The 72089-nt window shown below is 42.4% G+C and overlaps 1 long non-coding RNA gene across 1 annotated transcript; it reads right to left on the minus strand.

The window, feature by feature from the left end:
- Nucleotides 1-22908: 22908 nt before the first annotated feature.
- LOC123372206 lies at nucleotides 22909-34418 on the minus strand. Its single transcript, XR_006580168.1, has 3 exons — nucleotides 34298-34418; nucleotides 23869-23971; nucleotides 22909-23013 (listed from the first exon to the last, which is right to left on the minus strand). It is a non-coding gene; the product is annotated as an uncharacterized LOC123372206 (long non-coding RNA).
- Nucleotides 34419-72089: the final 37671 nt, after the last annotated feature.

Below are 72089 nucleotides of genomic sequence, written 5' to 3' on the forward strand. Positions count from 1 at the left end.
AGTTTAAATAACTGGCTTTTATCGTGGGAGGTGGGGGAGGACAATACAGTGAATGATAGGAACTTTCAGCAAACCACCACATTATGTCAGCCAAATAAAACAAGTGATTAATTGATCTATTGTAGTTTAAGGTTACAAATGCCAACGCTAAAATTGTTCATCAGAGAAAAAATGAGTTACTCATCTCTCATTTACATGTTTGTAAATATTTTAAAGTTTGCTTCATCAATCTGGGATTCCATTTTCTCTCTGAGATTTTGTCTTATGCAGATTTTTCCTCTTTTTATCCATTTTGGCTGCATTTACTGCTAAATTGGAGAAGTTTTCCTGGTATCTCAGATCATAACACAATTCACAGAATTATAGAATCATAGAAAAGTAGGGCTGAAAGGGACCTTGAGAGGTCAACTAGGCCATACCCTCATGCTGAGGCAGAAACAAGTATACCCTAGACCAGTGGTCCCCAACCTTTTTCATCTGGTGGGTGCCGGATGATTAGCCACTAAGGACCGTGGCCAGCGGACAAGCATCTGCCGAAATGCCGCCAAGAAGCAGCGTCATCAAGAGGCGTCGCCACTGAAATGCCGCCAAAAATCAGCGGCATTTCGGCAGCGATGCCTCTTGATCCTGCTGCTTTTCTGTGGCATTTCGGCGGCAACACCTCTTGACGTTGCTGCTTTTTGGCGGCATTTTGGCGGATGCTTGTCTGCCAGCCAGTACGCGGGTGCAGAAAGATACCCCAGTGGGTGCCATGGCGCCCACGGGCACCGCGTTGGGGACCACTGCCCTAGACCATGCCTGACAGGTGTCTGTCAAACCTATTAGTAAAAACCTCCAGTGATGGGGATTCCACAAACTCCTTTGGAAGCCTATTCCAGAGTTTAACTATCTTTATAGCTAGAAAGTTTTTTCCCCACTACTACTTGTCCTACCCTCAGTGGACAGGGAGAACAAGTGATTCACCATCCTCTTTATAACAGCCCTTAACATATTTGAAGATTCCCCCCGTCCCTCAGTCTTCTTTTCACAAGACTAAACATACCCAGTTTTAACCTTTCCTCACAGGTCAGGTTTTCTAAACCTTTTGTCATTTTTGTTGCTCTCCTCTGGACACTCTGCCCAGTTGTCCTCCTCTTTCTTAAAGTCTGGGGCCCAAAACTGGACACAATACACCAGCTGAGTCCTCACCAGTGCCAAATAAGTGGAAGAATCACCTCCCATATTTTACATATGATACTTCTGTTAATATACTCCAGAATATTAGCTTTTTCTGCAACTGCATCACATTACTGACTCATATTCAATTTTTATCCACCATAACTCCCAGATCCTTTCCATCAGTACTACTACATAGATAGTTATTCCCCATTTTATTTTATTTTTCCTTTGGAGATAGTACCTCACATTTGCCTTTACTGAATTTCATCTTGTTGATTTCAGACTAATGCTCCAATTTATCAATGTCACTTTGAATTCTAATCCTATCCCCCAAAGTGTTTGCAACCACTCCCAGCATGGTGTCATCTGCAAATTTATAAGCATACTCCCCACTCTCTTACTGAAGTCATTAATGAAAATATTGGCTAGACCCTGGACATACCTCTATGGAACCCCACTAGATACATCCTCACAGTTTGATAACTACTCTTTAGTTAACCATTGATAACTACTCTTTAGTTTTTCAGTCAGTTGTGCACCCACCTTCTAGTACAATGCTTTCAGTTAATTTCACACCAGACATTTAGAAAGGACTGAATAATTGTGTGAAGGGGTCTGCTCCCCATAGGCTCTGCCTTGTGGTCAGGTGAGGGTATGACAGGTACTCTTTTGTCTTGCCACTCCCTGTTGATAACCTGCAGTTGTCTATCCTCTCCACTGGCTTCCAATCCAAGGCCCAGAGATAGGCAGATGAGTCTTGCATCCTAGAGTGATACGCAGCTGCCTCCCCAGATGATTTCCTACCAACCTTCCCAAGCTAAAAGGAACAGCAAAGACATCAACGAAGTCATCTCCAACCTTGCAAATGTCCAGAGTTCCTTTTCTCTCAGTTGGTTGGGCAGATCATAAATAGTCAGGGGCCCCAGCAGCTGTGCCACTTACAGGGCTACTTTTGCAGAGCTTCAGAGTATAGGTCTGGCTCACCTACACTGGTTGCCTCCACATGAGCTACACTGTTCCCCTTTTAAGCTCTCTCTCCACCCTGTGCATGCATTGCAGATGTGGCAGGGTAGAGATGTCTGGGCCCGAGCAGATCCTTAATTCCTTCCTCTCCAGTGTGGGAATTTAAAATTGACATTTTTTGTCATGATTTTCTGTTCTGGAAACATCAGGGCTTTTCAATGCTTGTGAAAAATCAATTTCTCCCCCAATATGTATTTTACAACCATGTATATAGGGTATGGAGTTCTGTCTTGCTTTTAAGCATAGTAGGTGAAATATTTGAACTCGCTGAAAAAAATGTGAGTTTGGCCATTGGCATCAATTGGGGCCAATTTCACCCCAGTTGTAGGCTGTTGCTGGATACCATTTCTTCCCCTTTAGACTTTTCATATTCAGTCTATTCCCTTTCTTTACATATGATCGTCTCACACAACGAAGAACCTACATTGGAGTATGTCTCTATTGCAATTAAAATTTGAGGCTGGCCTGTGCCAGCTGACTCAGGCTCACAGGGCTCAGGCTAAGGGTCTGTTTAACTGCGGTGTAGATGTCCAGGCTCAGGCTGAAGTCCAGGCTCTAGGAACTGCCATGGAGTTTTAATTGCAATATAGATATATCTATATGGCTCCACATTGGGAGACCCTGACTAACAACTCCAGTATTGCCAAGTCATCGCAAGGAGGATATCACTTTCTAGACAGCTATCATCAACCCTACTGTGCTTATTTATAGGTATGAGTGGAAAGTACTACTTCTTAACTAATTTGTATTGATTATCTGTATCTGAGGCTGGCATACTAAGGGAGCCTTCTATTGTATTTTTTCTATTGTGCTGCATTCTGCAAATCAATTTAAAAAAATTCCCAACTCATTGACCTTTGAGATCTAAGCCAGGATCTGAACTAGGTGTCCAAAAGCTTTTTAAGTTTTGGAAAGGCATGGATGAAGATTCTCTACTCCTACAACAACATACATAACTTGACCTTTTTTGTTCCTTAACATTTCTGGGTTCCTCCAGCCTGGCCTCCAGGTTTCTTCTGCCACTTTTCCATGTTGAGACCACTCTAACCTGCTGCTAGTTCCCAAGAATCTCCTCCCTTCCTGCACAGCACATTTATGCCCTCTCTTAACTGATCTCCCACACTGCTCTATACCTTTGAGATCAGTAGCAATGTTCAGCCTCTTTGCTGACCTTCCATTTTATGTCTCTCAGTTGCCTTGACTTTAAACCTTACGTCATTTAACTTGCTCAAGGTACTGTGGAGTTTTCTGCCCCAGAAAATGTGAGAGATTATAAGATTTGAAGTGTGAACACCTAAGCCACAGTAGAGAGAATTCTAAATAGTGGGCCCTATAGTAGTTCTTAAAAGGTAGACATCTTAAGAGGTAAGGGCTGGTGGTAACTCCCAGAAAGGCCAGGGATATAAGAAATAAGCTTGAGGGAGCTTTTGAAGGAGAGGAAGATAACTAGGTCCATAAGAGGAGGTGATTGTAGTGGGTGGAAGGACATATGTTAGAGAGTAAAAAACTGAATAGGAGAGAAAAACAAACATTCTGAAGTTTCTGTGGCAGTTTGGATACACATATGAACATTTGGATATTTATCTGAACTGCCAAACCTGTGATGGACCCTGATCAGTATTTTGAACTCCTCTTCTAAGAAATGAAAAGATAATGCACTAGTCCCCCAGACCTTCCTAGAGAAAGCAACTACTACATTTTTAATGAAAATAATGCTAAAATCTTACCTGCAGAAAATTGACTTGAGCTCATGTTTTCCAAACACTTTTATACTGTTGTTTGAGAATTTAGCACCACTCCACAGCCTTAAGTGGCATCAGAACAACAGTTTAACCATAGAACTGTCAGAATGTAATATTGCATCTAATAAAATCTAATAGTTAAATAAAGTTTTAAGAAGGCAAACATTCTTTTCACAGGGGCAGTAGAGTGATATTTCAACATGATATTTCTGATGCAAGATACAAATATATTGCTAAGTATATTTATTTGCAGTCTGGGTGTTTTCTTCCCAGCTCAGTAAATTATTATGCTTAGTTAAGTTTGTTTTACTTAAAATTATAATATCTATACATAAAAAAGTATTAAACTTCGTTTCCTAATCTGGTTCCAGCAGAGGTTATACCATAGTTCTCTTACATAAAATGTAACTATGTTGGATTGGATTGGTTCACAGAGTTGCCAAAATGATCAAAGACTAAATCAAGTAAAATGTTTTCAGTTTCTTCATTACAACAAGGTGACTTTGAGCACTTTTATTCTGTTGTATGCACTGAACATTCTTTGCTTTCTTTTCAGCCCTCCCTTTCTTGATTCACTCTGCAATCTTGAAGCATGAAATAAAGCGTGGGCCAAACTGAAACCAATCAAGTAACACCAGGGGTGAATCTAGTCTTGTGTGTTTTATTCTTTGCTCATTCTACAATATTTCATTTCACCTAACAGAAGAAAGTAAATCTGAAAGGCTGGGGAGGTTTTCTGAAAAGGTCACATAACATCTTTGTAGTTTTTTCCTTAGATTAAAGACAGTACTAGAGGGGTTTCTGACCCAGAATTTTAGGCATTCAGAAAAAATAAAAATAAAAACAGAAACCAGTACTGCATCTTAAGTCCTTTTGAAAGCAAAATTTCATTCTGATAATGAAGGGAGCTGAACGGGGTGGGAGTGGGAGGGAGTGTTCCTGAGCAGTTCATTTAACCTGCTTAGACTGTATTTCAATTAATTGATGCCACCAATAAAACATTTAATAGAATATTTGCCAACAATGCTTTATTTGTTCATTATCATAGAGATCCATCAAAAAGTGCCTAATTGACAGATATTATTTAAGAAATCATCTTAATTATTTTGATAGTCACAGTTTCTGTCATTAGTAGGGCAAACTGACAAATTATCAATGACATATTTATGCCACCATTGGCATACCCTGGCAGCCAAGATGTGGGATCAACATACTTGAATGACAATATGTATAGAATATACGGTACTTGTTTGCCATCTGGTTATTTACACTGGATGCTGCATAAATTACATACATTTTCCTAAACATTGTTATTATTTTAGTTTTAAGCAGGAAAAGTCATGGGGGTGTGCTATTTTGTAGATTGTTTCTCATATATTTTCCATTGCTTCTAAACGGTAAGTACATCACTACTAATTGCATTTCCCCTGACTTGGAATCCCTACACTTGACAAGCCTTGTTCACTTTTTTCCAAAAATGTGATCCTCAAAAGGGAGAGAATACTTATAAATGAAGCTCAACAGACCATAACAGACAATGTAATTTCCACAGCCTCCTATATGAAGAGATCTGATACATGGATGTCTTGAAGTGTCTTTTCAGTCACTACATCTTTATTATACATTCGGTATTCCTGCAACTGCTAAAGTTTCAGACTCTTGGGGATACAACAAACACTTCTCAGTGAAGTGATTGTGGATTAATTTATGCACTACCAACTGTCCAAGTTGTTTGGTATAACAACAGGAATGTTGCTTGTACCCTCAACCTTACTGAGGATCATTTGCTAAATTTATTATAAAACAAAGAGTGCACACTGTTATATTTAAATATAGTGGTCCAAATTCCCAGCTGGTGTAAATGAGTGCAATTCTAGTTAAGTCAATGGAGCTACAGCCATTGGTGTGTGCCGTAAATACTGCATACTGCAATAGATTGGTTAAGCTAGATTTCAAAAAACTTAAATAATGCCTACATTGTATCAAAAGGTTAAACTGAGATATAGTGGGCCAGATCCTCAGCTGGTCTAAATTGGTGTAGCTCTATTGATGTCAGTAGGGGTATGCTAATGTACATCAGCTGAAGATGTGCCCTAGAATTTTCAATGGTTTCTTAATAGAATACAGACAAGGCTTCATACGATGAGAAAGTCACGTCTTACAATACATATTACACATGTGAATAAACTATGCTATGATGTCTGATGGCTAAATAAAGTGCAAAAAGGGTAGGCGTATATTCCATGTTTGTATTCTACTACATGCTGTGATTATACCTTCTCTTCTAAACATTGTGCTGTGTTTGATAGCCAAACAGCACTTACTAACATATTTACGCAACATCCCTCTCTACGGTGAAAAAAATCATTACATTTTTTAATAAACCTGGAAGCTAAAATCCACCTGCTATCAAGACAACTGTAACTCAAAAAGCCCAATGACAAACAGACTGCATTACCATATGTTTCATTCAAAAAGCAAGACCTTAGACTCTTCCCTGCTTTATATTAGCTGTGGTGAGCTATGAGATTCTTCCTTTACATTAGGTTTGCTGGTACTTTGAAATGTTCTCTTACCTTGGATATGTCAACTTGGCTCCTGAGACCAACTCAAAGTCTGCTATTCATTAACTGAGGGAAAAGACCAATAGAAAGTTCTTGGAGCCTCTTATTAGACCCACTGTTGTTTGTAGACAGATTGCTAGAGATCTAGCACCAGATTTTGTTTAATCCTATGTAGATGTGCAAAGCTGAGAAAGGACACAAGGAATTTTCTTCTCACCTATGTATTTGCACAGCAGCCAATCACACTGTAGCCAAGGAGCATTGAAATTGCACCAGTGGCCTGATCCAAAGTCCACTGAAGTCAAAGGAAAGGCGTTGTAAGGGCCCATAAGCTAGTCTCCCCTTTGAGAGTGCCAGTTTCCCCAGAGGGGATTGTGACAGATGTACGGACTCCACACAGATGAGAAAGGTGCCAGAGAAGCCCTGGTGGTAGGACTACCCCTACCCTGCCAAACACATATGATAGGGAGGAGTTCTTTAAAAGGGAGGAAGCTATAGTTGGCGGGGGAGGGAGGAGCAGTATTGCTCTAAGCAGCAAACTGCAGGAGTGACTCCTGAAACAGCAAAGGGAACTCTTAGTCAGACTCTCACCCCAACCCTGAGGAGAGTACAGAGGACTCCCAGGATAAGATGGACAGGCTGAGTCTGACTCAGCAGCTTACTGGTTAGACTCCCTAGCACCACCACTTTGCAGAGGCCAAAGGGAGGGAGTATCCTCACATGCCTTGGAGTTTGTGACTTTCATTTTGACCCCACATCTGAAGAGACTTGAGGCCCACAAACGGCAGAGCCTCCCATTGCAAATAGTAAGGAAGTGGGGCCTGTTCTGGGACCACCCAGTGTAGATAACTGGTTATGGTCAGGTTCTCTCACCCTCTGAGGGAGGAATCACTGAAGACTCTGTTACAGGGATCAGTGATCTGCCTTTTCCTTCATGACTCCCAGCAGAGTTGACCAAGCACAGAGGGAAGCACACATTGCATGCTCCAGCTGCAGTGTACATTTCTATCAGAATCAGCAGGTCGACAATCTTGTTGAGTCTGACAGAATTCCTCCTGGAACTCAGAGTGACACACACCTCTCTCCATACACCTCTGTCACAGGGCTGTACCTTTAAGGCACAATTTAGCCCATACTGCAGAGTACAAGCATCTCACCCTTCAATCTACATTTTAATAGTTGTTACTATCCCAATAATTATAAGTGCAAAAGCTAGTAAGCCAGGTCCTCAGTTGGCATAAATTTGCCTGGCTCACCAACTGAAGATTTGGCCCAGGCTCCTCTTCTGTGGTTACAGCACAATTATGAAGACAACAGAAACTTCACTATGAGTGTGAAGTGTTCAGCATTGTGTTTTATTCTCATAATGTAACAGACAGGGCTAGCCATACTGAACAGGAACTGCTCCCCATCCAGGGTGACTCTGCAATGTCAGCAAAGAATCCTGTGGCACCTTATAGACTAACAGATGTTTTTGCAGCATGAGCTTTCGTGGGTGAATACCCACTTCTTCGGATGCATCCGAAGAAGTGGGTATTCACCCACGAAAGCTCATGCTGCAAAAACATCTGTTAGTCTATAAGGTGCCACAGGATTCTTTGCTGCTTCTACAGAACCAGACTAACACGGCTACCCCTCTGATACTCTGCAATGTCAGTCCTCAGTAGGGTCTCTCTAGATCAGTGGTGGGCAACCTGTGGCCTGTGGGCCACATGCAGCCCATCAGGGTAATCCACTGGCAGCCTGCCATTTTAAGCCACGTGGGGAGGGGGGGATGACTATAGGTGCAGTTTTTGGGGGTGGGGATTGCCCCCCCAAACAGAGGTGAGGTATGGGTGGACACATGGGGTTACATGCTGCTTGCCCACCCCTCCCCCCACCCCCAGTTTCTGCAAGTGCAGAGCTGCCCAGCTGAAGGAGGCTGCCTCTCAGCTCTACTGACTCTGCAGCTGAACACCACCTCCTGGGTCCTAGTACCAGTCATGCTCCCCTTCTATGTGCTGGGAAACCTTCCTGTTTTCTGTGCAACAGTGAGTGCCCGTGGTGGGGCTGGGGAAATGAGGGAAGGGGGGTGAAGGGGTGGGGGGAAGAGGCAGTGGGGAAGGAAGAGGATGTAATAGGGCACGGGGAGGGGAATGTGGGAGTGAAGGGAAGGGGATGGAGAAGAAAAGGGAATAGGGGAACCATGGAGGAAGCGGGATCCCGGCATGCAGCATCCCCTCGACAGCAGCTGGGGCTTGCCCATTAAGCAGGCACATTGAAACCTCACCCTGACATGCGATACCCGCCTACACCTGGACCCCTCTGACAAGCCCCCTACACTCAGAGCCCCACCCCATTGAGCCCCAACCAACAGCACCTGGACCCCCACTCCATCAAACACAGCACTTGGAGGCAGGTTTGAAAGCTCGAAGCCTCTGGTAATTGGCTGAGCCTTAATCAGTGGGCGGGGCATTCACCCAGGCCAGGGCTTTATAAAGCCGCGCACAAGCGACCAGGGGCTGCTAACAGGGAGTTTCGCCAGGGAGTTCTCCAGGTGAAGGAGGAGCTAATACAGCATCTGTGGGGTAAGTGACTGTCTGTAGTGTGTGTTTGTTTGTGTTTGGGGGTTACTTGCTGTGTGCTGAGCTTGTGTTTGTCAGTCTGTTTGTTTGGTTGGTTGTTTGAGGGACCGTGTGCTCTGGCTGGCAGTTAGAGGCAGGTTTGAAAGCTCGAAGCCTCTGGTAATTAGCTGAGCCTTAATCAGTGGGCGGGGCATTCACCCAGGCCCAGGGGCGGCTCTACAAATTTGGCCGCCCCAAGCAGTCATGCCCGGGAGGCGCCCCCGAGCCGCGGGAGCAGCGGACCTCCCGCGGGCATGACTGCGGAGGGTCCGCTGGTCGCGCGGCTCGGCTGAACCACCCGCAGCTGCGGGCGGTTCGCTGGTCTGGCAGCTCCGGTTGAGCTGCCGCAGGCATGCCTGCGGGAGGTCCAGCCGAGCCGCGGGACCAGCGAACCGTCCGCAGTCATGCCTGCGGGAGGTCCACTGGAGCCGCGGGACGAGCGCCCCCTCCGCAGTCATGCCTGCGGCAGGTCCGGTCGTCCCGGGGCTCCGGTGGACCTCCCGCAGGCATGACTGCGGCAGGTCCGCCGGCCCAGCCTGCCGCCCCCCCGGGAAAGGGCCGCCCCACACGGCTGCTTGCCCCGCTGGGCTCTGGAGCCGGCCCTGCCCAGGCCGGGGCTTTATAAAGCCACGCACAAGCGACCAGGGAGCTTTGCGACCAGGGGCTGCTAACAGGGAGTTTTGCAAGGGAGTTTAGAAGGGGAGTGGGAAGGGAGCGGGAGTCCCTCGCCAGCCGTAACCCCTTCCCTGTGGCTCCCCCCTAAAACCTTAAAACCTATAAACCGAACTACATTCAAAACCTCTTTCTTTAAACCACCCTTACATTAAGTAGGAGACAATGCAGGCAGAAGCCCAGCAGCAGGGTGGGGGCTATCCAGTTTATTGCACTGAGTGTAGCATGTATGATTACCTGCCCTGTGGGCGGGTGGCGTATGTGTGCAGTCAGTGCAAGGAGCTCCTGGCCCTCAGAGACCATGTACGGACTTTGGAGGCCAGGGTGGCGGAACTGGAGGAGCTAAGAGAGGAAGAGAGGTATGTTGATGAGGCTTTCCAGGACACTGTAGAATTGTCCCACCTCCGCTCAGACAGCTCCTGTGCTGTTGAGGAGGAAGAAAGGCCCAGGGAAGCAGAGCAGTCAATGGGAGCAGAGGGAAACCTTCCCATAGTTGGGACCCTCCTTCCAGATGGTGCTGGGGTTGCCTCTCGCACTGAGGTTGCCTCTCTGGGGGAGGGAACTCCAGTTTCTAGGAAAAGGCAGGTGTTAGTAATGGGAGATTCGATTATTAGAAATGTAGATAGCTGGGTCTGTGATGACCGGAGAACCGTATGGTGACTTGCCTGCCTGGTGCGAAGGTTGCGGATATCTCGAGGCATCTAGACAGACTTATGTGTAGTGCTGGGGAGGAGCCGGTGGTCGTGGTACATGTAGGTACCAATGACATAGGGAAGGGTAGGAGAAATGTCCTGGAAGCCAAATTTAGGCTGCTAGGGAAGAGACTGAAATCCAGGACCTCTATGGTGGCATTTTCAGAAATGCTCCCAGTTCCACGCGCAGGGCCAGGTAGGCAGGCAGAGCTTCAGAGTCTCAATGCGTGGATGAGACGATGGTGTAGAGAGGAGGGGTTCACGTTCATTAGGAACTGGGGAAACTTCTGGGATGGGAGGAGCCTATACAGGAGAGATGGGCTCCACCTAAACCAAAGTGGAACCAGACTGCTGGCACTAAACATTAAAAAGGTTGTAGAGCAGTTTTTAAACTAGGAGATGGGGGAAAGCCGACTGCCGCAGAGGAGCGTGTGGATCGGACACAGACTTCTCTTAGGGGAGAGTCTGATGATAGAGAATCTCCAGGTTATAGTCAGGAGCAGAGGACTGAAAAGTATAATGTAAGGGCCGGATCAGATGATAAACAGTCACATAAAAAAGAATCTGGCACATCAGAAAAAGGCAGGCTAATAAACAGGGACAAGTTTTTAAAGTGCTTGTACACAAATGACAGAAGTCTAAATAATAAGATGGGTGAACTAGAGTGCCTTGTGATAAAGGAGAATATAGATATAATAGGCATCACAGAAACCTGGTGGACTGAGAGCAACCAATGGGACACAATCATTCCGGGGTACAAAATATATCGGAAGGACAGAACAGGTCGTGCAGGGGGAGGAGTGGCACTATATGTGAAAGAAAGTGTAGATTCAAATGAAGTAAAAATCTTAAGCGAATCCACATGTTCCATAGAGTCTCTATGGATAGAAATTTCATGCTCTAGTAAAAATATAACATTAGGGATCTATTATCGACCACCTGACCAGGACAGTAATAGTGATGATGAAATGCTAAGGGAAATTAGAGAGGCTATCAAAATTAAGAACACAATAATAGTGGGGGATTTCAATTATCCCCATATTGACTGGGGACATTTCACTTCAGGACGAAATGCAGAGATAAAATTTCTCGATACTTTAAATGACTGCTTCATGGAGCAGCTGGTACGGGAACACACAAGGGGAGAGGCAACTCTAGATTTAATCCTGAGTGGAGCGCAGGAGCTGGTCCAAGAGGTAACTATAGCAGGACCGCTTGGAAATAGTGACCATAATACAATAGCATTCAACATCCCTGTGGTGGGAAGAACACAACTGCCCAACACTGTGGCATTTAATTTCAAAAGGGGGAACTATACAAAAATGAGGGGGTTAGTTAGACAAAAGTTAAAAGGTACAGTGACTAAAGTGAAATCCCTGCAAGTTGCATGGGCCCTTTTTAAAGACACCATAATAGAGGCCCAACTTCAATGTATACCCCAAATTAAGAAAAACAGTAAAAGAACTAAAAAAGAGCCACCGTGGCTTAACAACCATGTAAAAGAAGCAGTGAGAGATAAAAAGACTTCCTTTAAAAAGTGGAAGTCAAATCCTAGTGAGGCAAATAGAAAGGAGCACAAACACTGCCAACTTAAGTGCAAGAGTGTAATAAGAAAAGCCAAAGAGGAGTTTGAAGAACGGCTAGCCAAAAACTCCAAAGGTAATAACAAAATGTTTTTAAGTACATCAGAAGCAGGAAGCCTGCTAAACAACCAGTGGGGTCCCTTGATCATCAAAATACAAAAGGAGCGCTTAAAGACGATAAAGTCATTGCGGAGAAACTAAATGGATTCTTTGCTTCAGTCTTCATGGCTGAGGATGTTAGGGAGATTCCCAAACCTGAGCTGGCTTTTGTAGGTGACAAATCTGAGGAACTGTCACAGATTGAAGTGTCACTAGAGGAGGTTTTGGAATTAATTGATAAATTCAACATTAACAAGTCACCGGGACCAGATGGCATTCTGAAAGACTCAAATGTGAAGTTGCGGAACTATTAACTAAGGTTTGTAACCTGTCCTTTAAATCGGCTTTGGTACCCAATGACTGGAAGTTAGCTAATGTAACGCCAATATTTAAAAAGGGCTCTAGGGGTGATCCCGGCAATTACAGACCGGTAAGTCTAACGTCGGTACCGGGCAAATTAGTTGAAACAATAGTAAAGAATAAAATTGTCAGACACATAGAAAAACATAAACTCTTGAGAAATAGTCAACATGGTTTCTGTAAAGGGAAATCATGTCTTACTAATCTATTAGAGTTCTTTGAAGGGGTCAACAAACATGTGGACAAGGGGGATCCGGTGGATATAGTGTACTTGGATTTCCAGAAAGCCTTTGACAAGGTCCCTCACCAAAGGCTCTTACGTAAATTAAGCTGTCATGGGATAAAAGGAAAGGTCCTTTCATGGATTGAGAACTGGTTAAAGGACAGGGAACAAAGGGTAGGAATTAATGGTAAATTCTCAGAATGGAGAGGGGTAACTAGTGGTGTTCCCCAAGGGTCAGTCCTAGGACCAATCCTATTCAATTTATTCATAAATGATCTGGAGAAAGGGGTAAACAGTGAGGTGGCCAAGTTTGCAGATGATACTAAACTTCTCAAGATAGTTAAGACCAAAGCAGATTGTGAAGAACTTCAAAAAGATCTCACAAAACTAAGTGATTGGGCAACAAAATGGCAAATGAAATTTAATGTGGATAAATGTAAAGTAATGCACATTGGAAAAAATAACCCCAACTATACATACAACATGATGGGGGCTAATTTAGCTACAACGAGTCAGGAAAAAGATCTTGGCATCATCGTGGATAGTTCTCTGAAGATGTCCACGCAGTGTGCAGAGGCGGTCAAAAAAGCAAACAGGATGTTAGGTATCATTAAAAAGGGGATAGAGAATAAGACTGAGAATATATTATTGCCCTTATATAAATCCATGGTACGCCCACATCTCGAATACTGTGTACAGATGTGGTCTCCTCACCTCAAAAAAGATATTCTAGCACTAGAAAAGGTTCAGAAAAGGGCAACTAAAATGATTAGGGGTTTAGAGAGGGTCCCATACGAGGAAAGATTAAAGAGCCTAGGACTCTTCAGCTTGGAAAAGAGAAGACTAAGGGGGGACATGATAGAGGTATATAAAATCATGAGTGATGTTGAGAAAGTGGATAAGGAAAAGTTATTTACTTATTCCCATAATACAAGAACTAGGGGTCACCAAATGAAATTAATAGGCAGCAGGTTTAAAACAAATAAAAGGAAGTTCTTCTTCACGCAGAGCACAGTCAACTTGTGGAACTCCTTACCTGAGGAGGTTGTGAAGGCTAGGACTATAACGATGTTTAAAAGGGGACTGGATAAATTCATGGTGGCTAAGTCCATAAATGGCTATTAGCCAGAATGGGTAAGAATGGTGTCCCTAGCCTCTGTTCGTCAGAGGATGAAGATGGATGGCAGGAGAGAGATCACTTGATCATTGCCTGTTAGGTTCACTCCCTCTGGGGCACCTGGTATTGGCCTCTGTCGGTAGACAGATACTGGGCTAGATGGACCTTTGGTCTGACCCGGTACGGCCTTTCTTATGTTCTTATGTTCTTAAACCCTGCTCCCCGAGCACCTGGACCCTCCCACTGAGCCCTGCACACGCAGACCCACCCCTCCACTGAGTCCCATCTCCCCACACCCAGACCCCCCTGTTCAGCCCCAACCACCTTAATCTGGATCTCCTGCAGAGTCCCATTGCCCTTGCACCCAGAACCTCCCAATGGTCCCCTGTGCATCCAGATCTCCCACTAAGCTGCCCACACCCAGATTGCCCCACACAGAAACCTCTCACCTCACACCTCGATCCCCCCACACTAAGCCCCTCCACATTTGGATCCTGCTGGGCTGAGCCTGGCCACCCACACCTGGTTCACCTGACGCAGAAGGGCAGGGCCCCAGGGTGTTTCTGGGGCAGGCCCAGACCTTGAACTGTGTCAGGATCAGGTGCAGCCTCACTGTACTGGGCTTCAGGGTGATCTCCCACCTTAATGCAGCCAGTGGCCTGTGCTCCCCACTGCCATGCTGGAGCCACATTTATTTATTGATAAATAAAATTTGCAGAATCTTGCAGAATTTTAAAATATTGTGCGCATAATTTTTAATTTTTTGGCACAGAATTTTTTTGTTGCACAATTCCCTCAGGAGTAGCAGAGAGGTGTTGAATAAGACTATACAGGTGATAATCTGTAGGATGTAGGATTAGTGAGGCTGGACTCAGAACTGGAATACTCTATCCATTTCTGGTGTCTAGACTTTTAAAAGGATGTAGACAAATTGGAAAGGGTCAAGAATGATTCAATGTTTCGAAAACCTGCTTTACAGCGAAAGACTAAAAGGAGCTCAATCTTTTTAGTTTATCCAAGAGAAGTTTAAGAGATGACTCAAATCACAGACTAGAAGTACTTACATGGGGAGAAGATTTCTGATATTAAAGGGCTCTCTTTAGTTTATCAGAAAAAAGCATAAAAAGATCTAATGTCTAGAAGTTGAAGATAAACAAATTCAATTTAGAAATAAGAGGCAATTTTTTAATAATGAGGGTAATTAACCACTGGAGCAAGCTATCTAGGGATGTGGTAGATTCTCCATCATTTGAAGTCTTTAAATTGTGACTTTCTTTTTCTTAAAGTTATGCTGTATCTCAACCAGAAGTTATGGATTTGATACAGGAATTAGACAGTTCTATGGCCTGTGTTATGCAGGAGGTCAGATTAGATGGTCATAATGGTCCCTTCTGGCCTTAAGATCTTTGAATGCTTATCAGATTGCAAGTAATGCAAATACTTTAACATTAGTGCCCATCAATCCTAAATCAAATGCTATCTGGTACACTAGTCCAACTGCTATCATTTTTAAAGAAAATTTCTAATTTCTAACAGTGTTTTTTTAAATACCTTGGTAATATATAAAGCAAATCTGGCAAGAAATAAAAACACAAAATGGACCATCAACTTTAACAAGAAAAATAGTAAAGATATTATTGTTATTCCCATGAAAAGTGCAAAATTGCAAAATATTTGAGAACATGCTTTTTGCTCTAAAGCTTTTTGCCAATGACAACTAGCTGAAGCATATCACCACTGTATATGTGAAAGAAAATTATCCTGTATAGCACAGTGAGCAGGGTTAGACGGTGCAGAGAGCTTTTCTGCAAAATGTTATCCAGACCAATACCAGCATTGCAGCTCACTGGCTTCAAACTATATATCCATCAAATTTAGCCCTAAAGAATTGCCTGTGAAACCAATCATAATTATGATTAATGTGTTAGCTTGTTTAAAATTGTACAAATAATATTTTGGGCAAAGAAATTTCAGCCTAGTGTTTTCTTGCAAACTCTTTACACTATGTGTTCATTTGAGAGATTGATATTCATTTTTCCTATTTGATTTACTATACTGGGCACCTAAGTCATATGATGTTATTTGTATTCCCTGATTGGATATCCTAACTTCTATTAAAAAAAAAATAGCAGTGCCTGGAAAATTTATTTGGGCTTCAGAGAGAGGGTGGAGCACATTTGTGGGAACAAAGGGGGAAGAGATTGAGATAAAGAGAAGAGTAAATGAGATCTAAAGAATTTTAGGACATTTTAAGTTTTTTAATTTCTCTTTTTTTTTTTTTAGAAGAAGAAATCATTATTTTTGTCTAAATACCTGACCCTAGTTTTAAAATATATAGGTTCTGTCCTGACCGAAAGAGACAGTGCAGCATACATTTAATGTTCTGAACAATCCATATTCTCTTTTTATATTTTCACCAATTGTACACGCATGCACATGAACAGCCATGTCGAGATTTTCTGTTTTTTGGAAAATGTCATGATTTTGACAGTTTTGCTATTACAAAATGGAATGAAAACAAAAAAAATTGAAACCTTCTCTGAAACAAAGTTCCCAAATAAAATCATCTTGGTTCGATCAAAATATTTGATATTTTTAAATGAAATTTCATTTGAATTTCACCCTTTATTTTATATTATATACAATTTTTAAAAATGAAATGAAAATTTGTTTTGAAATGGTAAAACAAAATATTCCACTCCCATAAGCTGAAAATGCTCAGGTCCTTTTAACAAATCAGCATTTTCTGATAGAAAAAGCTTCCATTGGAAAATCTGAGACCAGCTCTGTTAATTGCCTCAATGCCTGGGCTCTGGTATGATTGGGTTGAGGAACTGCTGTGCTAAATGGCCTATATCATATGCAATATTAATTATTATATGCATAAATCCTACAGTGGAACAACATTATGAAGGTTGCAAAGTCAATCACTTAAAGTTAGGGAATGCTGAAATTAAGTTTTGCCAGTACTCATAACTTGGCCAGGTTTCGGCATATTTTCACAGAGCACGAAAAAGATACATCCCTGACACAAAGGCCTCACCCTGTCAAATTTCAAGTCCTTTCTCCAAAGCATGGGGGAGCTAGAATTTCCCCCAAAAAGGTCGCCAGATCTTTTTAGCATGTGTCAAACAATGTATTTTAACATGGATCCATTCTTGGAAACTTCTGAGTTGAAAAATCTGAGTTGCAAAATCTTATTTTTCCAAAAATTATTCAGCTTGAGACAGACAGCATGTAAAATATTCAGCCCCAAATAGTTAGAGTTTGGCAAAGTTATAAGCAACTGAAAACAAGTCTTATAATGGGAAGTGTCAGGCAATATTTAATAATTAGCATTGCTACCAGGCCCTCCTATAGTATCTTCCAAATCCATAAACTGAATTCACTGGTCTCCCATGTTCTATTATTATTCACCAAACTTGCCATGCTAAACAGTGTAGTAGTTGTATGTGCATGCTCAGTCCTAGTTTCAAATACCATCATTTGCATGAAGAAAAGCAATTCCTTAAATATTGGTGCAATCAACACACACTGCATAAATGTTTGGAGAACAGTGAACAAAATAGCGTGCACTAATGACTGGAAAACATCTGTTGTCAAAGCTATCCCACATGGTAGTCTCATATAGAGATATAAAATTAAATGGGTATTTATTGTGACAAACTCTGGATCTTTCATTTGTTAATGCTATCCGGTACACTAGTCCATCATTCAGTTTCATGAATGGTTTTCCTGATTTGGAAACATCTGATGTATTTCCAGGACCTAGACAATCAGTACATTATTACTACATGAGCAATAGGTTTCATCTGGTTTACTGGTTGATTTATCTGGTGCAGGTTTTTTTTTCTGAATGATATACTTTCTGTATAGCATTCACATTATCCAGCCTTCTAAGCTCTTCTGCTTTTTTTACTCTTTTAGAGCACATGGCTGTTTGAAAAAATTAAGAGTAGCACTTTTCTTTGCTTTCAAGATAACCTGCATGCCATGAACTACAGTTTGTAAGATATGGTATTTGAGAGCAAATTTTCAAGGTTACTTTTCTTAAATACAGATTTAACCTTCTGCCAATTTATATAGAAAAATGACACCCACTTTCTGTCTAACAGGGCCAATCCTAACCCCTTAGTCTGCCGACCATGGCAATTTTTCAACCACTAGTATTCCCACAACTATTTGATCTCCAAATATTTTAGCTTGATATCTGGGTATCAACGTGGCAATTCTTTAAAAAGTAGACTATAGTGTGCTCTACTTAATAATAGAGATATTATCTCCTGGACCACCTCAAGAAGGTATGGACCACATTCATGACAGCTGAGTCTGTGTATTTTAGCAAGTAGTTCTGGCTCATATAAAAATTAAAACATGTTTTTAAAATTCCTAATGCTCCTTATAGGGCTACTTGCTGATCATTAGCCTAGGACTAACTAAAAGGCCAGACTAGCTTGCAACTAGTCCTCCAAAGGAAGGTAAACTCCATCTCCACAGCCACCACTAACGTGTGCAAAGACTGCTCTAACTGTACCCCCTGGATGTTATGATGAGGCCTGCACAGTACGTTCTGATAAATGATCAGTGGAGGAAGCTCGTAAATGAAGTATTTTTCAGAGAATGAAGAACAAAAAGTAGCGGAGCAATAAAACTAAGTAGTCTTTTTGTGGTTCAGGTGCTCTACTTACTTCATTACTCCTGGGAAAACTGAAAAGCTCTTAAAAATAGAAGGTGAGCAATCTCCTCTTCTTTCTAGCTGTGATACTCTACATAAATTCTTTATAATTGAACAGAGAAATTCATTTATAATTCATTGTATACAACATTCATTTATAATGTAACATTTACTTCACCACACCAGTTTCATATTATAAATTTGTCTCAGATTAAAAGTCCACTTTTAATTTGTCTTGTGTAAAACTACTAAGATCTATGGCACTCCTTTATCAAAGGAATTTGCTGGGTTTTTCCACATAGGCCCATTTCATACCCTGTGTGAATGGTCTTCTTTCTTTGTTGTCATTATCTCTACAGCTGGCAGATAAAATGGTGCAGCTTAAAGGAATTTAAGTCCAAAATCAATGGTAAGTATTCAGCACTGCATTTTTCTCTCCTACATAGGCAGACCAGGGTTTGTAATCAGCAGCACCTTTCTCTTTTTATCTTTCAAGCTCTGCCCCAAGATCCATGTTCTTTAAATAAACACCAAGCACTTGTATTAAAAATAAGACATAATAAAATCATTCTGTGATTGCTGTGGTTTTTGTCTTTCATGCCCAGAGCTGGAGAATTGTGTGGAAAGTGATCCATCGTCCTCTGAGCTTTAGAATTCTCCACCTCCCTAAAAATGTTACTGCAGAAATACTCTTTACATACATAGATACTAATAATGTACGTGTATTCCCACATGACCAAATTCACACTTACATATCTGGGTAGGCTTCACCCCACTGGTCCTAAGCTGCTCCTCTCCCTACGCCCTTTGTAACATTTTTTTCTGTCATGTAGAGCTCACAAACATCTCTGCTGGAGCCCAACTGGCAAGCAACTGGGTGATGAGTGATCGAGGTGCCTCCTCCCCACCACATCCCTCATGTCCTCTTATGCGGTGTACTCAGAGGAACATCAGGGCACAGCATTGCATTCTGCAGCTCTTCCAAATGTCCCAAACCCTCCAGCTGTTTTCTTCCATCCCCAAAGGTTTCTCCAATGAGATTATGGTAGTCCCTCTGCACTAAGGAGATTAAGGGATCAGGATGCAGAGGCATGATAAATAGGATCTGACTACAGAGCTGCTGTGGAGCTCTTCCATGCCAACTTCCATGCCATCCTGACCATCCAGGGAACAGTACTGAGCTCCCTTGCCTAGGGATGACAAGCCTGTGCACCCTGCCTCTCCAATACAGACATACAATGAAGATTTACAAGATAGAATTAAGATACCAGTAATGAAAAAAACTGATCTTTCCCCCTATTTTAATGCTTATACAGTCTACATAGTCTGTCTGATCTTGTTATCCATGGAATATAAATAGCAGCAAATGACAGAAAGACAGTTAAATGGCAAAAGCAACTGGGACATGGTGGCATGTCCACTTTCTTTTTGCAGGCTTTTGCTTGAGTGGTGTGAGTACTATTTGGATGAGAAATTTATTTGGGGGGAGAAGGTCTCTTCTGTTTAAAGATGCAGAAGGTGTGTTTCTTTCTGGATTTTGTGCATATGCCCAGGTATTTTCTGATTAGCTGCATTTTATACTTGACTGAGGAAACTACTTAATTTGATAAATAAACTATCTGCTGGTGCACATAAGATGCATCATTTAAGGGGTACTACATAGTCACAGCAAGTTTCACCATTCCTGGGTATATTTTTACAGGGACTGGCAGGTTAGGAGAACACATTATTATTAGAGATAGACTTACCAGTATTTTATTGTTTACTCAGCAGTCCCTCATACATTATAGTGGGCCTGTATGTGTGTTACATATTCCATAGTACAGAGTGTAATATACAGTGGGTCAGAGCCTGCAGGCCTTCCTCAGATAGAACTCCCATTGAAGTATTATTTAGCTTGCCAGATCTTTAGAACAAGGACATAGGATGGAATGTTTCCCTGAGTCAGTGTAGAGTTCCAACAACACTTGGGGAACAGGGTGGAGCAGCTTGTTCCCTGCTAATCCTTGGAATGCTGGGCTATCTTAACATGTGCCTGAATGCCCATAGCTCTTATGGGTTTTGTGGCAGAGGAGGAGTTGTAAGTATACGACAGCCATGACCACATCTTCTATTCCAGAATGTATCTCACCCTCCCAGAGATACTTGTGGGGAGATGGGGCTATTCCCTGGGGAGATGCCCATAGGCTTAGAGTCATAGACTTTAAGGTCAGAAGGGACCATTATGATCATCTAGTCTGATCTCCTGCACAACACAGGCCACAGAATCTCACCCACCCACTCCTTCAACAAACCCCTAACCTATGTCTGAGCCATTGAAGTCCTCAAATCATGGTTTACTATCTTCCACTCCTTGTAGGCTTTATGCTTTTTCTTAATCACCACTCTGAGATGCTTGCTCATACAGCTTGGTCTACAACTCCTGCCTATGATTTTTTTCCCCTTTCTTGGGATGCAGGCTTCTGATAGTTTCTGCAACTTTGACTTGAAGTAATTCCAGGTCTCCCCCCCCCCCACCTTCAGATCCACAAGTTCTTCAGTCCTATCCACTTCCCTAATTTCCTTAATTTTTTTAAGTTAGCCCTTTTGAAATAAAAAACCCTAGTCACAGATCTATTTTTGTTTATCCTTCCATTTAGTTTAAACTGAATTAGCTCATGATCGCTTGAACCAAGGTTGTCCCCTACAACTATTTCTTCTATGAGGTCTTCACTACACACCAAAAACAAATCTAAAATGGCATCCCCTCTTGTTGCTTCAGCAACTACTTGTGAAGAAATCCATCAGCTATCGCATCCAGGAAAATCTGAGCCCTATTATTATTACTAGCACTTGTCCTCCAGTCTATATATGGGAAGTTAAAGTCTCCCATTATCACACAATTCCCATTAGTATTTACTTCATTAAAAACATTAAAGAGGTCTCTATCCATATTCACATCAAATCCTGGCCGTCTATAGCACACCCCAAGCACTATCCTAGGGGAGGCTCTAGTAGCTTTCTTCCCCAATGTGATTTTTGCCCAGACAGACTTTGTCTTATCCATTCCATCACTTCTTATTTCTTTACAATCTACCTCATCATTGATATACAATGTGACTCCACCACCTTTGCCTTTATTTCTGTCTTTCCTAAACAGCACATACCCTTCAATACCTGTACTCCAGTCATGACTACTATTCCACCATGTTTCTGTTATCCCTATAATATCTGGTTTCACTTCCTGCACCTGTAACTCTAGTTCCTCCATTTTGTTACCTAGGCTCCTCACATTCATGTACAAACATCTTAATTTTTGCTGTTTGGCTTCGCTCATGTTCTTTACCTGATTAGGCACAGACATTCTACCACCAGTATCACCTTTTAGACTGGTATATACACTACCCTTCCTCCTTATGTCCATTCTCATACCCATGGCTGTATCCTTTCTTACTTTGTTTTCTTCCCTCCCAATGTTAAAATCCAGCATGGAGATTACCTGGACATCTCCCAACCATCTCCCCCCAATATCTCCCCCCTAGTGGGAAAGGTTTTCTGCGCTGGGGCGATTCCTGGGTGGGAGGGCGGGGCAGTTGTTTGGCAGCCACTCTATCCTGGCTGGTGCACAGTGACAGCAGGACAGCCACAAACAGGCCAACTCTTTCTATGGTCTTACATGTCTTATACTGATAGTGCTGTGTAAGAAATAAATAAGCAATAATGATGACTGCAAACTCAGGCTTCATTCTGAGTCAATATCAAAAAGATTTGAAGTGGCTAAGCATGCAAAGTTTCTTTTCAAACCACATCTGAACACTTCCAACTTCTTAAGTCTGCAAAATAGGGCTAGAAAATCACAAGACCAGGTATTTCCAGGTTCCAATTGGCCTGAAATATTACAAGAACATGCTTTCTTATTGCATTGCAAGTCTTCCACTTCATTGACATACCTAGATCTGATAAGTTACTAAAGTAAATGGGAGAATTCAGACTTTTTTTTAAAATAGAACAGCATGTAGCTTTCTTTTCATACAAACCGCCACCTAATTTGCCATTCAGTACCAATTTAAAATGAAATGTTAGGTTTAAACATAACTTACACAGGTATTACACTGAAAAATGACAATGCAAAAATATCTCCATTGTACTCCACAGAGCTGTTTCCTGTTAATATTCAGAGTCATATCTACTTATCCCATTGACATAAATAAGTTTATATTACAATGAAGGAATTAGGTGGATTTTGTTCTTCCTTTTATAGTACCAAACACATTGATTTACTAAGTTCCAATCAGTCACACATTTCAAATCCCTAGTTGAGATTGCAGGACAGGCAGTCAGAAAAAATATATTTCACTTGTAAACAGAACACATTGGTATGAAAATCACGTTAGAGGCAATAAATGTAGAACTCACTCTATGCTGTTCTTATGGAGCCACTTTTCAGAGCAGAACCTCATTTTCTACTGGCCCATCCAGTGTTCACTAATGCAAAACTGCAGCTGAATAGAAATGATGGGCTTCTGGAGATCCAGAAAGAAAGAAGAAGAGAGATTAATGAGGTGTAATCAAAATTTGACTCATTTCAGGACATGCAGGTAAAGCAAAAAGTACCAGCATCAATTTATTTTAGTTACTTACAGATGCACAGGCTAATGATTAAAAGCCTGAGAGGTACTAAGTACATACAATTCACACTGAATCCCTGAGTTTTATTCTAACAGCAACTTTTATTCTAACACCAAGAATATTGATCATAATCTGGATATTAACTTTATAGCATGGACAGAAACATGATTTGCAGGCAGAAATCTGTTCATAAAAACAAAAACACAAATCTGCATTGCTGTTTTGGGTGTCTGGTTTGCTTTGGTTTTGCAATATACTGTAAATGAAATTATCTATCATCAGTAGTATTTTAAGCATTTATAAATTGCCCCGCACACATCTTACCATGCAGGCATAGACAATGTAGACTGTTTCCCTGCCACTTCTTTTTGAAATGTAGTAACACTAGAGTAATACTTTTTCATGTAAAGTATTTATGCAGAGAGATACGAAACTTCTGGAGAGGGGAGATACAGCGCAATTAATTGAAAAGCTCTAGGAAAGATTCTATGAAGTCCTGCCCACAGATTCTGCCAGTGCTCAATGCTTCTCTTACTCAAAGAAAACAATTTTTTAAAATGTGATACAGGTTTTAAAGCTGAGTCTGGGTAGCTTCTACTCAAAGGCTTGCATGATGACACACTCCTAGCCCAATTTCCAGTAACAGCCTCAGCATTTACTAAGAAAGACTCAGTGTCACCTTGAATTCCCAACTGTTGTCTGGAATCAGAGAGGGAAAATATCTTTTTTTGTCATTTGAGAAATATTACCTGACTGGAATCCTTGCCTTCTCCTGCTGACTTTGCTTGTTCATGCTTTTCTCACCTCATGTACTGATTATCACCCATACCAGATGGTGTACCTGAACTTGTCCTGAAAAAAAAAATTAAATGGTTCAAAATGCTGAGACAAGGTTAGTCACCAACACAAAGTGTTATCATATTTCACCTATTTCTTGTGAACCATTACACTGATTCCCATAAAGTCCCAAAATGATATAAAAAAGATTGCCTTTAACCTACAAGGTCCTTCATGGTTAAAGCCACTCTTATTTAACTGATCTTTATTCTCCTTATATGCCATCTCACATTTCGTGGCCCTCAGGTACTCATTTACTAAATATCCCTAAGTTCAGACTGGAGACAGCAAATTATCAAGGCCTTTATTAATTATACCCCTGGGGAACTGGCCTTTTCTGCCCAGTACCATCAAATCTGCCTCCCTTTGTTCATTTTAAACATAGTATCAGCACATTCTTCTTTCCATAAGCATTTCAATCAGCCTTCCTTAAACTCTTTTAAAAAAAACAACTTTCTTTGAACAGCACCTGCCTTGAGGGTTTTGTCAAGAAAGGCAATTATAAGCACATATGCAAGTTCTTTGGACCTGGGGAAAGCACCATATAACTTTACAGCACAACATAAAGTTTTTATAACAACAATTATTAATAGTGTAGTGCTGTGTTGTAATTTCACTCCTGCAACAAATAAGCACATTCATTGATAATCCTTGAATCCAGTGGACATACAATGTATTTGTTGAAATAACATATTAGTTTATTTATTAAAGGTGAAATTCCCTTCTCTGGCATAAAACTGAAATAACTTGAGTTCTTTGTGGAGGGAGTATGGAGGGTCTGGGAAGATGAAATCCTCCTTTGATCTAGGACCAGACTGTGGGGTCTCCACCCCCACCCCACACTCATTGCTGCTATTCTAGCCCCACTACAACAGTTAGTGGAGTACCAAGACCACTATATCCACATACATATGGATCCATGGCCTTGCTTTGCCTGCCTCCATCATAGTCATCTGCAACATTCCATGAGGTGCATTCAGGATGTGACTGCTAGTAGCGAATTTCCTCAACTGCCAGTGATAGGACTCTAAATGGGGGGGCTCTGATTTACTACAGATAATTCTTTCCCAGGTGTCTGGCTGGTAGGTCTTGCTCGTATGCTCAGGGTCTAACTGATCATTGGGGTCAGGAAGGAATTTCCCCCCAGGTCATATTGACAGAGAGCCTTCCTTTGAAGCATGGATCACGGGGTCACTTGCAAGATTAAACTAGTGTAAATGGTGGATTCTCTGTAACTTGAAGTCTTTAAATCATGATTTGGGGACTTCATTAACTCAGCCAGAGATTATGGGTCTATTACAAGGGTAGGCGGGTGACGTTCTGTGGCCTGCAATTTACAGGAGGTCAGATTAGATGATCAAGATGGAGTCTTTTGTCTTTAAAGTCTATGAATCTATGTGCAGTCCCTGCCCACAGATTATATTGCCCCATTCCAGCCAAGCACGTATGTAAGACCTGAAGCCAATGGAACTACTCCTATGCTGAAAGTACATGCTCATGTGCTTGATTGAACTCGGGCTTATGTAGGTCCAAAGTAGAGTGGTGAGGTTTGCTTTGGTCCTCTACACTACATTTGAGATTCATCCTGGTTTAATACAGGGAAGACACTTTGAGGCACAACCATCTCATTGCCAAGGGGGAGGGTTCTGTGAAGAGCACAGAAAGAAAAAAAGCCAAGAATGGTGGTAGCAGTAAAACCATATTATTAAGGATACCATTTTGTCATGGAAGTCACAGATTCTGAGACTTTAACAGACCTCAGTGACTTCTGGCTTTGGCTTCAGCCGCATTCAGCAGCAGGGCTCTAGCTCAAGCAGTCAGCCCGCTGCACTGCGACGGGGCTCAGGCAGTCAGCCCCGTGCCACCGGGCTGAGGCTTCCATGATTTATTTATTGCCCAGGTCCTGCCTGTGATTTTTAATAAAAAAAACCATGCCAAAATCTTAAGCATTACACATTATACAAAGCATTAACATTCAGAATTGAATTAAAACAATGTATAGCTTTCTGTTCATTGCCAACAAGTTAGATATTTTTTTCATAAGAACAGCCATACTGGGTCAGACTAAAAGTCCATCTAGCCCAGTATCCTGACAGTGGCCAATGCCAGGTGCCCCAGAGGGAATGAACAGAACAGGTAATCATCAAGTGATCCATCCCCTGTTGCCCATTCCCAGCTTCTGGCAAACAGAGGCTAGGGACACCATCCCTGCCCATCCTGGCTAATAGCCATTGATGGACCTATCCTCCATGAATTTATCTAGTTCTTTTTTATCCCAGTTATAGTCATATGGTGAGGGTGTGGGGGTCCCAGCTTGCCACAGAGGATCTAAAAGAAAAAGTGTTCTGTCCTGGACAGTGTTGAGGAGTAAAACCATTCAAGGCATTAATACATTTTAAGGTGTACATGGAATCCCAACACCCCTGAAAAGCATTGTGCTGATAAGTAGTTCTTCATCCCCTCACCAGTCTTGGACACAGCTGTGCAAATAATTCACAAGAAATAATTTTGTTAAAGAATGTCATCTTTTACCTCCGTGCAGATTGTCTGCAAACAGATCATAAAATTTGTGCATTATGGTTTTGCTTCAAAATATTCATAAATTGTCCCACATTTATTTTTTGCGGGGGGGGGGGTGGAGGATGCATTGTTTGTTTGTTTGCCTGCAGATCATTCACAAACATTTCATTTGGAATATTTGCAATTCATGCTGTTCTGGTTAATTATTATTGACAGGTGGTCATTTTTTCTGTTCGCTGATTGGATGAGATGTTATGTTTTCTGTACATAAAGACTAGCCATATTCATTCATTCAAAGTAACCTCTATCGTAAATTAAGAAAACAACCATACCAGAATACAGGAACAATCTGCAAGCAAGAGAGCCACATACTGGTGGATGACAGAAGGACAAGACAGGGGAGTCCTCAAATAGACCACAGGATTGAATTCTGGCTGGGGGTATCTAGAGATCAGTACTTAAATTATCCTCTCATGATGAGATGGAGAGGCATTCCAGGAACTAAACTAAGAAATACCATGTGAATGGTTAGCCAACTACAAAAGCAGTTTCTCCTCCCTTGGTGTTCACACCTCAACCGCTAAAGGAGGGCCTCATCCTACCTGATTGAACTAACCTCATTATCTCTAGACTTATTCTTGCCTGAATATTTATACCTGCCTCTGGAAATTTCCACTACATGCGTCTGACGAAGTGGGTATTCATTCACGAAAGCTCATGCTCCAATAAGTCTGTTAGTCTATAAGGTGCCACAGGACTCTTTGTCGCTTTCACGGGACAGAGTTACTTTTGTACCCATCTATTGGATTGCCCTCTTGTGGCTGAATTAGATCTACTACTTTGATCTTCTTCTCTAACCTCTGAAACTTGTAGCTAAGGTATTTGCACCTTCTCTTTCCTACCAGCCCAAGTAAAGAATTTTATTTTATGTACTAGGACTGTGTGACCATTCATGGGAACCCACCAAGAGTCTGTGGAGCATAGAGGCTGGAACTCCTACAACACTTGTCTCCAAGCTTGTGGTGCATGTAGCATGCCATCAAATGAACTGATGCCCTTCAGTTCTCACAGTAACGCCCTGGAATCAGCTGGGTCATTTCCAATACATTATAAAGAGTCCAGGAAGCATGCAATGTTACTGTATTGGAGTATTGTATTATAACTACAATTGAGCAAATAATTTATTTTTTTGTTTGGGGGCCAAACCAAAAAATTCAGGGGGAAAAATGGATTGGTTTGAACTGAAACAATTTTTTTTCAGTTTCTCACCAAAATGAAAAATTCAAACAAAAAAATGTATTTGATTCAGTTTAAACCAAAACAATTTTTATTTGTTTTTTCATTTTGTTTCAGGTTGATTTTGGGTGTTTTTCACTCTTTTTCAAAATTAACTAAATTTCTAAATGAAATTGTTTCAAGATGAAATGTTGAAACAGTTACTATTTATTATTTGCCTAAGCAAATTCACCCAGCTCTAATTATAGCAGGGTAGTACTCTGACTATATAACAATATGTCTTGGTCTTGCCTGCATAGACAGACACACAGATATACAGGAGGTCAGACTAGAAGATCTAAATTCCCCACTGGCCTTAAAATCTATGGGTATATCTACCCAGAAATAAACCACCTGCAGCTGGACCGTGTCAGCTGACTTGGGCTCACAAGGCTCAGGATGCGGGGCTATAAAATCACAGTGTAGATGTTCAGGCTTGGGCTAGAGCCCAGCCTCTGGAACTGGAATGTCTACACCAGTGGTCCCCAACCTTTCCTGGGTGGCAGGCGCTGGACAACGAGCCACTGAGGACCGTGGCCAGCGGACAAGCATCCGCTGAAATGCCGCCAAGAAGTGACAAGATCAAGAGGCGTCGCCGCCGAAATGCCACTGAAAATCAGTCACATTTCGGCAGCAATGCCTCTTGGTGATGCCACTTTTCGGTGGCATTTCAGCAGCGATGCCTCTTGATGATGCTGCTTTTTGGCAGATGCTTGTTCGCGGGCCAGTACGCAGGCGCACATAGATGCCCCGGCAGGCGCCATGGCGCCCGTGGGCACCGCGTTGGGGACCGCTGGTCTACACTGCAATTTTATAACCCCTCAGCCCAAGCATCAGATGCTGGTCAGCTGGCATGGTCCAGCCATGGGTGTTTTATTAAATGTAGACGTACCCTCTGAGGCCAACGGGAACACATTCTTTGCATCTCAGTCACAACATAGTTTTAATTAAAAAAAATGCCAAAAATATCTCAGCACTGAACTGGGGCATTTTTCTAATAGTTATGTTGGACATCTGGAGAACATTTTACACTTCATTTTCAGAAAGGCCAACTGTGAGAGTTTAACATTTGGATAGTGTCTCATGAATGAAACCACATTCTCTCACTTCAGAGTATGAACAATAATGCAATAATATACCAAGTCACTTATAACACCTATGGGTTTGCATAGGACTGTGGCGTCCTATTTGTTTGGATAGAAGGAGCTTTCATACCTCAAGTAAGAATGGCAAAGTACATAAGAACTGGACATACCTCTAGGAACAAATGACATTATTTTAACTTGATGCTTTTTAACCAAAAGATGATTGTGGTCTAACAAACTTTTGAGATTGCACACATGTAGCTATGTATTTAGAATTTTGTTTTGTTGCTCAATGCATATTTTTTTTATTGAGAGGTCCAGATGGTGACTATCCACTTGGATAAGTCAACTCACAAGAATTTTAAAATTCATTTTCAAATATAGTATGGACTATTTTGTTGTTGAAAAGCAACTTGATTTCTGGTCTTTGTAAATAGAAGAATAAATGGACATGATGTAATTTTTTTTAATTGACCAAAAGATGTCAGTGTATCAGAATGAGTGCTGCTAGATAATGTGTTGAACCTCTGTCTTTCTCATGAGACTGGTCTCCAGGACTGGCCTTACCATAAGGCAAACTGAGGTGGCCACCTCAGGTGCCAGACTGTGGGGGGGGGCACCACTAGGACCCAGAGTGTAGAAAATTGTGTCTGCTGCTGGTGCATAAGTATTCTCTCTGCTCTAAATGCACAGAGATGGTGGAGTGCTGTGCTGGAGGAGGGAGAGCACACGAGACATAACAGGCAGGCAGGAGAAAAGGTGAGAGGGAATAACAGAAAGCAGCAGGAGCTGCAGGGAGAGAGAGGAGGAGGAGCCTCTTATTTACCTCTCTAGCACCCCAGGAACTTGGACTGATTAACACCAGTTTCTCAGGGAGCTTACTGTTTCCTGTTGCTTCCCTGAACCCACTTGAGGAGAACAGGCTGAAGTAGTAGGAGCCAGTTAGGCCCTTAAGGCGCTGATATCTTCCTTCAGTCAGGCCCTGCTACCAGCCTGCTTATTTGTCCCCTTCAACTGAGTGTTGAGTGCCACTATAGCTGGCACAGAACAGCAGTCATGAGTGAAAAAAGAAAATGCCCCTCTGGGGCAGCATTCAGAAAAAGAAAGAAAACAAAGGAAGCTTTTCTATCTAAGCAGGAAGGAGCTCTCCTGAGATACATAGACACAAATGTTCACGGTGAGCCTTCTGGCCCCAGTGAGGATGGGAGTGGTGAGGAGATGCCCGATCTTCCAGTTAGTCAGAGTGCAGGTGACATGGCAGCTCCTGCAGCATCCATATCTCCATCTCAAATGGATGTAACCATGCACATTCTCCAAGCTGAAGTTAATAAAAACACATCTATGCTCCACAATGACACAGGAGAGGCTGGTCGGCCTTGCAACCATCTCAATAGAGCATGAGCTGGCACAGACTGTGGACCTTCAGGAAGCAGTTCAAATCTTTGCAACCAAGAAGGCACAGAAAGCACCACTTTGATTATTCAAACAGATAAAAATGCCAGTGTTTACTATGCAGACAAGAAAAGTTACATTTGCTGTTCAGGCATTTGAAAGTTAAGTGTTACTTAAAATTTTTGAACAAGGCATTTTAAGTTATTAGTTCTCCTGTATTGGGGTAGGTAGCAGAGCAGTACCATGAGAGGAATAGAGCAGGAAGAAGGCAGAATTGAGACCTTTCAAAGTTTTGGCCCAAGCAAGGGAGCATGGGGGCATCATTTGAGCTCCCCGCCTCAGGTGCCAAAATGTTGTGGGCCGGCCCTGCTGGTCCAATTGGGTCCTTAATGTATACAAAGCCCTTTCTTAAGCAAAACTCTAATAGACTTTAATTGGATTTTTGTCTGAGTAGGGGATATCAGGATTTGGCTAACTGACTAGTGGGATTATTCAGACAAATCAAGTGAGCTGGATTTAGCCCATTCTGTACAGTGCCCTTAAAAATCAGTCCCTTTTCCTGGTACTTTCCACTTACATGTGATTTTGGCTTTGTTCCTCTTTCTGCTGGATGAAATAATGAGAACTGCTGGTAACAGAAACTTCTGCAGACAGAAAGCTTGCAGTCTTGGGTCCAATCCTAATATTTTAATTCTCCAGCACAGATGTGGGATTTAAAAATAGGAAGACAAGCTGTGTTTTGTTTTAAATTGGACTTGGCATTAAAAAAAACTGCACAACTATTAGAGACACAACTTTAACACTTTAAGCTATAGGCTGGTATTTTTATAATGGAATTTAATGGGATTAGAAGGAAAGTCTTGCAGATTTAATTAAATGTGTCCATTTTGAGTTCAATTTGATATAAAACATTTTAAATTGTACATTAAAAACATTGTCTTGCAACCACTGGGATAGTCATACTGCATAAAAATAAACACCGACTCTCAAATTGCTCTTTTCTTGCTCATTAAATCGCAATTGTTTCAAGATGAAAATGCCAACCTGCAGAGCAAGGCTGGCTACCTCTTCTTTAATGGACCAATACTCTCAGCCATAAAATTCTTAATAAAAAAAAAGAAGAGGTTTGTTCTGAAAGCTGAGAAACTGTTAATTGTGGGGGATTTTTAAAAAATCATTTATTTCGAAGTCAGCCAATTTATAATGAAACAGGCATGCAGAGCGCGCACAGCAATCATTCTTTTGCTCTTGACAGTTGGTCCTTCATTTCTGTTTTTCAAGCCAAATCTATATCATTGATGTTTGTCACTGTTTTTAGTGATATTAAACTTTCTGATGCTTTAGTTTTTCCCAGACTGTTCATGTGAAAAAAGCCAGAGGCAAAGCCCAGGTGACCTAATGATTTGGCAGGGCCACAAAGGGACCAGCCACAAATCTGACATTTAGAAGCTAGTGCTATTATCAAATGCACACTCACAGGAAAATTAAACTTGCTTTGTTTGGGGGCTGTTTTCTGGGTTTGTTTCTGGGGGTGTTTTTTGTTGTTTTGCTAGGGGAGGTTCATTGTTATACTTTTTAAATTTTATTTAGAGCCCAAAGCAACCTGAAAAGCCAATAGGGTAAGTTTTCTGTTTATGCCTCTGTCTTTGCGAGATAAAGGTCAGCAATTTACTGTTTAAAAATTGGTTAATTATAATGTGATAATAATATTATATTATAATATTAATAGACCTATTATAGCTCCATAAATTATAAGAATATTTTAATTGTCTCTTTTCTCTTCCTCCTTGGGCTATTTTTACATTGCTATTATTTTAAGTCCTATAACAAAAACGTAAAACCCCAACCATTTGACCGCAATTTGCTTCATTAGTTTAAATTCAAAGGCAGCAACTGGAAGGTATATCATAATTCAGGTTTCATTTTTCCTTATTGAAAAGCTTTCAGCTTCTCTCTGGGTCAATGTCTGCAGTTAGTAGGCTCAAACTCTAGTCCTTCTGATGTCCCCTTTGTAGTACTCCTGCAGCACAAAGAAGACTTCAAGCTGTTTTAAGGCAGCAGCTGGAGATTCTTTCAGCCTCAGGGAATTCCAGCAGGGCCTAGGGATGGCATTTTATAAAATAATTTATTTTTAGCCTACTGACTGTGAATGTGATTCTGCTCCCTTTGAAGTCAATGAGAACTTTATAGGTTGTTTAGGCAGGATCAGGTCCTTATTCTTTAATCAAACTTTCTCTGAAAGTAGAATTATGAAGCAAAAAGTACTTTCTAAGGAGCATTGTGATGCCTTCTTCGCTATTGGATAGAACATGCTTAAAAAAAGAACTGACAGAGCCAAGAGACCACTATAAGAAAAATATCTATGAACCCAGATTTTGTTCATACTTACTTACACTGGTTTAAATCAGGAGTAACTCCACTGAATTCAATGGAGGTGCAGTGATATAAATACAGTGTCACTGAGATCAGAATTGGGCTCAGGAAGTCCACTGCCTATAGAGAATAAATTATATGATTTTCACATACCATCAGGAGACCATCTCATTGTCTGTCTTGTTTTTCAAAAGCCAAATTAAAAAAAAAAAGTGACTGGATCATTTTGTTCTTCATAACAATAGTAGGTGTGAGAAGCTATCCAACAAAGAGCTGGTAAATGGAGAATCTAGAACTTTTAGCTGTATGACTTAAGCATTGGAAATCTGTTAGTGATCATTTTGCATAAATCAGGACATTTATTTAAATGTATCTAGGATGCTTTATGCTCATCCCATTATACATTCTCTCAGTGGTATTGTTTACAAGTCTGCAGGAAGAGGCTAGGACAGTACACTGACTGGTATCATTACTCATTATATAAGAGCACCCGTCCACATCCCTCTAAGCACCCTTGCCATCACTTATAAATACTATAAAGAAATCCCTTCATTGTTACTACAGTTCTAGAATTCCATCTATTCCCCAACCTAGGAAAAATCAAATGTAAAATAATGTTCTACCTCTTCTACTACTAGTCACTCTCATAATTGTCCTTCCTCTTCAAAATCTAGGGAGAGCAAATGCTTTTTGCAACATGCCATAATAGTCAACACAAGGGGAGGCGAGATCTCTACAGCTGAGGGGCACTCATGGAAAATGCCCTGCCAGCCACTTCTGTTTTTCTTATTTTCCAGGTCTCTGCTGAACATGGCAACTCCACTCTCTTTTGTGCAATATTCCTTTCTTCATTATGCATAAATATCCCACTGTTTTTGTATTTATTTTATTTTTCTTTTTTTGTCTTAACCACCAATGTCAGATATAGTGTTTTTCCTTAATAAACTGTGTCATGTTTGCTGAATACAATTTTTAAAAGATTTAGATATTGTCAGGATCTTGATAAGTCTTGATGTATATTTCACGAGCTGGACATTATTCACAAAACATTACAAATGATGTAAAAACTGAAGTTTGACTATTTTTTTTTTTTTATTAAGAGAGATTTTTAAAGGGAGTCGTTTAAGGGCTCCCACAAAATGATAAGTAACATTCATCAATTAGTTCCTGTACTGAGACTATACTTTAAGCTGTTCTTTTGCCAGTATAAACATGGCCTCTTTTTGTAAGGTAAAACATTATTAATTTTCAAAGCTTATCACCAATAATATCTTATTTATAGAGACTGATCAGTAAAAAAAAGTTAACAGAAAAAATATACAATATGAATAATCATTAGCCCTGATGAAGTCCACAGATCACTTTGGACTGCATCTATAAAAACAGAAAACAAAAACCAAATATTCTAAAAGACAGTCTACAGACAAAGAGAAAAGAGAAGAATAAATCCACAGTAGCAGAGGGTGTCTGCAAAATGCTTTCAAGTTTGGTATAAAATAAAATACCACAGCATAGAACAAACTGACCGCTAAATGTCAGGAAGAATAGTTCTGCCAGAAGGTTATCCTCAGATACATCTAAACCTTCTTTACTGAACTTCTCCTCTACATTATTCCGTTGTGTTGTGAGAAAGCTTTTGTAGAATCATAACTGAAAAAAAGTAACTGCTTCCCACCTGCAAACAATCTAAGCTTACCAGAAAATGCACAGGCGCCATTATAGTAGATGTGAACTCTGATATGAGCAATGCCATTTTTCTCCTGTGAATCTGTGTTGCTTTAGATACATCTGGAAATATGTAAAGTATTTTTACTTAGATATGTCAAGTTACCTTCACCTCTCACACTTCACTTATTAACTCTATCTTATTCATTACTGAAATGAAAGTCAATAGCAAAGTATGACATAAAACAGCAGAACCAGAAAAAGGTTTCAGAGAATTTGACAGTTTAAATGAACACTCCTCAAAGAAGATTTCCCAGTTACATGCTATATTGTACTTCAGTAGACCTGGTCATGGAGGAGTCCTTCATACGTGGCTTCTTCCATTCCATGGGGAAGGAGGCTTAGCACCTTCCAAAGCACTGTCTTGCCTCTCTACCTGCACCCAGCAGATTTCCTCCATGTGGTCCAGAGCCTGTGCTAAGGGAAAAATTGGAAACAGAGCAGGCCACAGATTGGGGGCAGAGAAACAAACGTGGGGCACCCTCAGGTCCCATACATTAGCTTGCAAAAATTAATGTGGCTCCAGACTATATTACCTTTTCCACATAGCCATCTTCAGAGGTCCTGGGGGCCATGGTAGCCAGCTGGAAGTCCCTGATAGTGTAGGTCTGCTAGGAAAAAAGAAGGGACAGACGGGGACAAACATGTAGCACACACAAACAGCCCTGGCCTCTCACAGATCTATGGTATCCAATATGTTTGGGGTATGGTCCCATAGGGTTGAGGGGGAGATGGTCTTGTGGATGGATGTTTCCTCCTCATGTATCCCTTCCCACAGCTTCTAACGCGATAGGAGATGATCTGTGCCATCTAAACATTCAGATAAACCTACCATTCTCCCTGATATTAGCATTATCATCTATCGTCACATCTGTACTAGTCTTAGAGCTATCAGATTGTAACTGTACTATGAAATTCATTAGCTTTTTTCTCCCAGCTTCTAAACATCACATCTTAGAACCATTGCCACAGGTATATCCTTCTTTTTGAAATTTTCTACTCTTTCAAGTGCTCAGATGTTATAGTGGTGAGCAGAGTATAAGGCCTGGTCTACCGGAATAGCGTAGCTGAAGTCAACGTATCTTATTTCGACTTACCTCCCATCCTCACAGTGCAGGATCGACAGCCGCGGCTCTCCCCATCTACTCCACTACCGCCACTCACCCTGGTGGAGTTCCAAAGTCGATGGGAGCGCATTTGGGGATCGATCTATCACGTCTAGATGAGATGCAATAGATCAATCCCCAATAGATCAATCGCTACCTGCCCATCTGGTGAGTAGTCTGGACGTACCCTAAAAATCTAGGTTGAACAGAATATAACCACAATATCTAGTGTGATAGACCCAGGCCAGTTGGGTACAACAGAATAGCAGAAGGCAGATATACTGGCCACTGGATTAACAGTTTTCTGTTCCCTGACTGACCAGAGAAGGGGCTGCTCCAGGCTAATGAGAACACCTGACTCTAATTAACCTGCAAAGAGTCAGGTGAGGCCATTAAGCTAATATGATCACCTGACTCTAATTAAGGCCCCACTGGTACTATAAAAAGGGCTCACTCCAGCCAGGCAGAGGAGAGCCAGGGAGCCAGAGGAGAGGAACTGCGGCTGAAGGGCTGGTTAATGAAGACACCCTCAAACCATCATTAAGGGAGCCCTAAGGTAAGGGTGAAGAAGGGAGAAGCAGGACAGCTGTGGGGAAGTAGCCCAGGGAAATGTAGCAACTCTGGCAGTGAAAGGTTGGCTGCCAACAGCTGCTACCATTAGGGTCCCTGGGCCGGATCCCAGAGTAGAGAGCGGGGCCGGGTTCCCCCCAACCCACCACTACAGGAACATCTCCTGGGAGGGGAAGTCAGGCCCCTGTCAGGACAGGAGGCTAAACTGTTCTGAATAAGCCCCCAGGGACAACAGAGACTGTGGGAGTTCTCTCACCAACCTCCTTGCTGGCTTATGATGAAAAGGGCTCAGTAGACTGTAACCCTGGCCCTAGAGAGAGAAGGGCTACGTGGAGGGTCACAGTGAGCCACTGCTATAAACTGCCTAGAAGCGCAGGACCCACGGGGGCAAGGTCAGAGCTCTGCCACACTAGTTTATATGCAAGTAAATCAAAGCATGATTCTAAAGCAGGGGTCCCCAACCCCCGGTCCGCGGCCCGGTACCGGTCCGCGGCCTCTTAGAAACCGGGCCGCGAACCGACCCAGTGGAACTTCCGCAGGCATGCCTGCGGGAGGTCCAGCTGAGCCGCGGGACGAGCGCTCCCTCCGCAGTTGTGCCTGCGGGAGGTCCGCTGCTCCCGGGGCTCAGCTGGAGCTTCTGCAGGCACGCCTGCGGGAGGTCCACTGGAGCCGGTGGACCTCCCGCAGGCGTGCCTGCGGAAGCTCCAGCTGAGCCCCGGGAGCAGCGGACCTCCCGCAGGCACGACTGCGGAGGGAGCGCTCGTCCCGCGGCTCAGCTGGACCTCCCGCAGGCACGCCTGCGGAGGGTACGGCAAACAAAACCGGTCCCTGGACCCAAAAAGGTTGGGGACCCCTGTTCTAAAGTATGAAAAGCCAGCAACATTGTATCGTCATGCTTTAGATGCTGAAGGTAAAAAAAAAAAAAAGAGGAAAGGACTCCTATCTGCAACATTAACAGCACCTACAACTGCTCTGCCAGAAGGTTATGCAACAGTGATGGAGAACAAGAAAATGCCTCCATATTATCCCATCACTTTAGTGGGGTAAAGTCTGAAACTACACATTTTTCTATAGTGAGGCTTTATCTACCCAGTGTTGCAATGCATGCTGTGGGGGTGCGATTTCTAGAGTGCTCTAGCATGTTGCACATTAATTGGTCTGTGTAGACTCTGCTGGTGTGCACTGCAAATTCCTATGCACTTTAACAAAGCAGTTTGAAACAGTACTACATTAAAGCACACTAGGGAATTTTTAGTGCAAACCAACAGGGTCTACACAGACCTCTTAATACACAACACATTAGCATGGTTTAGAAATCAAACTCCTCAAGTGCACATCACAGCATCATGTAGACATGCCCTCAGTTTAAAAGAAGAAAGGTAACTGGAGGAAAAAAAACCATTCCCTTCTTCCTTTAAGCCCAGCTTGATACCACATAACAATACTTGAGAAAATATATAATGTGTTAAATTGCCTAAAGAGGGCTCTGTCACCACTTGATACAGATAACTACTTTTGTGTCTTTTATTATAGTGGCATGAGGGTGCTACTATAGTTGAGGTTGCATTATGACATCTGTTTAAAGGTTAACATTTAAGTCTTCTAACATGGAGATGTTTATTAGGATTTCTTTGAAATTTGGTTTGCCTCAGGCAGGCATAGGATAGGGCTAGATAAATTTGGAGTCATTTATGCCATGGGTTCCAGAGATATAAATCCTGAAATAGATTTTTTTTAAAGTTCCTAGGTGGTTTATTTACTTGCCCAGAGATCATGCTATTGATGAGCTATGGATCAAAACGGTCTCAATCTGTTGAGTTTTTCCCAAGGTATGCACGGCACTCACTACATTTTGGAGGACCCAAACTGAGAAAGGTATTCAAGAAAATGAACATTTTACATTGTGCATGAGCCAATACAGAAAAACGGCTAGTGGGTTTCCATTACTCCCATTTTATATGCTTTAAAACTCAACTCTTGTAAGTACTCTAAAATCTGAACAGTTAATTAGATTGCTTTGAAATTTGGTATACCTCAGGGAAGTGTGGGGTAGCATTAATGAACCAAAGTTGGGGGTGATTTGACCCAGGGGTTCCCAAGTACAAAAGCCCCCCCCCCAAAAAAACAGTTTAATTCTGCTGCCTTGTACTGTTAAACTGAGAGGTACTAACTAACTCTGAGGCCTGGTCTACACTGGGACTTTAATTCGAATTTAGCAGCGTTAATTCGAACTAACCGCTCAACCGTCCACACCAGGAAGCCATTTAATTCAAACTAGAGGGCTCTTTAGTTCGAATTTGGTACTCCACCCCGGCAGGTGGAGTAACGCTAAATTCGACATGGCTAGTTCGAATTAGGCTAGGTGTGGATGGAAATCGAACTTAGTAGCTCCGGGAGCTATCCCACACTGCACCACTCTGTTGACGCTCTGGACAGCAGCCCGAGCTTGGATTCTCTGCCCAGCCACACAGGAAATGACCCGCGAAAATTTGAATTCATTTTCCTGTCTGGGCGGTTTGAATCTGACGTTCTGGTTGCACATCGGGGCAAGCTCCGCAGCACCGGCAGCAATGCAGAGCTCTCCAGCAGAGGAGTTCATGTAATCTCTGAATAGAAAGAGGGACCCGGCATAGACTGACCGGGAACTCTTGGATCTGATCGGTGTGTGGGGCGAGGAGTCTGTGCTTTCGGAGCTGCGCTCCAACGAACGGAATGCAAAGACCTACGAGAAGGTCTCCAAAGCCATGATACAGACAGAGGATACAGCCGTCATGCAACGCATCGCCGCGTGAAAACCAAGGACCCCAGACAAGCCTACCAAAAAATCAAAGCGGCCAACGGACGCTACGGAGCCTGCCACCACTGCCCCACCAGTGACCATGGACTCTGATGATGGGACAGTGTCGACGGACAGTTCCTCGACGATGTTCACGGACGGGGAAGATGAGGAAGGGTTTGTGGAGGACGAGGCAGGCGATAGCGCTTACAACGCTGGTTTCCCCGACAGCCAGGATCTATTCATCACCGTCACGGAGATCCCCTACCAACCCTCCCCGGCCATTAACCCGGATCCTGAATCAGGGGTAGGAGCAGTCGGTAAGTGCTTTAACCATGTTAACTTTTATTCTTAATATAACAGGAATCTGAAGTGTGTGAAAAGGAGGTCTCTGTATATATGGTGATAGAACAGAAATCCTCCTGGGAGAACGCCACGAAGCTCTCCTGCCGTTAATTGATAAGCATCAGCAGGAGGTTCCTGGGGAGAGCTGCCTTATTGGGTGCTCCGTGATAGCACACTTTTCCGCGCGAGGCTTTCATGCGGTATTCAGGGAGCACTGCCTCCCAGAGCACGGCTGCATAGGTCCGTGGTTCGTGCTAGATTTCACGCAGCATGCGCTCTCTATCTCCTTCAGTGCCCGTCCTCACGGTGATCTCGCTCGGAGACTCCTGCATCTAAGTAGGGGAAGAAATGTTACGTTACGCCTGGTCCAAAGTATTTTTAATAAATAAACGGACAGACGGCATAGCACAGACTCAGCACGCAGCTGCGTGACGAGCGTAACGGAAAGCCAAAGAATCAAATGGACGCTCATGGAGGGAGGGGGGAACGAGGACGCAAGGTATCTCACAGTTCCTGCTGTCTCCGAAAAGCATTTGCATTCTTGGCTGATCTCCAAATGCTTCTAGGGTCAAACACAGTGTCCGCGGTGGGTCGGGGCATAGCTCGGCAATTTACGCACCCCCCCGACCCCCAGAAGTTAAAGGGAAAACAATCCTCTGTTGACTCTTTTACATGTCACCGTATCTGTACTGAATGCTGCAGATAGACGCGATGGTGCAGCACTCAACACCAACATCCTTGCTCCCCCCACGCTATGGATGGCTGATGGTACAATAAGATGGAAATCCATCCTCATCATCAGCCTATTGGCACATGGGGCAGTGCAAAAGGACTGGTAACCATAACGACCATACCAACTTGCTTGGGACAGGTCGGTCAAGGCCGCCTGTTGCTAATTTTTCATGGTAGATGGTGCAGTATGGCTGGTAACCGTCCTCATCATTGCAACAGGGGGCTGAGCTCCATCAGCCCCCACCCTTCATTGTAAAGAAAAGATTCAATTGCCCCTGGACTAGCAGAGGGATGAGTGGCTCCCTCCTCCACACCCCTTAATGTCATCTCTGGACTATCATTGCAGCTGGAGGCTTCCTTCCACTCATTTCTCACAAACGACTACCTGTGTCTTATTCATGCATTCTATATTACTTCATCACACAAGTGGGGGGACAATGGTATTGGAACCCAAGAAGGCTGGGGGAAGAACGGAATGAACAGCTGGGGTTGTTTCAGGAGCACACCCTGTGAATAGCGTTCAGCTCAAAATTTATGCAGGATTGGACAGAGAGCAGCTGTGCTCTCTGGTTCTATGATACAGTGGTTCTCTAGTACACTTGCCCATAATCTAGGCAGGACTGATTCTATTTTTAGATACCCAAAAAGGAGGGATTGACTCGGGGAGTCATTCCCAAATTTTGCTTTTGCGCCCCTGGCTGATCGACCAGGGGCACTTATGACAGCACCAAATGGCGCAGTGCAAAAGGACAGGTAACCATGACCATCTTATTACCGTCTTCTTACCAGTTCATGGTATGGTAGACGGTGCAGTATGCCTGGTAACCATCGCTGCTGTCATGCAAAAGCATAAGCATGCTGCTGTGTAGCGCTGCTGGTCCGCCTGTGTCAGCGGCATCCAGTACACATACGGTGACATACACAAAAGGCAAAATAGGGTCCATTGTTGCCACGCTATGGCGTGTGCCAGGGCATTTCATGGAAAACGTGCTCGAAATGATTGTCTGCCGTTGCTTTCCCGGAGGAAGGAATGACTGGCGACATTTACCCAGAATCCACCGCGCAAATGATTTGTGCAACAGCAGGCACAGGGGTCTCAACAAAAAATTCACAGAGACAGCCTAGACTCAGTTAATTGTTCGCAAAAAAGTATCATTGCAAGGAATTAACTAACTGTTTCCCATCTCACAGCTTCCACTGTCTCCAGACCTTCCACAGCATCCACCTCGCAGAGGCTGGCGAAGATTAGGCGGCGAAAGAAAAAGACAAGGGACACGATTTTCGATGAATGTGTGGGCTGCTACCTAGCCGAGGCGGACCAGCAGAGGCAGTGGAGGGAGAAAGTCTCTCTGTACCAGCACTCACACAGCGAATGGGAGGAGAGGTGGCGTGAGGAACACAAGCAGGCGACTCAAGCAATGCTTGTACTACTGAGGGAGCAAACGGACACGCTCCGGCGACTTGTGTATGTTCTGCAGGACCGAGCCCCCGGCAGTATCTCTGCAACTGCCCTCCCCCGCCACAAAGTCACATACCCCCCTCACCCCAAATAACCAGGAGGATGCCCGCCCTGGGCCGTGAATACTGTCACTGCACCCCAGCAGAGTGCTCAAGTAACCAAAAGCTCTCATACCCTACGTTTGCATAAGTCCTTCCCTTCCGGACTCAAACAAGTCCCAATCCCAGTCCCATCCCATAACTGTGTACTTAAGTAATAAAAATACTTTGCTGTTAAGTACTGTTTCCGTCATGTTTCTTCACTGAAGACTGTGTTTGAATGGGGTGCGTGGGGAAGTGCGTTGCTAATTGCATAGGACAGGCACCTTTCGCAGGGTACAGACACGGGGGCCGGATCAGCAGCGGGTAACACACACAGTGCAGTCAGCAGGCACCGTGGTCGGTATGGGAGGTGGTTTCCAGGTTCTGTGTGGGCGGTGGGGATGTGACTTTTTAGCGGGGGAGGGCGGGTACAGATCTTATACAGCGGTCCTTGTCGTGGACCGCTGAGTCACGCAGCAGAGGAATCTGTATCCGTCCTCCTCCGCCACAAGGCCACATAGCCCCCCGCACACAGAATCCCAAAAAGGAGGGATGGCAGGCTCCGTTGAAACAAGCAGTCCGGCAATGCAGACCGCTGTAGGAGCAGGAGCCTGTCATTCCTTGAGTTTAGAGGCGGTCTTTACATCAGCGCACTCCCTACCCACCGCAGTCTGCGTTCCAGTTTCGACCCTTTAACGAAAAGTCATGAATAAAGAAACCTCTCCTCAGTAACAGTGTGACATGTATTTTATTTTTACACGTATTTTGGAAGTGGAGGAAACGGGGAGAACGGGGTATTTAACCGAAGAGGAGATCAACAGTAACTGGGTAAAGAAACAGGGGCAGGTTCAGCTTCTCTGTAAAGAAACTGAACAGTCACAGGTCACGCTGCTCGCTGCTCGCTGGTATTTAAAGAGTTCCTTGTCGCTGTCCCAGGCGCCTGTATAGGGCTTCATGAGCAAGTGCATTCGCGGGCAGGCTGGGTCACCGAGGATCACTATAGGCAAATGCACATCCACAACAGTTATTTCGTGGTACGGGAAGAAACTACCTTCCAGCAGGCGTCTGAGCAGCCCACAGTTCCTGAGAACACACACATCAGGAACCTTGCCCGGCCATACGACGTTCATGTTGGTAAAACGTCCCCTATGGTCCCCCAGTGCTTGCAGAACCATTGAAAAGTAGCCCAATTTCTCAGCAGCTGAATGTGGAAGAGGTGGACGATAAAGTGCGAGGAGGAGAAAACGGCGAGGATCGCAGCGGGCTCCATGCTTGCAGTGCTGTGGCGTCCACGCTGTCACTGACCAGAAAAGTGCACGAACAGATTGCCCGCAGGCGCTTTCAGGGAGGGAGGGAGTGAGGGCGTGATTGACGGTTCAATGACTACACTTACCCAAAACCACCCTCGACACATTTTTTCCCCCAGCAGGCATTGGGGGCTCTACCCAGCATTCCAATGGGCAGCGGGGACTGCGGGAACTGTGGGATAGGTTCCCACAGTGCACCGCTTCGAAAGTCGACGCCGGCCCCGTTAATGTGGACTCAGAAGTTCGAATTAGTGTATTTAGTATGGATACACAAATTCGACTTCATAAGGTCGAATCCACAAATTCGAATTAAGTAGATTCGAAATAGTCCTGTAGTGTAGACAAGGCCTGACAGTGCAATCCATCCCTCCTGCACCCAACCCCGCCTGTGATAGTCTGTACCCTTATGTTTAAGCTTTTTACAAGACTATGATAAGTTTGCAGAAAGTATGCCTTGTGAGGTATCATTTGAAAACACAATATTGGCTAGTCATTGTCCTTGTAAAATATGAGTGGCAACATTGTATGTAAAATTATAAGATTCTACCATATAACTTTACTGAGACATCCTCCACATTTAGAAAAGCAGGCACTAGCCAGTTCCTCAGAGACAAAAGGCAAACTGACGCTCAGCAGGTGTCAACAAAATCAAATGAACTATCACCTGGGTAAGCAGGCATTCTTTGGCAGGAAGAAGGGTGCGAGTCAGAAATTTACATTTCGGCAATGGAATACCTGCAAGTTCCTATGTAAACAGACTGGCTTTCACCTGAACCCCAGCTGGAGCTGATTCTCAAAGAGGAGGAAGAGATATAAAAATGAGGAACGGAGGCCTGAAATCACCTCTCCCCAATCATCTCCACTCATGGCATCAACAATGTTTGAAAGACAAAGGAAGAATCATTGAACTGTGGGAGGGGTACTGGCTGAAGGAATCCATCCAGACTGCTATAAGCATGTGATGAGAGAAAGCTTTTTGCTTTACATTCACTTGCTTGTTAAGTTAGGTATTAATTTGTGTTTTATCTTTTATTTCTTGTAACCAATTCTGACTTATGCCAGCTGTGTATGAGCAAGGGCAGGAGTGGTTGCTCTCAGAGCAAAGCAATGTAAAGGCACCCATATTAGAGAATTGAGGGGATACCACTGTTCAGCACTCCAGATTGTACCCTAAGTAATGCCACACGTCGCCTGCTCTGCTAGTGGACCCCAACCCCCTTCTCCCCACAGCTCTGCCAGTGGGCTCCAACCACCCTGTCCTCAACCCCCTGTACCTCCCAGTGCACCTCAGCCACCTAGCGTACCCAGCCCCCCACAGACTGCACCCCCAGTCCTGCCAGTGCACCCCAACTCTCCTGCACCCCCAGCATTGCCACAGCACCCCAACCCCCTATACTTCAACCACCTTGCAGCCCCAATTTTGCAAGTTCACCCCAGAGCACTGACAGTGAATCCCAACTTTCTTATACTCCAAGCTCTTCCAGTGGCACCTCAACTTCCTGCACCCCACAAGTCTGCTAGTGTACCTCGCCGCATGGGTGACCTTAATCCTGCATTTCCTGGTTTTCAGAAGTTTTAGTTTTGCTCAAGTTCTGCAAAGGGATGACATACCATCAAGCAACCTTAACTCTATCTTAATGTATATTTTGCCATTAAAAAGCATTACAGGGAGGGAAATTTAATCATCCACTGCTACAAATGACACTTCTAACATAGAAGAAATAATATCAGTCCCTTAGAAAGGGTAAAAACAAAAATAATGAAAAAAAATCAACACTGGCTTCCCAAATATCCATCATTATGCTCTAAATGAGGATGTAATCCAGGTTCTCTCACCTCAAAAATGTCCTCAGGCTATGTCTCTAGGGCATCCCCTTGAGGTGCAGGTGGGTACCTCACTTGCCCCAGACATCCCACTATGGCTGTAGGTGTTGCTGCAGTGCTAGTTTGGAGTGCTGGGTGAAGGCTCCCATCTGTACATCTTAAGGAGGTTTTCCCACCTACTGGGCATGAATGAAATCCAACACAAAGGAAAAGGCAAACAATAATCCTGCAGCCCACAAAACAGTCCAGGCTCATCCCACCATTCCTCACAAGGCAAAAGGTCATTTCTGTGAAGAGCTTGGTTCCTAATCCCCGAGTGTCTGAAGTTACGCCTACACTGCAAAAAACACAAAACCCACAGCAATGAGTCTGAGTCAACTGACTAAAGTTTGTGTGACTCTGGAAGGGAATGGTACCTACTTCTCATGAGCACACACTTGTCTGGGCATGTGTCTGCACCTCTTTCAGTCTAGGATAACCCTATCTGGCAGTTTCTAGTGACTCAGTCTTCCAGCCAAATCACACACAATTTCTATGAAACATAACTCAGACCCCTTCCAGGGTACTAGTCTACCAGAGTCTTTAAGCACGCCTGGCCCTGGTAGGCGGCCATTCCCCCACAGCTTCCTCATGGGAGACTTTGTGCCCACTTTTGTCTGTTCTGGCACCGTGCCAGAAATGAGCTGTTGATTCAGCCCTTCAGCCCACTAGACTCAGGTTCACTGCTCAGGTTCCAAGCAGCAACTGATTTGGGGCTCCACTGCAGCTTTTTTTATATAAGCCTGCAACCCTCTGATTGGCTAGCCCCTTGCAGCCTCCCCCTGATTAGCTGCTTCCCCCACAGCCTTTCTTGGCTGCTTGGAGGACTCCTCTACTGCTCCTTTCCTGGGATGGGTGTGGCAGAACTTGAGGCTTCCAGCGGGGCCCTCTGTGCCTAGTCCATGCATCACAAGCTCACTCTACAAGGCTAAAAATAGAAGTGTAGATGTGCTTGTTTGGGCTGGTTCCCAGGCTCTGAGACCCTCTCATCTCACCAGGTTTCAAAGCCTAGGCCCCAAACCAAGCAGGAACATCTACACAGATACTTTTAACTCTGTAGCACAAGCCCCACAATCCCTCCTCAGTTGATACAGGCTCTCAGACTAACTGATGCAGGGTTGTTGGTTTTTGGTTTTTTTTTTTGAGAGGAGGGCATGTTTTTGTTTGTTTTGTTTTTTGGAGTGTAGATATAGCCTCAGGCGCCCAGGCTGAGTGTCCTTCTCTACCGAGAAGAAAAACAAAATAAAGATGGTCCATCTACCTCTCCAGAGGGCCCAGGCTACAAAGCCTCTTCAAAAGCTTTCTGGGTAAGCAGCCTCTCTCCTTTCTGTTCTCTACCTCCACTTCCCTCTGAGTGCCACCCTGGACTGAACAAGAATCCTCCTTTTAAAGGATCTGCCCAACTCCAGACTTGACATGCCTCACAGATGCGCCAGGCTGAGGTTGATTATGCCCGGAGGAGCTTTCTTGACTGGGGTGGGATCTTCCCCACTATAGGCCAGCAGAACTAATGTATAATCTGGCAACAATTTCAGGAGAGAAAAGAACCAACTTAATTAACCCCATTATGTCTGTCAAGTGGAGCCAGTAAGTGGCCAAACAACAGCCCCTATAACTGTGACTTTTTGGTATTATGACACCCAGAAAATGATTACAATATACTAGGTACATTTGCACCACAGTCATTAAGCAATTTTAGAAGAATAAGCTAGTGATTAAAATGCAAGACTTGGAGTCTGGTTCTTTTACTGTGTGTGACTTTGCAAAAGTCACTGTTCTTTAGTTTTCCCATCTCTGCAATAAAAATAATATGTAACCACCTATGCATAGTGCTTCCGATGAAAACTCCAGAGAAGTGCTATGTGTTATCATTATGACTGTGGGTTGAGTTTGAAATTTGCTACAGTATTTCAGATCATTGAAGAAATTATCTTATAGGTAAACTCCTCCCAAAAAACAAACAAAATATCTAAAAATGAACATTTAGGCCAAAATGTTCAACCTGGGTGCCTAAAGCTAAGCTACTACATCCATATTTATTCTCCTAAATAAAGTGATCTGATTTTCAAGAGGTGGTGAGCTCCTACACATCCCATGATCTGATGCTCCAGTCGAGTTCCACTGCAGAAGAAAACAAGAGCCTAAATTATTTATTTTTCGCCTGCTCTGAAGTCCAGTAACTCACAAACAGAATATTATCATCCCTGATTATGATTCCAATTTTCTTCTTCCACAGAAAAAAAATGTGAGAGGGGAAAAGTCCATAGAAGACCTTGGAGAGTTCCTGTTTCTTGTTCTCCTGTAAGGGAAGGGAAGATGCCAAGCAGATAGGCAACAAGCCTCTCAAATCATTAGGGACCCAAAGTGTGGTGCTTCCCTGCCATCTGGCAGCCTACTGCCTTCCCTCCTAATGCATGTGCAAAGCTACCTTAACCCTGAGGAGGTGCAAGTAAGAGAATGGGAGTTATTGCTGCTTGGAACTGTGCTAACTTGGCCCAGGGCTACACACTTAGATCTGCAAAAAGAACAGGAGTACTTGTGGCACCTTAGCTTGGGCTTGAATAGAGACTGGGAGTGGTTAGGTCATTACACAAATTGAATCTATTTCCCCATGTTAAGTATCCTCACACTTTCTTGTCAACTGTCTGAAATGGGCCATCTTGATTATCACTACACAAGTTTTTTTTCCCCCTGCTTATAATAGCTCATCTTAATTAATTAGCCTCTTAGAGTTGGTATGGCAACTTCCACCTTTTCATGTTCTCTGTATGTGTATATATATCTTCTTACTATATCCTCCACTCTATGCACCTGAAGAAGTGGGCTGTAGCCCACGAAAGCTTATGCTCAAATAAATGTGTTAGTCTCTAAGGTGCCACAAGTACTCCTGTTCTTTTTGCGGGTACAGACTAACACGGCTGCTACTCTGAAACTTGACACTTAGATGTGTACAAGTTCATGAGGTAAGCATGCTGATTAGGGCAGCTGCTCCCTTAGAACACACCATCAGAGCGTCTTCTCCTGGCTCCTCAAAGTATGGCTCGGGAACAGGGAGAAATGTGCAGTGGAACTGCTGCTCTTCCACCACAACCCCACTCCAGTTCCACCTACTTCTGCTATCCACCAGCAGAGGAAATTGAGCACAGCATCAAGCTATATATGCCTGTCATGGAATCTCTTTGATGTAAAGAGGCTTAATAAGATTACAAGGCTTCAATTTTCACCTACTGACATTAACTTTTCTTAATGAAGCAGCATTATATTATTATCAGGCAACAGAGTAGATGAAATTTAATGTCCACGTTCTTGTCCAAGTGTATAAGTCTACTTCAATAGCTCAGAATCAGATTAGACATTACACTGATCATAAACCAGGTGATGATTGTAGTTTTTCTGGAAAGTCTGGTTTATGGAGCTTGCCAGGCAGGATTTGGGGAAATGAAAAAATGATCGCAATCATAGCTGCATAAATATGTTTCTCGTACTGCCTTGTATATTCAGCATTTGAAGATGAATGGTGGTATGCGCCATGTCTAGGATACTATGTACTTTTGTTATGTTTAGGCAGGGTCTGCAATTGCTTCCTACTCTATGTTTGCATTTTTCTGCCAATTGCAACCACATGCTCCTCCACTGAACATCATTAAAGAATAAAATACGGATGTTGGTGAATCTAATGTATTATACAAAAAATGATTTCTTACCAAATTTTCTTTTTCAAAAATGAACAAGATGTGCCATTGACTGAATTATTGGGTGTTAAGGACTAAAAAATAACCCTATGTCCTGGCCATGTGACAAAGTACATACATTCCTAGTAAATGATTACATTTATGTACTATAATATGTCACAATCTCACAACATACAGTAGGTAGATTGTATAAATCTGGGGAGAGGGAAATGCTCACAATTTTTAAAGTAATCCTCTGAGTGGAACTGGCCATGTTCCAGTCAGTTCTCCGGTTTGATTTTCAGGCACTGCCAAAGTGGATTAGTAAGATTTATTAGATTTTTCGTCCATGGAATGAAGAAGTGCAGGTGAGGTGTTAAAAGTAGAAAAGTGTAGTAGTTGGGAAGCTTTCTTTAACCCCTTGCCTATGTCAAGTACAGCTTCGGAGAGTAATCTTAATCTTTCTTTGGACACACACTGCAGCCAAATTTTCAAAATGGCCTCAACCTGTGCTCCAGCTTGTAATCATAATTCTTCTTATGTACACTTTTGTGCACCCCAAAAACCCTTATAGTTGAGCATACAAATCGAATTTGCTCATGCAATTATGAGTTTGGGGGTTGCCCAAAATTACTTATCCAAAAATGTTCTCTTAAATTTGTCCCTGAACAGTTTTGAAAATTTGGTATTAGCCGTCCCTTTGATCTTTACTGTGTCAACGAAAATTACAAAACTAGAAAAAAGGCCTAATCCTGTACCCATTGTACAATCTAAGCAAACAGGCTCTGGAGTAAGGAAGTCCCAGTGACTGGAGGCAAAGCATACATCCACTCAGACCAGACAGTGGAGCTACTACATGCTGCTATTACAAGTCAAGATACTGCTCCACTATAGTTATAGATCCATCAGGCTATCCCCAAATCTCTTTTGGGGCCTTGGGAATTCACATGGACCCTGTGTTCTGCAGCATGCTACAAGGCTGCTGTCCTCTACTTCATGCATTGGAATCAATTGTGTCTTCTGTGTTCAGGCTTTCTGCACCAACGGAAGGTAGAGCAGGATTTGCCCCTAAATGAGAGGATACTGAGAAAGCATAAAGTTGCAGACTTCTAAGGGTTAAAATCACCACCTTGCCATGTGAACCAGACAGAGGATTCTACTTTGTGCTCAGCATAGTACTCATGCTCCCCAGCACCATAGAAGTCATAATACAGTAGAACCCCAGAAGTACAAACGCCTTGGAAATGGAGGTTGTTCATAACTCTGAAATGTTTGTAACTTTGAACAAAACGTATGGTTGTTCTTTCAAAGGTTAACGATTGAACATTGACTTAATACAGCTTTTAAACTTTACTATGCAGTAGAAAAATGCTGCTTTTAATCATTTTAATTTAAATGAAACAAGCACAGAAACAGTTTCCTTACCTGGTCAAACATTTTTTTTAAAGTTCCCCTTTTTTTTAGTAGTTCAGATTTAACACAGTACTGTACTGCATTGGGGGAGAGATGTTTTTTGTTTGGTTGGGGGTTTATTGGTCTCTGCTGCTGCCTGACTGTGTACTTCTAGTTTTAAAGGAAGTGTGTAGTTGACAGGTCAGTTCATAACTCTGGTGTTCGTAACTCTGAGGCATTACTGTACATGGCTCAGGCTGAATAACTAAAGATTTTCCACTGGGGTGGTGCTGCCCATCCCGTCACCAACCCCGTTACAGCTCTGTGTCTTAAAGAGAGTTTAGGAATTAAAATAAATGTCAGTTTAGAATAGAATATTTGTAAAAACTAGCATTATGTTTTACTACATTTACAGACATCTCTTTGTAGTAGTCTTAACTTTACTTTAAACCCAGTAAAGTTAGTATTAATAGAGCACCTTAAAAGGGAAGATGACATCATGTACCTTTTTAAAAAAAAAATCTAATGTAGCTGATTTTACTATCAGTACAGTCTGTGCTCTAACAATATACTAGATCCTTTGAACTTCATCCATTATAAGAGCCAAAATAAGAGGCAAAGCATGAGACAAAAAAAAGTGGATTGTATCAACACAAAAACAAAGCAACAAAGAATCCTGTGGCACCTTATAGACTAACAGACGTTTTGCAGCATGAGCTTTCATGGGTGAATACCCACTTCTTCGGATGCAAGGCAATCCGAAGAAGTGGGTATTCACCCACGAAAGCTCATGCTGCAAAACGTCTGTTAGTCTATAAGGTGCCACAGGATTCTTTGTTGCTTTTACAGATCCAGACTAACACGGCTACCCCTCTGATACTTGACAAAAACAAAAACACTCAAACATTTATAGAAAGATGTCTTTTGGCATTTTTTAAAAGTTCTACTCCAATTTTTCATGTTGGTCAGATTAATAAAAGAAGAAAAGAAAAGAGAAAAGAAAAGACTGATTGCTAAATTTTCACTGTAAAAGTTGCCAGTTTTTTTGCTACTGTATGACCACCACATAACGTGCCTGGAATTCTCATTGTGCACATATATAATTAAGGCTTATTTGATTTATTGTATAAATCAACCATTGCAGGGCAGCTATTGGAACTCTTCAGCAACTCCTGCCAAAGAATATCCTAACCCAACCAATATTAATAAACTCCATGAATATGAGTGGGGGAAATGTCTTGGTTCCAATTTACTTTGATGCAAATGAACTGTATAGCCCTGTTTGCTGTGAATTACTTCATGGTGGTGGTTTTTATTAATTAGGTTCAAATGAACCTCATTTGAAAAACAGGACTTTCAGTTCCAATTTTCTCATCACTTTCTCTTAGTGGCACAGTTTTGATAAAAAAGAATCATCAGAGCAAAATGGTGCAACATTTAACCAATAAGGATTAATTTCCTTCATTAAAAACAAGCAGCATATGTGACTTGAAGCAAAACATTTAATGAGCATTTTGCATCAGCTAAAAGTTATAAAGAGTATTGTCAGCCAAAACAGATATTTTTGATGCTACATCTTCACTTACCTGTGATCACGTTGATTGATTTTTATTTTTAACATTTCAAATGAAATTCTAACAATGAATCCAATAAGCTCTGATTTAGTAGGATTAGATTCAATATCTTTTTAGGAAGTCCTTGAGGGAAAAAAAGATATACAAGACACATAAAATAGAAGCTTTGGGTCATATGCTTGCAGTCATGCTACAATCCTATAAATAAAGCCACTAGCTCTATTTGGAAGAGAAACAAATGACTTTAAAATGAAGTGACACTCCATCTTTGTAAGGAGGCAGTATGCATTCCTCATCTGATTTCTTTGATTTTATGTTGAGAAAATTCTACTGCCAGAAATGTGATTTTTTTTTAATCTCTGATTTTTATTGAAATGATAAATTATTCACTTGAGGTAAAACTTGAACCTTTTTAATTGGGTGTTAAGCCTTTGCTTTTCTTAATAATATTCTTGTAAAGCTACCCTTGCTCAACTCTATTAATAAAGGGTATTTTATAGGATATTTTATGGGCTACAGCTCATCAGCCACAAAGGCTAACAATAAGGTTCAAGTATAAAATTTAGTTCCAAGACTTCAGTGTTTGTCTGTGTATAAATGCAATTTTCATAGTTCACAATAAATTGATAGAAATGCACTGAATAGCCAGAAAAAAGCTTGGATTGTCACTTAAAGAAATTAAGGCCAATTGTCTCTCTCTTTTTTTCATTGTATTTATTTGTTTATTTTTTTATTTGGGGTGTTTAACTTAAGACATTTAGAGACTCTTAAATTGGGCACTCAAAAACTGAGACCCAAAAACAATAGCCTATATTTGACTGTAGGCTTTTATGGCTTTGGACTACAATATACATTGGTTTTCAGCAGGGCCGGTGCAACCCATTAGGCGACCTAGGCAGTCCACCTAGGGCACTAGCATTTGGGGGGCGACATTTTGGGTCCTTCGGTGGCGACCGGATCTTCGGCCACCCCGGTCGTCGTCAGCATTTAGGCGGAGGGACCTGGGGCAGGGGGGACGCGGGGAGGGCCGCCTGCAGCAAGTAAGGGGGGGGGTTGGCATGCAGGGGAACTGCTCCCCTCCCCAGCTCACCTCTGCTCTGCCACCACCCCGCTCTGCTTCTCTCCCTCCCAGGCTTGCGGTGCCAAACAGCTGATTGGCACCACAAGCCTGGGAGGCAGGAGAAGTGGAGCGGCGACAGCGTGCTCGGGGTGGAGGCTGAGCAGAGGTGAGCTGGGGCAGGGAGCTGCCACATGGCTCCCCGGGCCAGGGGGAGCTGCCGAGGGGGAGGGGGCGCCTCAGGACGGAGGGAGGAAGCGGGGGGGGGCGCAAGGTGGAAGTTTCGCCTAGGGTGCAAAACATCCTTGCACTCACCCTGGTTTTCAGGGTGACTTACAAAGAGAAGTTCATCTTCACACAAATGTAACCTAATCTGTAGTTCTTAAATTACCCTGAAGGTATGGTTCCCAAATTTAACTAGAATTTAGTGGTGTGAGAGGGTTTAGTCCCCAGACTAGCTACAGTTTGGGGTGAACAGGTGAAAAAACACACCAGTTTATATACAGTCTTTATACACTATCTTTATTTCCAAGCCAAGCCAAACTACACGCAATGCAATCTGGCAAAGGAGAAAGAAGTAATACAGAACATCCAGCATTTGCATTACTCACATAATCCTTTGCAAGGTCCCCCAAAGAAGGTGAGATTGGGTGGTTGTTACGTACCAGGGAGGCCGGGGGCCCTCCCAAGGTGCTCTGTAAGAACGAGGCCGACACACACACTGTGAGTTATTGGCTTTAATGAAGGTAAAGTGACACATTTGCAACGGGGACCCCAAGCGTTGCTGTCACTGAGACGGGGACCCAGCGCCCTGTAGCTCGGCCTGGGGTGAAGTCCAAAAGCAAACACAAAGCATGCTCATATTTATACAAACAGCAGCAAACCAGCTCATACATAATGCAACAGGAGCTCTCCACCCTCCGGGGCCGCCCCCTTGGCTAACAGCCCAGGGGCTTTCCACGCAGCAATTCCAGCCGGTTACGGCAGGTTAAAACTAGCATGCTGTGTCCTACAATAACCGGAGGCTGAGAAAGCGGAGCTGCCTAAGCTAGGCCATAACAAAATCTTCCGTGGTTCCCTGACCTCCTACAGTGGTCATCATCCTAATGTCTCCTGAGACACTTATGTCTGGAAACATTCATCATACTAATGCCCACTTTATCTTATGAATATTCATGGTGCTTCCAACTCCCTTTCCTTATCTGAACTGCCACCCCCACTTATTCTGGGATCCCCAATTCTGATAGGATAATTAATCATTTATTCCATAATCATTAGCATGTACATCAACTAGTTGCTATGGCATTACAGTGGTTAACACTTTTGATTTTCAGTTGTACATATTCCTTAAAATACCCTAAAATATCAGTAACTCATGTTTGTGGCTTCTCACTTCATACCAGTAAAAACTGACTTATTACACATTTATTACTATACATAACCTTAGGTCTTAAGGTCACTAGCTTGTGACACTATAACCTAGGCCTTGATTAGTTATGCTAAGCTAGCCATCTTACAGCCCTGGACGTGATGGTCCTCTACATTATGATATCAATCAATAGTTACACATTTCCTATATAAGCCACACAAATATGAAATCATTCAGATTTGGCCAGATCTCACTGTACTGCAAAAAAATGTGCTACATTTATTTGGAACTGCTTGTATTAAGTGGCAGAAAGGCTGAAGAAGCATACTCACCTCACAGGCTTTCAAAAGAGTTTGTTTCACCTCTTCAATACCTGTTTCATCCCTGAAATGCTAATGGAGTCTCTATTCTCTGTTTAGTCACTGGCTAGTTGCTTCCTGTGAGATCTGACCTGTCAGCAAGCCATGAAAGAGGCTGTTTGTTCCATGCAACTGCATTTGCCCCAGACTTTTGTGTGCCATGATCTTGCTTTAATCAAGCATTCACAGGAGTACAGTCTAAATGATACAGTAAGATATTTTCTGTCTCTAACTTCTGTGACTTACAATGTGAGAGGTTATTCTCTCAGTGGAGGGCAGCATAATTCAGCAATATAGCCTGAAGCTCTAGAGGGTAGAAAACCTTCTACTGTTGATGGACACAAACTCCACAGGGGAAGGAGCTCTCTGCCACCATCTGTTGGTGAACAGGGAAAATATGGCTACAGAGAGTGTTTATTTGCATAAGCTTTCTACCCAGACAATTGGGGAGTCATCAGACCTGCATACAAACTCCAAATTGGTAAGGTAGTGGAACTGAACTGAAAGACGGGGGAAAGGATTCCTATTTTGTGGCAAGGACTCAGCTGAACAATCCTATATGTCACTGCCCCCCTGCACTGAAGACTTTGCAAAGTGAACATGCAGAGATGACTGTGGCGAGAAGTGGTGCAAAGGCAGCAGCAAGGCAGCTCATCATAAAGTCACAGAGGGCAGCAACAGAGCTGAATGACCACTGATAAGGGCTCAGCACCAATTAAGCTAAAATCACTATAGATGATTGAACTGGTAATGGAGCCTCAGGTTTGAATCAGACAGGGACTGGAGACACCTTGGGTCTATGCTAACTATGGATACCAAACCATGAGTGGGTTATAGTGGAGAGAGGGAGTGGGGAAGTGTTGTGTTAAAGGGACATTCATCCACCTATTGAACATTTACAATAGTTAAAAGACTACTGCCAAAGACACTGTGGGGATGAACAACATAAAAATGGCCATACTGGGTCAGATCAATGGCCTATCTAGCTCAGTATCCTGTCTTCTGACTGTGGCCACTGCCAGCTGCTTCAACAGGAATTAAACAGAACAGAGCAATGTATCGAGTGATCCATCTCATGTCATCCAGTCCCATCTTCTGGCAGTTGGAGGTGTAGGGACACCCAGAGACCAGCATTGCATCCCTAACTATCTTAGCTAACAACCACTGATGGACCTATCCTCCATGAACTTATCTAATTCTTTTTTTAAAACCCAGTTATACTTTTGGCCTTCACAACGTCCCATCAACAAGTTCCATAGGTTGACTGTGTGTTGTGTGAAATACTGCTTTTTGTTTCTTTTAAAACCTGCTGACTTAATTTCATTAGGTGACCCCTTCTTCTTGTGTTATGTGAAGGGGTATATAAATTTCTTTATTCACTTTCTCCACACCATTCATGATTTTATAGCCCTTTATCAGATGCCCCTTTGCTAAAGTGAACAATCTCAATCATTTTAATCTCTCCTCATATGGAAGTTGTTCCATATCCTTGATAATTTTATTGCTCTTTTCTGTACTTTTTCCTATTCTATCATTTCTGAGATGGGGGGGAACAGAACTGCACACCGTATTCAAGGTGTGGGCACACCATGGATTTATATAGCAACATTATGATATTTTCTGCCTTATTATCAGACCCTTTCCTAATTATTCCTAACACTGTTAGCTTTTTTGACTGCCACTGCACATTGAGTGTTTTCAGAGAACTATCCACAATAACTCCAAGATCTTTCTTAAGCAGTAACAGCTAATTTAGTCCCCATCATTTTGTGTGTACAGTTGGGATTATGTGCTGCAGTGTGCATTACTTTGCAACACTGAATTTCATCTGCTAATTTTTGTTGCCCAGTCACCCAGTTTTGTGAGATCCCTTTGTAACTGTTTGCAGTCAACTTTGGACTTGAATAACTTTGTATCATCTGCAAATTTTGCCTCCTCACCTTTTTCCAGATCATTTATTAAGATGTTGAACACCACTGGTCCCATTACAGATCCTTGTGGGGCTCCACTAGTTACTTCTCCCACTGTGAAAACAGACCATTTATTCCTACCCTTTATTTCCTATATTTTAAACCAGTTAATGATCCATAAGACCACCTTCCCTCATATCCCGTAACTGCCTACTTTTCTTAAGAGCTTTTCGTGAGGGACCATGTCAAAGGCTTTCTGAAAGTCCAGGTACACTGTATCAACTGGATCACCCTTGTCCACATGTTTGTTGACTTCTCCCCTTCCAAGAATTCTAACAGAGCGGTGAGGCACGATTTCCCTTTACAAAAGCCATGTTGACTGTTCCCCAACACATCATGTTCATCTATGTGGCTGATGATTCTGTTCTTTACTATAGTTTCAACCAATTTGCCTGGTACTGAAGATAGGCTTTCCAGCCTGTAATTCCCATTAGCTATCCACTAGTCATCTGGTACAGAGGCTGATTTAAACGATAGGTTACATACCAAGGTTAGTAGTTTTACAATTTAATATTTGAGTTTCTTCAGAATTCGTGGGTGAATATCATCTGATCCTGGTGACTTATTACTGTTTAATTTATCAGTTTGTTCCAAAACTTGCTCTGATACCTCAGTCAGGGATATTTGCTACCTAAAAATAATGGCTGAGGTGTGGGAATCCTCTGCAGTAAAGACCAATGCAAATAATTGATTTAGCTGCTCCTTAAGGGCCTTGATTTCCTTGAGTGCTCCTTTAATACCACAGTCATCCAGTGGTCATACGGATCATTTGGCAGGCATCCTGCTTCTGATTAACTTAAATAAAATTTTGCTGTTAGTGTTTGTGTCTTTTACTAGTCGCTCTTCACATTCTTTTTTGGTCTGCTTAATTATACTTTTACACTCAACTTGCTAGAACAGTTTAATATTCCTTTTTATTTTCCTCAGTAAGACTTGACTTCCAATTTTTAAAAGACGTCTCTCTCTCTCTAACTGCATCTTTTACTGTTATTTAGATATGGAAGCTTTTTTTGGTCCTCTTACTGGGTTTTTTTTTTTTTAATTTGGGGGCATACATATATACTTTGAGCCTCTGTTTCAGTGTTTTTAAAAAGTTTCCCTGCAACTTACAGGCATTTTACTCATGACTACTCTTTTTAATTTCCATTTGGTTTGCTTCTTATACAATTGCTGTATTTTGCCAAGTTGATGGTGTGTTTCCTTCTCCCCTACTAGTCTTTCCTTGTTTATATGCATACGCAGTGCGGCAATTGGGGAAGTATTGCCTGTTAAGGTAACCCAGAGAAGATATTTAGTTTTTCCCAGGTTTCTAGATGAGAGTTTGACCCTGTAGTGTTAGTTAACTTTAAGAGGACTCAACCATTTGAACCCAGCCCTTGTTGCTACTGACAACTCCTGACAGAAGGGTTACACAAGTTGTATCTACTTTGAAGCATATTTGGATGTCTCTACAGTATTCTAGTTATCCTTATTCTGGATTCTCCCTCATGCCTTTTTCTTATAGATATTATTCAGTCTTCATTTTTCTTTTTTTTCTTCAAAATGGAAATCAAAATAAGAAAATTCTGTTTTCAGGCTGATTGCAAATAAATCAACTGGGGGAATTGATTACCATGAAATCCATTTCTTTCTCAACCTGGCAACCTTCCTATAGGAGGCAGCTTAAGAACTTACCCAAAATGTCAGGTTCTATACATCAGCAAATGGTTCTTTTGGCCATTTAGTGTTTTGGAATAATTTGCACAACCTTTCCACAGATTATCACAGGATGGGAGACAGCAGAATGTATTGGATAAAGAACCCTCAAAGGAAATCATTGTATTTCGATTTTAGTTTTCATGTGACAATTACTGGTTGTATGTGCTATTGGCTTTTGTATAAACCAGTATTACCTCTACCATTTCTGTGTATGTGCTTTATAAGGGTCTTTTTCTCTTGAATGGAAATAAATTGGTTTGGTGTTTAAGACAGGTAAAGAAAAAAAATGTGGAGTTAATATTTTTATGCAAAACCCCTATCCAGGTAAATCTGCAAATTATTTTCTCCCTTAGAAATTGATCAAAAGTTTATTTCTTGGTTTGAAGTCATGAAAATCCTTTAAAACCATTCAGGAAAAAACATACATTAAAACAGGAAAGGAACAGGAGAGTTTTAGCATAAACCAATAAAAGGAAAAAAAATAAATTACTAACTGGAAACTTACCTGGTCTTGGCTGAGAAAAGAAGGGCTAGTGATATCGGGGTCTACTGCCCAAAGATAGTATCCTACACAGAGTAAGATTTGGGGTGGAATTTTCAAAAGAGTCTAACTGGCTTTGACACACAAATCCCATTGAAATAATGATAATACCTACCTCTTATACAGAGCTTTTCTTCAGTAGATCTCAAAGCACTTTACAAAGATGGTCAGTATAATTATCTCCATTTTACAGATGTAACTGAGGTACAGAGAGGTTAAGAGACATAACCATGGGCACCAGCAGGCCACTAGCAGAGTTAAGAATAGCACCCACATCTCCCAACTCCTAATCTAATACTCTGTCCACTAGACTATCTGTCTTCCATGGTGTTTTGAAAATCTAATCCTTCCTTTCTATAATGGAAAAGAGAGGACTATAAAACCCAAGGATTATATACATGCACTGGGTTATACAAATAGGAGAAACAGTTTTAGGCTGAAAGAACAAGAGAAAGTGGATTTATCTGCAAATGCAGGATTCATGTAACTTTTTAAAATTCCATTAAGTTTCTTGCCATTTTAGTGATGCTTTCCATAGTATACATGCAGGTGTGTTTAGTCTTTTAAATGACTATCTTTTAACTGACTGCTTTTTTCTATGTCTGTAAAATTGCTAATAAAAATATAATTGTTTAAAGCAAATGGAATTGGACAGTTACTAGGAGCAATTGCTAGCTTATGCATCCAAAAGGCAAAAGTCCTGTAGCTTAAAGAGGGACAGGGAAAAAAATAAGAATACCTGAGCATGGTGAGAACTAAACCACTTGAAGGCACTGTTATAGTCATGACCAGATCCCTCCTTCTTCCTGAATGTCTCTTCTCTTCCTTTGATTTGCAAAAAAGAAAAAAAGACTAATATAAACACAGCTAGCATTTCTAAAAAGCTCAGCAACTAATGAATCACAAGCCTCCTTATACATTACTACATTTGTCTGCTCCTTAAACAATACTTAAATTGTACTATTATTTGTTCTTGCCTATAAAATTTGTCTTCTCACAACATTACTGTGATAGAGGTCAATATCTAGACATCTGATTCTTAATATCAGATTTCTGAATGCTTATATACTTTCTGCTCAAATAACATATGCTATTGTTTTTGCCAAGTACTTCTAAAACAGGAACAAGCTTAGACATATTCTAACAGATGAGGATGATTTCTAAAGTCTTATTCATCTACCCCGGTGAGCATGGAGAGGTGATCAGAGTCAAATATCCTGCTCGCCCTATCCAAATTGAATCCTTCTTTTTCTTAGGAGCAGCTAACACCATGGAAAGAGACTGTATAAGCAATATTGCCAACTCTCTCAATTTCATTATAAGTCTTCTAATATTTAGTGGTTCTCTTTTGAGTGACCTCTGCATAGTCCCACTCTTGGAATGCTCCGAACAGTGCAGCCTGAATGGTAGAATTCTGGCTACTAGTAGCCAATGGAGTGCTCATGCGCCTCCCCACCCCTCCCATCAGTGAACATTGAGCTTCCCAGGGTGAGGGTATTAAAGTGGCATCATGCTCCAGCCACCTCAGTTCTGTCAACAGTGGCCAATGGATCAGTTTAGAAAGTTGCTACAGGATTCTTCCAGATCCATGTTAAGAAGTTAGTTAGTAGCGTCAATTACAGAAGTTAATTAAGATACCAGAACCAAAAAATTCTGGATTAAAGAGATGCATCTCATCTTGCAGCATTCCCAGCATTGGATGCACATGCTAGATGCCTGGCGTGTTTAGGAGAAGGGCACGCTCCCTCCAAAAGCTCTATTTTCTCAACTTTTATTATGTGACTGAAGAACGAAAGACAGAATAGACTCCAGACAATTTTACTGCATGAGGCCCAGTCAGTGACACCATCCACAACGGAAAGATCACAGAGCTTGGCCAGATCTCAGAGGCCCGTTTTAGCTCCTAATGATCCAGCCAGGAAGGAGGACAGATCCTCCTTGTTGCCCAGTACTACAGGATCCAAGAAAAGTAAGAATGGGAAGAAGATGACCATGGCATCAGCCTGTTTCCAACCCAATTCATGCTCAGGACCCTAGCTGTAGCCTTCTGAATGTCTGGTCATTGTCGATGTCAGCCTCTTTGCAAAGACTCAGTACACAAGAGAAAGTCTCATCTAGATTGTTCCCTAGCAGGTCTATTTTTGGGGGAACCAGGGCACAGTACCCAGCCTGTCTGACTCATGAAAGATCCCCCCTAGCCTCTGCTTGAAGATAGACTTACAAAAAGCAATGAAAAGGCAGTGAGAGAGACACCTAAACCCCTGGGATAAGGATGACAGGATTAAGGAAACTCCCATAGCCTCATTTGCATCAAAGATGGGACAAGGAGGCATCTCCACTAGCATACAGAATGGAAAATAGAGATTCCAAGGCAATGGAATCTCACACAGAACTCTGGGACCAGAAAAGCAGGGAAGCACTGCATGCTAGGGGGGGTCTCTGCTCCAGATGTTAATGAACCCACACCTGCACACTGCCAGTTCAGTAGTTATCAGACCAATTCTAGTAATAAATCCTTTATTGGTATCCAAAATACTGAAGCTCCCTAATTGCATTGTGAGCAACCTCCAAAGAACACCGCCCAAAACCGGGAATGATCAGCTCCCATGGTCTAGCTTGAACAAAACAACTTTGGTATACTCCCTTGTTTACACATAAACAAATCTAGTGTTCTCCCTTGAACCATTGTTGTTTCTCTACATAAACCCCTACCCAAGCTCAAGTAAGTGTTCTGATGCCTGGATCCAAAATCTACATCAGTTCTATTGGGACTTCACCTTCTGAAGGATCATGCTGGGGGCTCTGCTTGTCTCCAGCACGCCGGACCCACAGCTACCCTCACCACCTGGGACCCCGCAATCCATTCAAGCTTCATGGAGTGGTGAGAACCCAGCTCTCTCTCTTTCACTCTCTCTCTCTCTCTCTCTCAAAGTATAGCCTTCTGACCCTGATTTATGCGATCAGCTATAGTCTTCTAAACCTGACTTTTATAATCAAGTTTAATTTGGATTTAATATTATAACTGTTTTGTTTGTTTGGCTGCCCTATGGTTATTACCTGGCAATAAATAATGTTCGTGATTAATCTGGTTGCTTCTCTCTCTCTCACCTCCGCCCCTCCATGGGTGTTTTTTTGGTTTCCTCATTCGCTCTGCAGCAATGCTCCTTGTACCTAAACTAAAAGACCCCTGCAGTGCCCAAAAATCCTGTGGTGTTTGCTCATTAAGTGGGTTACTACGAGAACAACTGTAACATGAAAGTGGGGATAGAGACATGCTGAACCTGGGATTTATGAGGGTGGCAGCTTGGAAGTGCTGCTCAACCCAGCCTGCTCAGGCATGCTCTATTCTGGTGCAGTGCCCAAGGCATATGAGGGTGACAGCTTGGAGGTGCTGCTCAACCCAGTCTACTGATTCCAGTGATATATAAGGGGTCAGCCTGGGAGTGCTGATTAACCCGGTCCTCTCAGACTCACTCTGTTAATGTGTGTATTCATCTGATTCTGGGGATGGAAGAACACAGCCCTAGGGAACCTAGGTCTTGCAAGATAGCTCCATTGGGAGGGAACTTGCAGCACAGAGAAGTAGAGCGCCGTATGAGAACGCAAGTGACACAAGCAGTACATTGATAGAAGTACAGACCCCCCACCACCACCCTAATAAATGAGCATACCCCAAAGTAATGGGCAAAGCTGCTAACAAGATAAACACCTTTAAGAAACCTGGCTTGGATACAGGTCCTCAAGATAGGATCAGAAGACATCCCTCTTTGGATCCGATCATGTTGGATCCAGATGAATGGGCTCCAAAAGAAAGAGCTCAGGAACTGACAATGAAAAGAACTAATAAAGATTCTGTAATTGCCACCAGCACAGTACCACAACAGATAAGTTAAGGCAATGGTTCATTGATTGGATCTATCTCCAGTTCAGCTGATATCTGCACAGAAGAAATGACTGGCTTAGTTATTGGATGTTTTGTTACAGCTGATCCCAATAACTGCTTCCCCCAGGAAGCAGCAGAAAGAAGTCAGTATTTCTCCTCTACTTCCACCACCCAAGATCCCTTCTGGATCTCCAGACAAAGTTTTCTTTACACTCCCTTTTCATAGGAGATTGTTATCTCCAGTTCCATCTGAATCATAAAGACACTGGGATCAGGAAAGAGATGCAGATCAGAGGCCTCCTGGACCCCGGTGCCCCTTTACCCTGGGGCTGCTCCCTGGCAATACCCCACCAGTCTCTATGGGTCTCGCCACCCAAGGGAACCCCCACTCCCTATCCCCACCTCATAGGCTACTGCCAGTCACCAACTAGCCTCCATGACCTGGGCAGACTACAGTGTCAGCCACTCATCATAAGCAAGGTTGGGTCTGGACCTGCTGCCTCTCTCTGCAACCCAGTGCCTCTATGGGGCCTTGGACAAGGCTCTGCAGCCTGGAGAGTTGCCAGCCTGGAGCCTTTCCCCAGCCCTGCCTCACCCTAGGCACCCTGAGCTTCCCAGCAGCCTGGCCCCTCACTCTCTGAAGGCAGAGAGAGATTGCCAGCTCCTGACTCACTGGCCTTTTATAGGACCAGCTGTGGCCTGATTGGGGCCTGGCCTTTCCCAATCAGCCAAGACTTGCTGCTTTCCTAGCAGCAGCCCTCTTGCAGTCTCAGCCCTCTTCCAGTTAACACTGGTTAATAAAAGTATCGTCCAGAGGAGACATCTTATTACATGTCAAATAAATATGTTCTTTATTTGCCAGTCTGGATTACAAATAAATTAGGAAAAGTCATTCCTAAACTCAACTCAGAGGATCCTGTTTATAGGGGCCATATTCAATTCAACTGTGGCCAGAGGTTTTTTTCCCAGAGGAGAGATTTATAAAAAATAAAAGCATCTATATATATCCTTCTTCAATCCCCACAACAACCAGTTCACTTTTTTCTCCTCCCACTGTGTCTTTTGGCATCAACCACATCAGTGACACCACATGCTTGTCTTCAGATGAGAGATCTTCAACACTGGTTAGCATACATTACAAACCAGGTTTAGTCAGCATGCATCGCAAAATAGTAATCCCACAGCAAGTATTAACATCACTAACAAGGTGAACAAACACTCAGTGTAATGAGGGGTTCACTTTTCAATTCCCCTCTGCCATCAGTAATACTTTTCTCCTCTGCATCTATACTGAATAACAATTTGTTCGTCACAACTCATTGGTTACCAGAAGAAAAGAACCTACATATCAATACATTAGAGCCGAGAGCAATCAGACTGGCTCTAAAGTCATTTCTACCTCAGGTCAAACACAGAGCAGTTCACGTGGTAACAGACAATACAACAGCATTCTATTATCAGAACAAGTAAGGGGGGCTGATTCCCTGAAATTATGCATGGAGACAAAACCTTTTGAACTGGTGTACAGACACAATATTCACCCAATAGTAATCTATGTAGCCAAGGAATAAAACACCCTTGCAGATCTGAAAAAATCAAAATATCAGATGCATGAGTAGTTTTTGAAGGACAAAGTAATAACATACCTCTTCAATTTATGGGGGAATCCAATAATAGATCTTTTTGCATCCATCAACAACAATAAGTGTGACAAATTTTGCTTGAGAGAAGGCAGAACTAGGGATTCAGTATCGGATACCTTTCTAATATTCTGGGGTCACGGCTTAATGTATGCATTTCCCCTATTTCCCCCTACTCAGAGAGTGATAAATGAGGTAAGACAGGACAAGGCCAGAGTAATTTTAATAGTGCCAGCATGGCCCCCCCAGACAACAATGCTATACGGACTTAATTCACCTGTCAAGAGAACTAATGGAGCCTCTGCCACTGGTACCAGACTTCTTGTTGCAAAAACACAGGATGGTTTATCATTCAGATCTTCAGTTTCTTCATTTAACAGCATGGGAAATAGGATTCCAGAACATCTACAAAACAAAGTTGTACGTTACAGGTGTAGAATGTACTGTTGCATTCCTGGAAAGAGTCCACAAGAAAATGTTATAGTCATATATGGAAAAGGTTTATATTGTGGATTTCTGTATAGATCCATATACAACATCAATTGCTTATATATTAGAATATTTGGCATATTTTGAGAAAGCAACCATATCAGCATACCATGTACCTGTGGAGGGCAAATCAATTTTTACTAATGATGTAGTTATGAGGGTCTTAAAAGGCATTAAATAACTTATACCCATCTCCCAATAAAATGCCCTATGCCATCTGAATTTAGTGCTATCACAACTGATGAAACCTCCTTTTGAATGTTTGGGGAATTGTTCATCTGTCTATAAAGACAGTATTTTTATAATGATCACTTCTGCAAGGTGTATAAGCGAAATATATGCATTAATGGCAGATCCTATATACCATTTACTGTTTTTCACAAAGACAAAGAAGTTCTTTGTACACACCCTAGGTTTTTACCAAAATTGGTCTCTGATTTTCACATAAACCAGTCTATAATTTTGCTCCAAACCTCTTACTCAGGAGGGAGAGGCTAAATTACATACTGGATATTAGAAAAACTTTAGCCTTTAATTTAGACAAGACTAAGCAATTTAGACAGTCCCAAAAGTGTTCATTGCTTGTGAAAAGAAGAAGAGAAAAGCTATTTATGTGTAAATGCTTTCAAGATGTATTAGATTATGTATTAATGAGATTTATAAATTGAAAGGGTTGTCCCTTCCTCAAGGAATTAGAACATATTCTACTAGATAGAAGGTGGCTTCTATGGCTTTTTTTTAGGCACATTCCTCTGAGAGAGAGATGTAGAAGCAGCAATATGGATTTCTGATCACACCTTTAGTAAACACTATACCTTAGACGGTGGCAGGGATAGCTCAGTGGCTTGAGCATTTGGCCTACTAAACCCAGGGTTGGGTGTTCAATCCTTGAGGGGGCCACTTAAGAATCTAGGGCAAAAATCAGTACTTGGTCCTGCTCGTGAAGGCAAGGGGCTGGACTTGATAATCTTTCCAGGGTCCCTGCCGGCTCTATGAGATAAGATTTGGCAGAGCTTTCCTCCAGCAGTCCCACTATCCTGGATTATCTAGCCCATGAGTGGGAATATGCAGAGGATGCTCAAAGGAAAAATGATGGTTACTTATTTGTAACCAAAATTCTATGAGATGCATTCTGCATATACAAACTCCCCACCTGCCTTTCCCTGCTACCTCAGAGTCTTACTTTTACCATAGGGCTTCAGGTTGCAGGGGAAGGAACTGAGATGGGCTGGAGTATACCCTCCCCTGGAATGCTCAATGTTTACTGACAGGAAGGGCATGGAAGGAGCATACTACTTGCTAGAATTCTACCCATTCTGGCTGCACAGGCCAGTGCATCTCAAAGAACCTCAGTTATAGGTAAGTAACCTTAATTTTTCTTTAAGCCCCAGCACCTGGAGTCAAGTGACTTTGTTATAATCCAGATTTTTTGTTAAGTGTTCAGTCTTCATGGTGGTCAAGAAAAGCCTTAATATGTGAACCAAGTCTATCCTAAAGATTTAAACACCAGAACACACGTTAAAAAGCCCCAACATTTATAAAAGTCTTTGGATTATTAAATCCATATTATGATTTTGTGGGGCCTGCTTTATGATTTTAGATTGTTTGGAGTTGGCAATACCATGCAAGGAACTTTTCAGAAGGGGAATCCTGATAATCTTCTTGATTACAGATCCAGTTTTCCTTCCCAGAAGTGCATGCACAATGCTGCTGATTACAGAGGTGGAGAAAGGGAGATGGACAGATTTTTTTTTCCACAAAATGTCTGAAATAATCAGTGAGAGACACAACACAGCAGAAAGTATGAAAGGATTAGATCATTGATATATAGCATGAATTTTAAAAAAAATATGTTATTGAAGGAGTCCCTTGTAGATTGTACGAGGAGCCCACTGTAGATGGTACATTCAGCACTGTCACAGATGTTGGGACAGATGTTAAAATCACTCAGAGCCATACATTTGTCTCAATCTTATATTAGTTACCAAATCAGGACTCTTCCTACAGCATCTGAACATTTTCCTAAACGATTGCTATGTCAATTCTCTCAGATTATTGTTGCGGTCTCTTTCTCCCCCTGAGCCTGAGTTCTTCAGCAGTAATATAGGGTATGATTATGGATATTTTCACTGTTAACTATTAGAAATTTGCTTTACACATTATAAATCCAAGGTAAGCCTGATGTTTTCTTATTCTTTACCGACTCATTTCAAAGATAAATAAGCACCTATATTGAAGGATACAATTTTCAGTATGACCCATTAGCTTTGACCTAGGTTATAGATTATAAATCCACTTTAATTTACAGTAATCTGTTATCAGTTCTCTTTGATTTCATGAGTTAGCTTGGAGCCACAAGTCTCCTCACAACACTAAATCTTTTGCAAATGCTGACAGGTATTCTTTAAAATATATGTTTTCACCTGACCTTTATGCCTTAATGTAGTTAGTAAATCATGCTTCTCAGTTGGTACTATGGTAGAAACCAGCAGCACCACCAGAGTTAATGTCTGTCAATGATTCCCTCTTTAACCTCTCTGTTTATGAGGTATAAATAAAATAACGCTATTCACTCTGAGCAGAATCTTTGCTTTCAGTGGATGCCCTTAAGAGCCTGCCAAGGTTACTTCAATATTTCCTATTTATTCCCTGTGGTGAATATAGTAACTTTATCTAGGTAAGTAAGACATGAGTGGCTAGTTTTAACCATCAAACAATATCATAGATTAGATAGATAGCTCTGCAGCCTTTTGGCCTTCTATAGATTTGTAGATTTTAAGGACCAAAAGAACCTTTTAGGATAACCTAGGTTGACCTCCTGGTCATATAACTTCACTGTTCATATAACTTCACATAGCAATTCCTGTAACAATTATTTGTGGCTGAATTACAACATATCATTTAGATTTATGGACTCCAAGTGACAGAAAATGTACCACACCTCATAGTAAGCTGTTCCAATGGTTAATTGCCCTCTGTGTTAATAATTTTTTTTTATTTCCTGTTTAACTGTTTTTAGGGTTAACTTCCAATCATTGGATTTTATCTTCTTCTGCCAGATTAAAGAGACCTTTAGTGTCCATACTTGTATGGATTGTTTCCCTGTATAGGTACTTCTAGATCATGATTAAGTCATATTTTAACCTTCTGTTTGATAAGCTAAACAGATTTGAGCTTCTTAGGTCTCTTCTTTAACATAAAAAAAAACATCTACAGGAATGATTTAAAACACTTTCCAATTTTGCAGCATCCTTTTTAATTGGTGGACACCATTACATGAATTTTCTCCCCAGTACAGCGTGCACCTCCAACTCCTGCTCAATATGCCCATTAATACATCCAAGGATTGTGTGCCAGCCTCTACTATTATGGTCACCACTTTTACAAAATTATGATAAATTTTGTGCAAAGTACGCCTTGTGAGGTATCGCTGGAAGAATCATAATCTGTTGACCATTACTGTCCTGTAGAAATGTATGCAGGGCTTTGGAGCTGTGCTCCAGCTCCGCTCCAGCTCCAGGCAAAAACCTGTAGCTCCACTGCTCCGGAGCTGCTCCATGCTCCAGCTCTGGGCTCCACTCCAAAGCCCTGAATGTATCATCATTGTATATGTAGTTATGAGATTTTGCTATATGTTTGTCACTGAAACATATTGTGAGTCTAGGAAATGCCCACAGACTAGCCTTTCAGAGAGGACAAAGAAACTGGACACACAGAGGTCTTACATGCCAAATCTCACGTAGACAAATCACGCAAGCCACAATTTGCAATTCATATGAAGGATGGCTGGCTGGGCAGATAGGCAGTGGAACTGCCAAGCCCCATGACACAGCAAAGATTGTTCCACCATCTGGAATACAGTATAAAATAAGGGACAGTGACATCGTGAGTCCACCTCTCCTTCCCCACCTACACTGACGGCTACAAGATCACTTAGAAGACAAAGACAAAGGGCTGGTCTACGCTGGGGGGGATCAATCTAAGATATGCAACTTCAGCTACACTATTCGCACAGCTGAATTCGAAGTATCTTAGTTCTACTTACCTGGCCGTCCTCACGGCGGCAAGTTGACTGTCGCGGCTCCCCTGCCGACTCCGCTTACTCCTCCTGCCGAGGTGCAGTATGGGCATCGATTCGGGGATCGAATTATCGCATCTAGACGAGACATGATAAATCAATCCCCAATAGATCAATTACTACCCACCGATCCGTCGGGTAGTGCGTGACCAAAGAAACATTTGAACTGGGGGGAGTGATACTAACTGGAAAAGCTTTTTAGTTAGCACCAACTGCTGTAGGTTTGGGGGTAAGATAAACCTTTTTACTTCACATTTGACTTAGCTTGATAAAGTTTAGGACTTACACTGTAATTTTATCTTTTATTTCCTTTTTGTAACGAATTCTGATCTTCTATGCCAATACCACTTAATCTCTTTAAAAATCTATCTTTCTATAGTTGATAAATCTTTTTTATGTTTAATCTAAACCAGTGTATTTTTGGCTGAAGTGCTTGGGGAATCAAGGTTAACAAGGGCTGGTGCATATCCATTTCTCTTTGATGGAATGGTGAACTAATTAATGAGCTTACTCTGATCAAGGGAGTCTTGAGCAGTGTAAGACGCATATTTCTGGGGTGCAAGGCTGGGAGAAGTTGCAGGTGTCTCCCTGTTTACAGTTCATGAGTGGCTGTGAGATCCTGCATTTAACTTTGCTGGGTGTGCCTCTACACAATGATGGCTGAGTGAACAGAGCCTGGAGGGGTTTGCTGTTCACTAGCATAGTCATGTAAGAGACAGCCTGGACATCAGAGTTAAAGGGGTCTCAGTGGTTCCACAGTACAGATTGCTTTAGCCCTTTGAGCCACTGCATCACACAAGGAGCTCAAGTTCATGATCCCTAAGTCTTTTTTCTGAGTAATTACTTTCCAGGTACAGTCCCCTATCTGCTAAACATGGGCTGTATTTTTCTTCCTAGACATATGATTATCAGTCACCATAGGGTCCCAAACCTAAGCGTGTTGGGCAGGTGCCTTACCCTTTGCACCAGCAAGCTTATTTGTGGCTCTTTATCTTTTTCAACTGATATGTGACAAACTATGAAATCTGCCATGTGAAGTCTGCCATCCCTCTCTGTGATTTATGGGGGGGGCTGATTAGTGCAACCCATAAATACAAATGAAATTCTATTCTGCACTTCAGACATCAGTGAAAGTAAGAAAATTAAACATTTTATTTTGTGAGATTCAATCACTGTTTAAATACAGTAGATGCTCCTTAGTAGCAGCATATCGGTGACCTTTTGCTGTATTGCTCCTAAGCGGCTGTTGCTGTTATGAGGAGTGTTGTCTGACCAAAGCATTCAAGGAGTTAAGAGTGTTTCGGAAAGGGTTGGGAAGCCACATTGTGCAGGGGAAGCTGGGAGGGGACCCCAAGTTTGGGAGTAATGGGACTGGGGAACTCTGGGTTTGGCAGGGGAGCCCTCAGTCAGCAAAATGGCTGAGCGAGCCTGGCAGCCAGGGACAGGCTGAAGATGCTCCCGCTAGCAGCTTCATGCTCCACTGTGGCGAGGGATGGATGGTTGGCGAGAGCACCATGCACGGCTTGCAATGGAAGGGTGGTCTGCTCCTAGCACAGAGACCAGAGACAGGAGGTGGGGGAAGGGAATAGGTCAGTGCTCTGGGGAGGGAACTTCCTCATCTCACCCCCCACTGCAAAACAGCACACCCACACCCCACCACCAGCAACCAAGATGGAGAGAACAGCTCAGTGTGCAGTTTCCCCAATACTCTACACTGCAAAATAGCAACCCTCCACCCCCTGCTGTCTGCAAGCCAGATGCTGAGGAACGGAGGAGGAAACCTTCCTGCCAAGCCTCTGCTACTCCCCCAACCCCAGCTTTCCCCCCCAAAAAATCCCTCTCTTCCAGACCCTCCCCACAAACTCCCCCCTACACATGGTCTCCACTCTGGCTCTGTCAGGCAGGGCAAGTGGATGGGGTTGTGTGCCCTGGAGCTGAAGGGCCTGGGTCAGGAGGGGAGTAGAAAGATTCAGTTTGGGGGGGCAACACCCCTACATACCCCCCAATTTCCACCCCAGATGTGATGTCACAACGTCACAAGTGTTGCTCTTATTGGCAGCTATGTTGCTGCTACTGAGTGGACAAGTCACAGTAGGGACAGTGTTCCCAGGGGAAATGTTGCTCATAAGTGGTGGTTGCTTTAATTAGGTGTTGCTGAAAACAAGAGTATACTGTACCACCACAAGCAAAATGATTTACTTTCTACTATCTCTGTTTCACGATTGTTTCCTGGAAAGACCATAACAAAGAGTAACTTCTTATTAGCACATTTGAAGTACATATAGTTCACTGCTGTACATGTTTCAAATTCAAATGGAGTTCATGTTCAGTTTGTCCAGTGGGACAAAGCAACTGAAATCAAGCAACCAAAAAGAAAGACCAATAAAAAACAAACCAAAAAACCCCAACTCTGAATAAAGCAATCTCTTAATTTCCTTAAAAAATCTAAGGGCTTTAGTTCTTGAAAAACAAGGACATAGTAAGAACAAGATGTCGTAAATATCTTTTTAATTAATGTGTCATTGCTCTGAGGAGTTTTAAAAAAATGAAGAAAAATCCCAGCTGGCAAAGAACAAACAAACAAACTGTGACCATTTCTTTGTAAGAAAACAGTTATTTCCAATCACAGCAATGCCTACTATAGTATTTGTCTTGTGACAGGAAAAAAGATCTCTCTGGGATTTAACCTTAGAAAAGCAATCAGATCCTGCTGGGTCGCTAAATGAGTCAACCTGTCTACATTTTGTTTTTTTTAGTAGAAATATATCTGCATTCCAGCACCTTGAAACTATTGTAAAAACACAAACACAAAAAGTAAAATTAATCCGCAGGGGACTGTAATGGTTGTTGTTAATAATACTCCTCCGAAGTTAAGACCTCAAGTGTTGAATGTCTGTCAAATAAAGGAGAGAGACAGGCAGCAAGGAAAGGCACAAAACAAGGGGAGCATTTTCAGCTTCAATGGGTACAAATTGTAAATGGGAAATGGGTTGTTAGCAAAATAAATTATATCCTGCCCTCCTCTAATTTTTCACAATCTGTGTGGTACAGCCTTCACCATTGATATTGCTGACAAAGTCTTTGCATCTGTATTCATTTACCAAGACCTAGTGGGTAAACCAATCCTGTTTTCCCTAATAATTTAATGCCAGAAGCACTCTATACAATGCAAAACACCTCCCACTTTCCCACATGTACTTCCAATTAGAGAGAAAAAGAAAAGCAGTCGGGGTAATATTTTACTAAACAAGGTGGTTATGTGGTGAACAAACCTTTATGAAACTCTTTCTTGTTTCGAAACCTCTGGTTAACTTAACACCAAACCCAACTCTAAAGTAATCCTCTACAAATATTTTCAGGAAACGTAATTTCTCCTTAGCATTTCATAATTCCTTCAGTAATTCCTTCACTGCTGCAGCATTATACTGTTCTGGAAATATTGAGATATACAAAGTATAAACTGAATAAGCAACTTTCACACCAGACATGCTATTAGTCCTGATGACTGGATTCAGCTAGTTTCTACCACTAGCTGTAAGTTTTATATGGAATGGGACAGTGACACAGTGGGCGGAATCCCCAAAATGTCTTTCGGGATCCCTAGTAAATATACGCAAGTAAGCAAGCCAGTCAAGGATTTGACCACACCCTTCACAGCTAGCTAGGACTGTGCATGAGTGCACATGCAGTTATTATCTGAACTACTGTGATGATGACAGAAAGCTACACATTAGTCAGTGAAATACACTTGGTATATTACATGGAATGGGAAACTGCTTATTAACACAGCAAGGGAACGGAATT

This window comes from Mauremys mutica, chromosome 6 (genome assembly GCF_020497125.1).
Source record: "Mauremys mutica isolate MM-2020 ecotype Southern chromosome 6, ASM2049712v1, whole genome shotgun sequence".
In the NCBI taxonomy this organism is placed as follows: Eukaryota; Metazoa; Chordata; order Testudines; family Geoemydidae; genus Mauremys; species Mauremys mutica.